At 66.4% G+C, this 60,948-nt stretch overlaps 2 protein-coding genes across 4 annotated transcripts; both read left to right on the forward strand.

Moving 5' to 3' along the window:
- The first annotated feature begins 24,349 nt into the window (after window positions 1–24,349).
- On the forward strand, window positions 24,350–41,175 carry INF2 (inverted formin, FH2 and WH2 domain containing). The gene is given in 24 exon segments (XM_021081515.1): window positions 24,350–24,728; window positions 26,426–26,825; window positions 27,948–28,063; window positions 28,126–28,285; window positions 28,697–28,730; window positions 29,493–29,634; window positions 30,105–30,246; window positions 30,421–30,770; window positions 30,773–30,896; window positions 30,899–31,129; window positions 31,483–31,628; window positions 31,700–31,761; window positions 32,378–32,480; window positions 32,581–32,666; window positions 33,118–33,218; window positions 33,729–33,799; window positions 33,873–33,980; window positions 34,209–34,279; window positions 35,230–35,350; window positions 35,685–35,849; window positions 35,952–36,057; window positions 36,202–36,363; window positions 36,918–37,523; window positions 40,321–41,175. Coding segments are annotated over 24 exon segments (3,723 nt in total). The 5' UTR covers window positions 24,350–24,641; the 3' UTR covers window positions 40,350–41,175.
- A 3,143-nt stretch (window positions 41,176–44,318) lies between these two features.
- Window positions 44,319–60,580, forward strand: ADSSL1 (adenylosuccinate synthase like 1). 3 transcript variants are annotated; one of them, NM_001097509.1, is given in 13 exon segments: window positions 44,319–44,564; window positions 50,806–50,908; window positions 53,107–53,169; window positions 53,888–53,938; window positions 54,127–54,193; window positions 54,903–55,010; window positions 55,094–55,175; window positions 55,641–55,767; window positions 56,238–56,392; window positions 57,110–57,234; window positions 58,722–58,819; window positions 59,983–60,132; window positions 60,210–60,580. In NM_001097509.1, coding segments are annotated over 13 exon segments (1,374 nt in total). In that variant the 5' UTR covers window positions 44,319–44,372; the 3' UTR covers window positions 60,263–60,580.
- The last annotated feature ends 368 nt before the right edge of the window (window positions 60,581–60,948 follow it).

Raw genomic sequence — 60,948 nt, forward strand, 5'->3', positions numbered from 1 at the left:
ATAGTCCCAGGTGTCAACATGAAAATGGAGAAAAAAATGAACATCAAAAATTTGTGGGCAAACTGAAAAGAATATAGCCTGCAAAATAATGCTGGTGATATCTTACAGGACTGAACAATATAAGAAAATCTACACGCATAACAACCATAACAACAAAACGGGGGGTATTTGCAATATTTACAATAAACAGGCACAGGAAATCACCAAAGACTAATGTCCAGGATGTATACATATATAAAGAACATCTACAAATCAACAAGAAAAGGATAGACGGCTCCATAGGAAAAGGGGGGAAAGGTTTGAAAGGATATTTCACCGAAGAGGATAGTTGCGCGAGGTCGGTAAACGTAAAAAAGGGATCCAACTTCATTGGAAACGCAAACTGCAATCACAACGGAACATCGCAAACCCCCAGAACGGTCACCTTGGTGAAGATGAAAATGGCAGTTACAGCCAAGGATGTGGAGGGACCAGAACTCATGGTCCCTGGTGACAGTAAAAGCTGGTGCGACCCCTTAGGAACAGCGATCGTCGCCGTCTTCCAAAATGCACCGAGGCAGGCAGACAGGCGGAGATTTACCCAGCAGGAGCATGTGGACAAAAGACGGGAACTTGAATGCTGAGAGCCACCTGATGGAAGCCCCTTGAGGGCCCAGCCGCAGTAAAATGGGGGACAAAGTGGGGGCCGTGCAAGGGGACGAGAGCGACCCCCGACACCTGCGCTGAGCCCAGGAAACAGTCGCCAAGCCGCTCGCACTGTGGGGCTCCCTTTCAGGAAGGCGAAAACAGCCAAGCCGACAATGGGCAGGAAACACGAGGTCCTCCCGCGTGGGGATGCTGACTGGAGGAGGTCTGGGGGGCTTTGAAAGGGGCTGGGATGGGTCCCCCTTTCTTTCGTATTTTTAGGGCAACCCCCGCAGCATATGGAAGTTCCCAGGCCAGGGGTCCCATCAGAGCTGTAGCAGCTGGCCTACACCACAGCCACAGCAACTCGGAATCCAAGCCACGTCTGCCACCTACATACACCACAGCAGGATCCTCAACCCACTGAGCGGGACCAGGGCTCGAACCCGTGTCCTCATGGATACAAATTCGGGCTCCTATCCGTAGCGGTTCACTGAGCCACAGCGGGAACCCGGTCCCCTCGATCTGCGTGTGGCTACACGGTGTGTGTGGTTTGAGCCCTCGGCTTACAGGGGAAGCACGTGGCTGTCTATTCCACCCCAGGGCGCGTGCACTCTCCGAGCCATTTGATGGGGGTCTGGGAGGCGTGGGGGGGCCTCCTCCTGCTCCACAGACCCGGGTGGCGGTAAATTCCATCCTTACAGAAGCACAGCGACCTCCAGATTTTAGGAAATGACTATGGCAAACAAGCAGATCTCTCTTATCTCTTTGTTGTGATAAAATATTTATCTGAAATTCAGCAACTCCCTCCCTTAAAATCTAAATGAAGTTTGACATTTTCGAGAAAAGCATTATGATACTAGCTCATTCTGTTTTTCAGTTTTTTCTAGCCCTCTTTCCTACGTGTTTGCAAAGCAAGCTGTCTGCAGTAGGGTTGAGCAATTTAACAATGGTTACCGCCTAGTGGCTGGATTTCAAGTGGCTGTTACAGACTTTCTCGTTTGTAATTTTTTGCCTTGGTATTTTAATTACACGCCTGATTCAAGGGGATAAAATTGTTCTCTTGTGCTCCTGACTTCGCCATCACAACTGGGACCCTGAGAAAGTTTCCCAACCTCACGGAGCCTTGGTATTTACAACTTTAAAATGTAGATAATAGGAGTCTCCTGGTGGTGCAGTGGTTTAAGGACCCCATGTTGTCACAGCAGCAGCTCAGGTCTCTGCTGTGGTGCAGGTTCGATCTCTGGCCCAGGAACTTCTGTATATCTCTGCTAAGACCGAAAATAAAAAAATTAAATAGAGGAGTTCCCGTCATGGCTCAGCAGTAATGAACCCAAATAGGATCCATGAGGTTGTGGGTTCGATTCCTGGCCTCGCTCAGTGGGTTAAGAATCCGGCGTTGCTGTGATGTAGGTCGCAGACACGGCTCAGATCCTGTGTTGCTGTGGCTGTGGTGTAGCCTGGAGCTGCAGCTCTGATTCAACCCCTAGCCTGGGAACTTCCATATTCAGAGGCTGTGGCCCTAAAATGCAAAAAAAAAAAAATTCACAGATGCAGCTCAGATCTGGCATTGCTGTGGCTGTGGTGTAGGCTGGCATCTACAGCTTGAATTCTACCCTTAGCCTGGGAACCTCCATATGCCACAGGTAGGACCCTAAAAAGACAGAAATAAAATAAAATAAAGTACAGATAATACTACCATGTTCGTCAATTTTTGTAAGGATGATATTAGACCGTTTTGAAAAAAGGCCGTAGAGTAGGCGAGGCCCTTAATACACCGTAGCCGTTGCTGCTGTTTCCAGGCATGAAGTGGGATAAACCAACAAAAAGCCTCAGCCTGCGCAGCGGAGTACGACTCAGCCATCCGCAGGAACCAAATACTGCCGTCCGCAGCAACGTGGATGGAAGGAGAGACGCTCATGCTGGGTGAAGTCAGTCGGAAAGAGGAAGACAAATACCACATGTTATCACTCATATCTGGAATCTCACATACGGCACGAATGAACCTTTTCACAGAAAAGAAACTCAAGCACGTGGAGAACAGACTTGTGGTTGCCAAGGGGGAGGGGGAGGGAGGGGGATGGATGGGGAGCTTGGGGTTGCCTTTGGACTGGACAAGCCATGAGGTCCTGCTGTGTAGCCCCTGGGAACTCTGTCTCGTCACTCGTGATGGAGCCTGATCACGTGAGAAAAAGAAATCTATACATGTATGTGTAACTGGGTCACCTCGCTGTGCAGTAGAATATTGACAGAACCCTGGAAACCAGCTATGATGGGAAGTAAAAATCATTATAAAATATGCTGGGGAACAGGTTGCCAGGAGGATTTTACAGAATGTTCGCCCAGGGCTGGACCCAGCGCTGGGCTCCGGCTTCACCCCTGCATGGCTTCAGTTTCCTGTCCTCTCTTCCTCAGAGACCAAAGAAAACAACGCTACCTCCCTGGAACGGTGGCGTAGAGACGAAATGCCGTGTTGGATGTGAAAGATTAACCCTGGTCCTGAGTCCAATAAATGTTCATTCCTCACACATTGAAAAAAAAAAAAAAGCCTCGGGCCCCCAGCAGGGAGGTCATGGTCCAGCAGGAGCAGCTGTGGGCAAACGCCCAAGCCCAGCCCCATAAACCACCTGCCAGAGTTCCCTGGTGACTCAGCGAGGGAAGGATCCGGCGTAGTCACTGCAGCAGCTCGGGTCTCTGCTGGCCGGGGGTGACCAGCGGATGTGGAAGGCAGGGAAAGCAGAGCCAGGAGGGAATGGAGGGGGACCCAACGGGAGGGAGGGGGCTGCTGCAGGACCCTGAGGCCCCTGTGACCACACAGACTCAGCGGGCTGGGAGGCACCGACGGCCCCCGAGACCCGTGTACCGGAAATGGGTGCCTTTGACCTTGGCCTTGTTCTGGTGCATTAAACACCGTAATGAAAGACTTGAACTCCTCTACGTGTTCCAACTCTTTTTGTGCATCTTTTTAGGGCCACATCCATGGCATATGGAAGTTCCCAGGCTAGGGGGTGCATTGGAGCTGCAGCTGCCAGCCTCCACCACAGCTCATGGCAACGCTGGATCCTTAGCCCACTGAGGAAGGCCAGGGATTGAACCTTCATCCTCACCAACACTGTGTCGGGGTTCTTAACCCGCTGAGCCAAAACAGGACCTCCTAAGCGTTCAAACTTTAAGCACCATTGGAGGAGATTCTCCTGGGAGGAAGATACCGAAGGTGCAGCCGTGGTCTGGCGTCTGGAGGGACCGAGGCTTCTGAGAAGACAGAGGATGCTCGGCCCACAGGTGTGGCCCCTCTACCAGGTGTGCCGCCAACTCTCAGAGGCAGGAAGAGCTGCCCTGCCCTGGCAGTCCCCACAGCCCCCCACAGGCCGATGAAGCTATCACCCTGCAGCATTCCCGCAGCTGACGGAGCACCTCAGGGTGGGACAGCCACGCAAAAGAGAGACCTCCCCGTAAAATCTGAATTTTGGATAAATGACAATCAGTTTCAATACAAGTGTATCTGATGCAGTGTTGGGAACATACTTGCTTATACCAAATATTGCACAAGACAGACTTATATTAGAGCAATAGCCCCTGCTTATCCGAAATGCACATTTAACTGGGTGTCCTGTGTTCCTCTGTCCTACAGCTGGCAACCTTAGTCAAGTCCCTAGTCAAGGGCAATGCTGGGCCTTTGCTTACCTGGTATAACCAGAACTAACCCTGTGCCCACCCAGCACATGGCAGAGGCTTTCAGCAAGTGTTAGATGGGTGGATGGATGGAGGGATGGATGGTGGGTGGGTGGATGGCGGATGGACAGGTGGAGGGATGAACAGGGGATGGCTGGATGGATGGAGAGATGATGGAGAGATGGATGTGGACGGGTGGGTGGTGGAGAATGGATGGATGGACAGGTGGAGGGATGACAGACGGAGGGTAGTGGAGCAGGGGCGGGGACAGATGCTGGATTCCGTGAGGGTTTAACAGTGGTTCGCTTTAAGTATCTCACGACAGAGCCGGGGCAGGAGCAAAGGAAGTGCTCCGGATCTAACCCGTCTCTCTGTCTGGGACTGTCCTGTGTGGATTCTGCCTGTGTAGACTGGGATACTCTGTGGGCCTCAGACAAGAGGAGGCCCAGTTGTGGGGGCAGAGGCTGTGTGGTCCTGGTGTGGGAAGGGGCAACAGGACTTGCCCGCAGACTTCGAAGGCCTAACTAGCATCTCTGACCCCCCAGCCTCTGCCTTCACACAGGGATGACCTGTCAATCCCCCCACCACCACCCGAGGAGCTGCCCCAAGCATCCGACCACCCCACGGCCACACCCAAACTCGCCGGTGCCCCCGGCAGCCCTTCGGGGGCCTCCTCCATCCTGGTGTCCAGTCGGATCCACCTCTCCCCAGGGGATCTTTCCAGGGAGACTCACTTCTCCCTCGAGGGCTGGGCCTGGGACCATGCTTGCCTCCCGCCCCCCACCCCCGCCTGTGGGAGCGCTGCCCCACTGGGCCTGAGGCGCTGGAGGAAATGTCTTACTCGCCCCTCTCCCCGGCCTGCTCACCACAGCCAGCCCAAGACCCAGACGGCCCGTGCTCAGGGCTGCTCCATCAGCAAACCGGCCGCTCCTCCCAGGGCTGCCGGCCAGGAGCCGCAGTGGGCCGACGTGGCGCCGGCCTGGGGAAGGAGAACCCCGATGGCACAGAGCAGAGCCCGGAGCCCAGAGGCTGTCCTGACTGGCCCCATCCCCCGCCCCGCCCTGTGACTCGGTCAGTTAGTTCCTCTTTCTCTCCCTGCCCCGAAGGTGACCCTGACAGCCTGAAGCCTCCTGACTTACGTCTACACCCCTGGACCAGACCCGCGCACAGGCCCGGGGCTGCCCTCGCCAGGCCCAGCCCAGCCCAGCGGTGCCCCAGCTGCCATTCCCATTGTGGACAACAAAACTGAAGCCCAGGGAGGCGACTGCATCTAGGAAGGGGGGCCCTCCCGTGTCTGCAGGGCACGGCGGCAGGGGTGGGGGGCACACAGGGCAGGGCAGGCTGAAGCTAGCTCGCAGCACGGGCTCTCATCAGTCGGAAATTTCCCGGCTAGAACACTCCTAGCATCCCATCCCTGTCTGGGAACTCGCTGACCCAGCCTGGTGCCCGTTTCCCCGCTGGGGGTGACCCGCAGCAGGCACAGGCCTCAGGCCCCATCTGCACAGAACCTGATGGGAGGAATCTGTCCTAATTCCGGAGCAAGCCGCCGTGCAGCTGGGGTGGGGGGCAGCCGGGATGGGCGTCCCCTCCCCCCAGCCCCGGGGCGGGCTGGCACGGGGAGGGGCTCGGGACCCCCATCTGAGCCCCTGCAGATCCGCCCGTTCTCAGCATTCCCCCCCCCCGCCCCCCCCGGTCAGCTGCCCGGGGCGGTGGTCTCAGGGTTTGAATGGGAGGCTTGGGGCTGCCCAGAAGGGACAGGGGACATCTGGTCAGGGACAGGGGGTGGAGTGGAGGGGGTGGGGGGGTCAGCCTGGGTTTGCTATGCTGGGCGCATACCTGCAACACCCCTGCCTGTTGACCGTGGGGTCCCCCTGGGGGCTGAGGTAGAGCTGCTTTGGGAAGAGACCCCCCCATCCCCACCCAATCAGCCCCAGGGCCCCTCCCCCTCCGCCTGCAGCCCCACCCTCTGCCTTCCGCCCTCCCTCCTCTGCACCCCACCCCTGCTCTTCCCGAGGAGACAGATGCTGGAGGAAGTCATTTTCCGGAGCATGACTCAGTGCAGGCTTCTCTGTCCCGCAGCACCGCCGCGCCGCCGGGCCTGGCCTTCCCCACCCGGCAGGAGCCCAGGGCTCCCCACCCCAGCTCCACCTGTGGAATGCGGAAGAGCTGGGAAAAATCTCTGCCTGTCCCCCAGCTTGGGCTGACCCTGTGCCAGCCTCCCCTCCCCCTCTGCTGGCACCAGCACCAGCCCCTCCAGCCCAGACCGTCGGGGGCGTTCTGGAAGCCTTGGGGGTCTGGGTGAGGAGGAGTGGGGAGTGGGGCGGTGGAGGGGCCGGGACAGGTACCTGGGCTGAGCTCTGGGTCTTGGGACACTGCCCTGGCCCAGGGGACAGCTGAGTGGAGGGGGAGGGGAGGGCTAGCAGGGAGCCCCTGGGGAGAAGGACTAGAGAAGTTTCCAGATGGAGGAGGCCTGACCTGTTGTGATCAGTGCGGAATGCTGCAGGAAGCAGGCAGGCCAGCCGGCCGGCCCCCAGGGAATGTGGGTCAGAGGCTGAGCAGGGCAGAGGTCACCCAGGAATCCCCCTGGGAACACTAACTGCTCTGAGCTCAGGACGGCAGCCCCCGTCCCCCTCTGCCTGGAACCCACCAAGACGCTCTTGGGAGGGACCCTGGAAACCTCCTCTGGACCACTGCCAGGACCCCCACCAGCTTCCCTCTGGCAGCCCACCCCCTCTCTCTCCCGCCGGGCCACGGCCACTGAGCTGTCCCCCGGGACGTGGGTACACACAGGTGCATACATGGGCGCGCAGGTTGGCACACCTGTCAGACCTGGCTGGGCGCTAAAAACAGAACTTTGTTGTTAGAGGCGCCCCCCAGAGAGCCCCCCACCTCCACGCCAACAGCCGCACAAACTGAAGCTCAGGGAGTTTAACCCCTCACGCCTGAGGCTGGTCCGGGGCCCAAGACCCCAACCCAAGCACACGGTTCCCAGGGGAACATCCCCCCTCGTCGAGCCTGCTCAGGTGCCCAGGACCCAGGACGGGCCAGCCCAGATGAGGCCTCCTGCTGGGGGGCTCTGCACCTGACATGAAAGCCACTTCCCTGCCAGGTGGGTCCCTGGGCCCTCCACAGCTGGGCCAGGGGCCCGCGGCGTCAGCACCTCCTGCACGGCCCTGTCGTTCCTCCCAGGCACCCCTACTTGGGCCTCAGTTTCTGCATCTGTAGTTTGGGGACAACGAGACCCCCCCCCATCCCCGGTCCCAAGAGGGCCTCTGGCAGAAAGGAGGTGGCGAGTGGAAGTGAAGGAGCCAGAGGAAGGGAAGGGGCACTGACACCTGCCGGGCAGAGCCGCGTGAGGGCTGAAGGAGCTGTCTCAGGGGGTGTCCTGTGCTGAGCACCTGCTGGGCATGTGCGCCACGCTCGGCGCTTCCAGGGCCTCCTTGACTCGGGTGCCCACCTAGCTCCCCGCTGCACATTCTGGAGCCACGGGCACTGGCCCACACCCGTCTTTGAGGGGAGCCACAAAGCCAGGCCACGCCGGGCCACCCAGAGAGCCAGAGACAAACCCAAGCTCCCAAGACCCTGGGCCTGGAGCATCCCTGCCACTGGGGTAGTTTTAGGCCCAGGACCTGCCAAAGGCTGTGGGAAAGTGAGGCCCCCTACAGGGGTTCTGGCCTTTCTGTAGGCAGTGATGGGCTGAGCAGGAACAGAGGCCCCAGGGGAAGGCAGCCCGGCGGTCAAGACAGGCTCCCGAGTGTCCCCAAGCTTGTAAATTGCCGGCTGTCCCCATAGACATGAGCTTACCTCATCCCCAGTGAACACCGGGGGGCTGGCCACACCCCTGCATCTCAGAGCAAAACCTACTTGCATTGCCCGGTGCCAGCTTCTCTGCCCACCCTCGCCCCTCCCTCCCCTTGGTGTGTCCAAGGGAACTTTCCTGATCCCCAAAACTGGCCTGAGACCACCGCCCTGGACTTCGGCCAGGTCACTGAAGGGCAGCTTGGCCTCACCCGCCCACTGAGCTCAGGTTCTACGCTCAGAGGACTCCACCCCCCACGCCCCCCGCAGCTCTGGGCAAGACGGGCACTGCCCGGCTTTACTGAGCCCCCAGCTCCAAGCAGCTGAGGCCCGGCAGCTATAAGCAGAACCAGGATTTGGGCCTGGCTGTCTGGCTACCAGGCCCCTGGGCTGGACCACTGGGCCACACCTCCCGCTGTCCCCAGGGGTGAAACTGGCCTCCAGCGGAGCCCTCCCCAGGCAGGCCAGGCCAGGCTGGGAGCTCTGGAATTCGGAGTGTGGGCGGCACTCCCTGTCCGCACAGGGCCCAACCGGGCGGTGGTCAGGCTGCACCCACGCCCCAGGCCTGTGTGTGCCCACCAGCACCTGCAAAGCCCGCCCGGCTCCCTCCCCCTCAGCTGCTGCTCCAGAGAGGTGGGTGATGACTCAGGCCTGTGTCAGCGGCTGCAGGAGAAGGACGTGGCTGTTTCTGTTCCAACATAAGGGGGAGGGTCCAGAAGGTCCAGGCTCTCTTATCTGGGGACAGCTGGCCCCCCTGGCCAGCACTGAACCAGCCGCATCCCTGCAGGAAAACACACACACACACACACACACACACACACACACACACACACACACACACACACACACACACACACGAAAAGCCCGAGGCGCAGGGGTGGGGGGAGTGGAGGGGTGGAGCAAAGACAGCTCAGCCCACAAAGGGGAACCGGAGGCGGAGGCAGGAGGTGAGGTCTCCTGGGGAGGAGCTTCCTGGGCTCCACTCAGACTGCAGCCCCCCACCTGCCCTTCCACCCATAGAGAGTTCCAGCCCCCATCACAGTGCCCTGCCATCCAGGCTCCCCGCTGGGCACAGGGGCAGAGGTGCAAACGGAGCTGTGCCTTGCGGGGTGCAGTGTGGGCCTCAACAGGTGGTGGGGGGTCTGCAGCCTGGATCCTGGGAAGAAAGAGCACCCAGTAAGGGCTCCCCAAAAGCCAGAGCAAGGAAGGGGCAGCAAGACGGCCTCGCCCCGTGCAGGCTGTGAATCCGGATTTAAGAATGTATTCAGGAGTTCCCGTCGGGGCTCAGTGGGTTAAGAACTCAGCTAATATCCGTGAGGACACGGGTTCATCCCTGGCCTCACTCAGTGGGTTAAGGATCCGGCATTGCCGTGAGCTGTGGGGTAGGTCGCAGATGCAGTTCAGAACCCGTGTTATTGTGGCTGTGGTGTAGGCTGGCAGCTGCAGCTCTGATCAGACCCACAGCCTGGGAGCCTCCATGTGCCACAGGTGTGGCCCTGAAAAAAAAAAAGAAAGAAACTAGAGCTTGATTTCTAGTTAATTTTTAAAAATATGGCCAAGGTCATAAGGAATTGACAGATGAAGGAAAATGCTGAGGCCCCCCCGCCCCCCCACCCCGCCGCTGCCTGGGGCAGCCACAGGCTCCACGGAGCCCGAGGATGAAGGGTCCCCAAGGCATGGAGAGTGTCTCGGGGTCCTGAGCTGTGCAGGCACGCCGTGGGTGAGGACAGTGTGGGGCTCACTCTGAGGCAGGGTGGGTGGAGCCGGGGGGTACCACTCATACCTCCCGCAAGCCACACCCACCGCCCCGCAGCCCCTCCCAAACCCCCCGCACTCCAGCGTTGCTGCATCCCTGACCCTCCGCCTCACCCCGAGGCGAGGCGAGGCGAGGCGAGGTCGAAGGTCCCGGAGAGCTGGGGTGGGGCGCAGAAGAAACAGGGAGTCTTCCAGGGGCTGGTGGGGAGTGTCCGCAGAGGGGCATCCTTGCAGGGCCAGAGGGAGTTCCCTGCGAGCAGGGGGTGGGGAGGAGGGCAGTGTCCCCCCCACCACCCTGCCGAGCCCCCGAGCACACAGCCCACCCAGAGGGCGGGAGGTCAGGGTGGTCGCAGCCTAAGGGCCGTGTATGCAGAAGACCCATGCTTGGGTTTTGGTTTGGGGGCTACTTTTAGCCCTTAAAGCTCCCGACCCCACTAGAGGAGAAAAGGGGAGTCCTGGTGTCGGGAGGATGCCCAGCAAGATAGCAAGGGTGGCAGCGGGGAGGGGCTGGGCAGACACCTGTCCCGGGGCCGAGGGCGTGGAGGTACCAGAGGAAGCCAGCAGGCCAGTGGCTTCTGCCACAGGGGACAAGAGGCCCAGAGCCTAACCCCAGGCTGCCCGGGGGCCCAACACAGCCAGTGATTCCGGGACGGGCCAGGGCTGCAGTGTGGGGGGCCTGGAGGCCGGATCGGAAGGAGTGGGACAGAGTGAGGCGGGTGGTGGGAGGTCAGGATAAAACCTGCATGACCCACAAGGCCCAGGCTTGGCGCTGTGCCTCTGAGAGTCACCATCCAGCGGCCAAAACCAGCGATGAGAATTCCAGTTGACTTCCATCTCTCTACGGACACCAGGCGGGGACCACATCTTCAGCCTAAATGCCCTGGTCCCCTGGCTCCCCCACCTCAGCTCTGCTCCGCAGCCTCCCCCTCCTCCAGCCCTGCCTCTAGCCAGGAGAGGGGTCCCCCCCTTCCCCCCGAGTCTGCAGCTTCAAGGCCAAGGGCAGGGTGAGTGGAAAACTACTGCAGGGGTGCGGGCGCTGGGCTTGGGGCGGGGGGGCCTCAGGCTCCCCCGCCCCACAGCCCAGAGAAGGCCCCAGGGGTTCCACCTGGCGTGACCCCAACACCCCCAAACTCCCAGAACCAGAGCTGTAAGGTCCGGTGGCTTCTTGCCTCTTTCTCCATGTTGCTTTGAGCAAAGACCACCCACCCCACCAACACATAAAGCGGTCAGTGCTGAGCTGCTGCCCCCCAGTCTCGCTGAGGCATCTGCACAGAACCCAGGAGAAAACCACTAGTCCTGCATGGACCCGAGCTGGAACTGAGGTGACCATGGGAGGCTGCGGGGGTGAAGGACAGTCTGCGGCTCTGGGGGTCAGCAAAGGCCCCCAGCCACTGGCCCCAGCCCAGCACCCCCTGCTCTGCAGGGCACGGCCCCCAGCACTCCCTAGGGCCCTACACACGGCCAAGCCAAGGGGCCTGGGGCACCACTGGCCCAGCACCAGAGGGGAGGCAGGCCGTGTGGATGGGGCGGGCCGGGCCCTGGAGACGGGCCAGCTCTGCCGACACCCCCGCCCCTCTACAGGGCAGCTTCCTTGGCTGGGTGGGCCTGCGGTCAGGGTCTGCAGAGTCAGCACCAACACCGAACTAGCGAGAACCGAGCCACTGCCCCGGGGGAGCCGGGGGCAGGGTCCCCCCAGGCTCCGGCCACGTTGCCACCAGCCGACCGACACACAGCCTTGCTCTCTGCGCAGCTCGGTTTAAAGACGCCGGGTTTGGAACATGCGGTACCACGGGTTCCTGAGCACCCGACTCACGCCAGCTGCCCTGTGACACACGGGTTTGCTCCTGGGGCCGCACGGAGACTCGCTGCGCTTAGGGACGCGGGACACCCTTCAGGGCTAGGCTGGCGCCACTTTAAAAAGCGACTCCTGGAGTTCCCGTCGTGGCGCAGTGGTTAATGAATCCGACTAGGAACCATGAGGTTGCGGGTTCAGTCCCTGCCCTTGCTCAGTGGGTTAACGATCCGGCGTTGCCGTGAGCTGTGGTGTAGGTCGCAGACGCGGCTCGGATCCCACGTTGCTGTGGCTCTGGCATAGGCCGGGGGCTGCAGCTCCGATTAGACCCCTAGCCTGGGAACCTCCATATGCCGCGGGAGCAGCCCAAGAAATGGCAAAAAGACAAAAAAAATAAAAAAATAAAAATCGACTCCTCCAACAAAAAGCACAAAAATGTGGAAAACTCGACACTAAACAGACCATATTTGGAGCATGAAATTAAACAGGAACGCAGAGGAGTTCCCATGTGACTCAGTGGGTTAAGGATCCAGCCCTGTCACTGCTGTGGCTCAGGCCGCTGCCGTGGCTGGCCTGGGAACTTCCACATGCTGCGGGCTTGGCCAAAGAAAACGCAAAACAAGAAAGCAGAGAGTATCGCCTCGTCCGAACTCAGCGCAAGACTCAAAGTCTTTGCCCCTCTGGTCGTGTCGGCAAACGACTGTGAACTTTCGCAGGGAGGCAAATTCCCAAATACAGAATCTGTGAACGAGGGGCCTCTCCCGGGTGTGGAGTGTGGAGCCAAGAAGCAGAGGCTCTGACCAGCTTGAGGCTCTGACTAATCCACCTGCCCACGGGCCCTTCTGAGAGTCTGGATCCAGGTCCCGCAGAGCCAGGCAAGGGCCCTGACGACATCCACCTCCTCCCAGGAGAGGGTGTTGAGGCTACAGTGGCCAAAGCTGCCAGGCTACAGAGGACGAGGGACAGGCGGGGATGCTGGGAGGAGCAGGCCCGGGGCCAGAGCCTGCAGCTGCCCAAGATGCCAGATGCTCCGTAGCACAGCTGGGTGCTCAGTTCTCACTCACCAGGTAGACCTAGTTCCAAAGCGGGGGGGTGGATGGATGAGTGGGTGGATGAGTGGGTGGGTGGGTGGGTGGAAGGATGATAGGTAGGTGGGTGGGTGGGTGGGTGGATGGAAGGGTGGATGGATGATGGATGGATGAGTGGGTGGGTGGGTGGAAGGATGATGGGTGGATGAGTGCATGGGTGGGTGGGTGGGCGTAATGGGTATATGGCGGGTGGGTAGAAGGATGGGTGAGTGGTGGGGGTAATGGGTGAATGTGGGTGAACGGATGGGGGGGTGAATGCATGGGGGGCACGCCTTCCCTGACTTCTTTCATCAGAGGTCATGTCAGGGCACCCCAGCAGAATAAAAAAGGAAAAACATTTCAAAAGGCAAATCGGTGCTGAACTGACAGGATATGAAACCCAAGGCCAGGCTGCTGCTTGGGGTTCCAGGGGGCCTCAGGCTCCCTTCTTGGCTTTTCCAAGGGCCCACCTGCCACACTCAGGGTTGTCCTGGCCTCAACCGCCTGGGACATGCCTGTGCCAGCCTGGCTGCCCTGCCCCTCCTCCCGAGCTTGTTGTGGGTCTGTCTGAGGCCTGCACACGTGCCTCTGTGGCTGCGTGTTGGAGGCGGCTGGCTGTGCGGAAGGACCCAGCCCCCCGGGAAGGCTTCCTCCATGGTGCCACCCAGGATATCGGCCAGACCACGAGAGCCCGACTGGGATCCCCTGTCCCAGGGCCCATGTGCCCCAAGCTGGAGCACAAGGGACAAAGCACTGGCCCCCTACTCCTCCATCAGGGGAGGGGTCCTCCCACCTGAGCGTGGCCAGTGGCCAATGCCAGGCCACCCGCTGCAGCCTCCGGCGAGGCTCAGGATTCGGCCTGCTCCCCACCTCGGGTGCATAAGCCCTGGGGATCCGGGCCGGGAGGCCCCGCTGTCCCGGCTCTCCTGGCTGGGCATCCCCCCAGCACCGCTGAGGGCCGGAAGGTCACCCCCACCTTCCTCTCTGCTCTCCTCCAGCCGCTGGATCAACAAACACGCCCACTGACCACAGCCTGCTGCCGCCAGGGCCGGGTTGGGAAAGCGATGAGTCAGAGGCGGGCGCTTCCACCCCCGCCCCCAGGAGGCGCCAATGCCCTACACCACCTGCGGGGATCCAGGAGGGCGTGGAGGGGCCCGAACCCGGCTCCGGAGGACAGGAAGGCCTGCAGGAGGAAGCCAGGTGGCTCCCAGGGTCCAGGAGACGGGCAGGGAGCTGGGCGGGGGTCGGGGGGTACCAGCCAGGGTCACAGGCAGAGGCACGCCCAGGGAGCAAGGGCTCTGGTGCATTCCAAGAACGGTGGAGTCCCCATCAAGGAGTGGCTGCCACATTCGCACGTCTCCAGGCTGGAAGGTGTCCAGGAGCCAGTGCAGCCTCCCAGGCGGCTCACGTGGGGGCACGCCCAGCACTCAGGGCCCTCATTCAACCCCCGGCCTGGTGCCAGAAGCTGCTCTGGAGCTGGAGCCAAGCCAAGGGGACTTCCGGGGGCCTGGCCCCTGGGCTGGGAGGGGCTGCACATGCTGGGAGGCCTTCTCGGCCTAACCCCCACCTGACAGGGGCACCCTGGGCACCCAGGGCGTGTGGTTGGCCCTGGGGCAGAAGCCAGAGCCAGGCTGTGAAGCCACCTGGGCCCTGCACCCTTCGCTCTGCTCTAAGTCCTCATCAGGAGTCCTCCGCCCCCCCACCCCCACCCCCGCGGTCCAACCACGGCAGGTCTCAGGACCCATCTGACGAGACAAAACCAGCAGGGAAGACATTTGACGCCCTTGTGCTCCTCCAGCCTGGAAACCTTCAGCGGTACCTGGCATCCTCTTTCAAAAGGGGAAACTGAGGCCCAGCAGCTCAGGTCCCGTCCCAGCCTGAGGGCACACACATCTGGCGGGGAGGCTGTCTTCTCCATCAGACTGGGGGGGGGGGAGGCCTACCCCCCCACCCCCTCCCCCCGCCTGGTACAGTCGACTCCTTCTCTACTCCCTCTGAGCTCCCACTGAGGGTTTGATGCCAAGGGCCAGAGTCCTGGCCCTCTCCATCCAGTCAGCCTCACGCTGGCAACGCGGGGGCCACGGGCGGGGTGGGGTCCCCCAGTCTGGCAGGATTGCTGAGGCAGGACAGGAAGCCGGGTGGCATTCATAGCCGCCAGGAGCAGGCCAGCTTCCTCAGGCCTGCTGCCTGCACAACCCAGCAGAGTCCAGGCTGCCCAGAGACGCCCAGACCCCTGTCTCAGGTGGAGGTGACACGGAGGGCTGCTGGGCAGAAGCCCGCGGGCTGGCCCGGCTGATGGGGACGCTCCCGGTCCTAGAAGACCTGGGAGAGCAGGTTCCCACGAGGGAAGTCAGCCGGCCCACGGAGGGCGCCCACGCAGGGCGCAGTGAGCCTGGGAAGCCCGTCCCCCTCCCCTCCCCGGCTTTGACAGCGAGCCTCAGTGGGTGAGCCGGCTACCAGGTCGGCGGTGGACCTGGAAGAGGAACGGAGACCAGGGAGGGGGCAGACAGTGCGGTCTGAGCTAGGGAGACCCCTTCCAGATGTTTCCCAGGCCCCCCCAAGCCCACCACCCCCACAAAACTGGCAGGGCCGGAAACTGATCGAGCCGGGGGAGGCGAGCGGAGCAGTCGCCGGCTCGGGGACATCCCTTGGCGCCCCCGCCCGCGGGCCAGGAGTGGGCGGGGCCTACCCAGGGACCCCCTCCCCGACTCCGCCCCGGGCCGCGCCCGCCCCCAACGTGGCCGCCGGCGGGCGGGGCTGGGCGGCGCCTCCTCTTCCTCCCGCGCGCCCGGCCGAGCCCGAGCCCCAGCCGGAGCCGTGCGGAGCCCCGCGGTGGGCCGGCTGCCCTGAGCCCGCGACCCGATCCCGACCGAGCGCTGGCCGCAACCCCGCCCTCAGCCGCTGTCCCCCCACCCCGGTAAGTCGGCGCCCTCTGGGCGGGCCAAGAGCCGCGGAGAAACTGAGTCTCGGCGCCGGGGGGGAGCTTGGAGCTGAGGTTGGGGCAGCGGCGTGTGCGCCCGGGGCGGCGCCGAGCAGCCCCGCGGCGCAGGGCGGCGGAATCCCGGCTCCCGGGCGGAGACCCCGCGGCGCCCTGGCCCGCCCGGCACGTGCCCCACCCCGGACCGCGGGCCGCCCGCGGAGACGCCCCCCGAGCGCGTACTGCCCGCGAGGGGTGGGCCGAGGGTCAGCCGGGCCTCCGCCCTGCCCGAGGCCGGCAGAATTTCCCCGCCTCGCGGCTGCCACATCCTGACCATGAATCAGCCACAGTTGGGAAAATAAACTTCAACTTCGGGTCCGCTGCCCCGGTGGCACCGTGAGGCATGCGCGAGCCTGCGACCCAGCCGCGGCCGCTGGGTCTGGAGCTGCCTGGATGCTGGCGGGCGAAGCCGGGGCCCTGGCACCCCCACTGGCAGGCCTTGGGGGAGCGCGCCCCCGCCACTGCTCTGGATTCCTCCTGGGTGGGGCTGGTGGACTGGCCCTGCGCTCCTCCAGTCCCAACCCTGGACCCCTTTTCTGGGGAGGAACCTGGGGAGTGATTGTAACCCCAGGAGGGATGCTGTGCCCCTGGGGGGCACAGGCAGGGAGTCTGTCTGCCTAGCCTCCTGAGGCTCTGTGATGCCCAGGGCCGGACGGCATGGTGGCGGGTCTCAGTTGTGACCACAGCTTTAGCACCCCACCCCAGCCGGACACGCCGAATCCGAGCACCCACGATGGCCGTGCCTCTGCCCCAGCCGGGAACCAGGGACCCGGGCAGAGGTCAGGCACACCCATGCAGAGCTGCAGCTGGGAAGTCCATCGCCCCCGTCGCCCCACCCCTTCTCCCTCTGGCGGGACTCTTGCCTTCTCTGGCCTCAGTTTCCCTGAAGGGTGGGGACAGTGGCTCAGGCATGGACCTCCTCTGTCGCCCTGCAGTGGACGTGTCGGGGACCCAGAGCAAAGCCTCAGCCTCCCTCACAGTGTTGCCCGGGGCTGGAGGGCTTTGGGCAGAGTGCGTGGTGCCGTCGAGCACAGCGGCTGTCGGCACATGGTTCAGACCTGCCGTCTGAGACCCACCCCTCACAAGCTCAGCATCACCTCTCTGCTAAAAGAGCCAGGTTGGTGCCCAAGCCCCTCCAGACCACAGCCCAGGCCCCATCCCTGGTCCCTTCCCCCGAGAGCTCCCAGCCCCTGCCAGGCCGAGGGGCACTGCGGGGAGAGTGACCCAAAGTGACCAGGTGAGCTTGTCCTCCCCTGACCCGTGTCTGTCTGTCCAGGGCTCTGCTCCTTCCCAGCAAAGAGTTAAGCATCAGGTGAAGGCCCCCACTTTGTGGGGGTGCTGACAGGCTGTCGCAGCTAATTGCACACCTCACACTGGGGACCTGGAAGTGCCACCTGAAATAGACGCATCCGCCTTTCATCCAAGTGCCCTTGTTTTCCAGGTCTGAAAAGTTAGCTGCTTCGTGAGGGTGCGGGAGGGCTGGCTGATCACCGGGTCGTGCCAGGGGCGCTGCCCTGAGTGCAGGCGTGACACCATGGGCCTGGCTCTGGCCCCAGGCTGTGGGTGTTGTCTGAGCAGAGCTCCAGCCCCTGGCTTTTGAGGGTGCCCAGAGGAGGGACCCAGAGGCGACATGTCCCCACCCCCCGCCGTGGTCTGAGGGTCCGTGGGCTGAGGGAATGAAGGAGAGGGCACGGGAACTGGCCTGCCATGCTCCCACGGTGGTCTCTGCCCCTCACACCCCCAGGAATGGTGGGCACGGCGTCTGTGTCACAGGAGAGGAAACTGAGACAGCCAGTGGCTGGGTGACAGAATCAGGGCTGCCATTCTGGCAGGCGATGTTTATAAAGGCCCTACTGCGTGCATTATCCTTTGCACCTGCCTCAGCCAGGGTGGGCCAGAGCGTGCTGCATGCATACAGGAGGCACTTGCTCCGGGTTGGGGGGGGCAGGAGAGTGCCTGGAGGCTGGGGCTGTCCCCCACCCCTTGGCACCACCACAGCTTCCATGGGAACAGCAAGCAGACGGGCTGGGCACAGCAGCCTCAGTGTCCCGGCAGCAACGCTCTGGGAGTTGGGAGACGTGTGTCTGCCCGAGCAGAGCCCCGGGCCATTCCAGAGAGGGATGGGAGCAGGTGCCAGCCCACCCGCAAGGCTCCACCTGGAGTGGGACAGGCGAGGCAGATGGCTGACCCACAGGCCTCTCTCCCAGGGCTACCGGACAGGGGCCAAGGCCACTTCCTCTTCTGCCTGCCCATCCCACCCCTGGAGACCGCCCCCGGCCCCTCCCTCAGCCCTGCGGCTTTCCTGGCGGTGCCTCCTGAGGGCCCCCCTGTCACCACTGCCACAGCACCCTTCAGCAACCCCTCTGCTAGAGCTGGGCCCAGGGCAGCACCCGGGGGGCCCTCGGGGGAAGGGAGGGTGGGGGCGGACTGGAGCACCACCGGCTCCCTAGGGGCTGGGCCTGGGCCGACACCACTGGGAAGGCAGGGGCCTCCTGGGGAGGGTCCGGGGGCAGCGCTGCTGGCAGCCCGGGCTGACCAGGATGAGTCTGAAGCCCTTCCTGGGTGGGCAGCCAGCCCGCAGACACTCTCGGGGAGGTGGAGACAAAACGTTTCCCACTTCGCAGGTGGTGCCACCAAGGCCCGACATCAAAGACAAGCTCTCAGGCCATGCCAGCCGCACACACAGCCCGGGGTGGTTCCCCGGAGTTGGCCGCTGTGGGCAGAGGCCTGTGCCAGCCCCTCGCTGTGCCCAGACCGTGCTGGCTCCCCCACCCCACCCCCCACAGTCCCGGCGGACCCAGCTTGGGGGCAGGGGTTCTCCATCCCTGACCTTGACCTTGGTCCTCGCCAAGTGCTGGTGGGCAGAGCTGCCAGCATGGGCCCGGCCAGCCGTGTGGGAGGGCCTCAGGCTCCCCGTCCACGCCTGGTCCCAGGTCCTCTGGGCCCCGAGATGTGGCTTGAGTGTGCAGCCAGCACCCCCCCCCCGCCATCCATGTCCCCGAGCCCGTGTCCCCATTTCTGCTCCAAGTACAGCTCGCACTGCCACCCGCACAGGGCGTCCGGGAAGCAGGCACCTGCTCCTCTCCCGGCCCGGCTCCAACGCCCACATGAACGAGGTGTGAGAGGCCGGAAAACACAGCCCCGCGTGCCCAGCTGTGACACCCACGGCCCCCGTCCGGTGCTTCCGGGCTTGGCCCCGGGGCTGGACCAGGCCGTCCAGGTGGAGGCAGAGGCGTGAGGGGCGGCCTGTGGCAGGAGGCAGAGTGGCGGGAGGGACAGCGGAGGCAAAGGCCGAGGCGGGACGGAGGAGGTGGCCTCTGAGAGCAGGAGGGGAGCAGCCGGGGGTGCTCCTCTCTGGCCTGGCAGCCCCGGCTCCTGCGAAGGTGGTCTGGCTCTGCCAACTCAAGGTCCCTGGAGGATATCCTGGCCATTTTGCAAATAAGAAAAGCAGGGGCAGGATGGGCCCGGCCCGCAGTGCCTGGCGAGGAGCGGCACGCAGCATCTTGTGCCCGATGCCCAGGCTCTCGATCGCCCGGTCGGGCCAGCTGCCTGGGGCAGGAGGGGGTGCTGGGGAGGCGCGTGCCATCCCGGCTCCACGTCGGCACTGGCAGCCGGCCGCGGAGACGTCGAGCAGAGTGACCTGGCGGACGGTGGGCCACAGCACTTTCTGGCAGTTGCGGGCCTGCTTTGCAGATGGCCTCTTGCGGCGTGACCAGCAGGCAGAGGGCTTGGCACCAATGTGCTCATTTCTGTGTGAGGACAGGGCCCAGAGGTCCTGTGGGTTATCCAAGGGACACGCGGTCAGCGGCAGAGCCTCCTGTTCAGTTAAAACCCAGGCTGTCTCCTGCCCCCAGGCCCTGGCCGTGGCCCCTGGCAGTGCCAGGCTGGGCCTCTCCCCCACATTCAATCTGCAGCTTTGTTCTCCCTACTCTGGGCAGGCAGCCTGGAGCAGGGACACGGGGCAGTGGGGGTGGGTGGGGTGGGGTGGAGGGACCTGGGACAGGCTATGGGCAGCCTTCACGTCCGACCCCAACACCCGAGGCCTAGACAAGCACAGGGCGCTCAGGTTCCAAAGCCAGCCTACCCCCTCCCTTCCCCGGACACCAAGGGTCCTCCCCGCCAGGAGAGGCCTTCCCAGAGGGCAGCAGGGGCCAGGGGAGGGACACCGGGCTTCCTGGAGGAGGCTTCTCTGAGCCACGTCAGGCCCTAGGGGAGAGAAGCAGCAGAGGGCGCTGTGGTGGCAGGTCTGAGGTCAGCATGCTGCCCGCAGAGCCCTGCAGGTGGAAGCCTAGCCAGACACCACCACCTTGCCACCTGCGGGGCCGCCAACTTCCTCACCCTCCCTCACCCCCAACCGCAGGTCTGCACACACTGTGTGTTCACATCAGAACTGACTCAGCCACAGAGGCGGTGGCGGCCACCATCACCCTTGACCCCTCTGCTAGGAGCTCCCCATTGGCCCTGCTCGCCCTGCACCTGGGGAGGCCGAGGCCCAGAGACGGGCCCCTGGGGGACAGCGGGAGGCCAGGATGGACCCAGTCCCCGAGAGCCCTCGGGACAGATGGAAGTGAAAGCCCGGCTTCAGGGTGGGGGCGCCTCCTCCCTTCCTGTCCTCCCCTTGTACCCCAGCCGGTCCCGGTAGCCGGGGACTCCCAGACCACCCCCAGCCCTTCCCAGAAACCCAGACCCACACCACCGCCCAGCCCAGGGCTGTGAGCCAGGGCGGGGCAGCACCTCCCACCCCCCAGGCAGGCGTTTCCTGTTTGCTGAGCCAGTCCCTACACGGAGCCGCCCTCTGGCTTCCCACCGCTCCTACTCCAGCCCAGGAGGGTGGGGTCCATGGAGGGTGACAGCCCGCCGTGTCTGGCATCACTCAGCCCGCCCCCGGGTCCTGGGGCACGGAAGGTGGGGCGGGGGGAGCCCTGGCCGGGCCCCCTGACCACTGCTGTCCCCAGGCTCTCTCCACCACTAATGGGGCCTCCACCGACCATGGGGGAGACCCAGCTCCGCCCTTTCAGCCAGGGTGGCCTGAGCGGGTGGCTTGCTCTGCGCCTCGCCCCCTTGGTGAGAGGTGCCGACCCCTTCTGCCGTTCTGCTTGCTCTCGCCAATGACCAAGGTGACCCGGATGCAGCTTCTTTTAGGATTCGGCTGTGTCCTGCGGGACACGTCACATTTCATGTCGTTGGAATCCCACACATGCGGCCCGCGTCCTGGTTCTCGTCTCGGTTTTTTAATTCAGCGCTGCCATGAGCGTCTTGGCACCACCCACTTCCCAGCCGGCCCCTTCTGTCCTGCGCTGGATGTGGTGGTGGCCGTCCAGCCTCCGCACACGCAGCGAGGGCTCAGGAGGCAGGGGCCTCGCCCCCCACCCTGGAGCTGGAGAGTTCCTTGTCGCCGGGAAAGGCGAGGACCCGCCCGCTGGGAGGGGCAGGTCATGGGCACGTCCTTTAGCTCCTCCCTCCCTGGGGCCCACGGCGCACAGGACCCTGGTGGGGGTGAGGCCACAGCAGTGACCCACACGGGCCAGTCAAGGTCCCTGAGGGTTTGTGGCCTGGTGCAGAAGGTGACACGCGTGCTGGAGGCTCAAAGGAGCCGAGATTCTGGAAAGGCAGGTGATGGAGGTCGAGGCAGGGCAGCCTCGGCTCCCCCACCCCCGCCCCCGCCCCCTCACCCAGCAGGGCCTGGGCTGCCCCGAAGCTCCAGGGAGCTGCCAGGGGAGTAATCCAAGAGTTGCCAGGCAGTGGAAAAATTTGGGTTCTCTCAGGAGCTAAAAATAGAGTGTGGCAGCCCCTAGCTCCCAGTTCCGGAGCCGCTCCTGCCACTTTACCGCCCACCCCGGAAGACGCGCTCACTCTGCACCCCGCCCCCACCCTCGCTGGCTCTGGGCCCAGAGGCACCCCAGCCCCTGCTGATGCTGGCAGGGCTACCGTGAAGCTGCTTCCCCAGCCTCAGCAACTGGCCCCCCTCCCAGGTGCCCTCCTCAGCCCTGGCCCCCACCATCACCAGAGCCCCTCTGCCTGCCTTTGCAGGGATGGAGGAGCAGCTGGCACCTTCACAGATGCCAAAACCTTAGCTCCGAGTCTGGGCTTCCCCGTCCTGCCTTGCAGCTCAAAGCCCTAGGGGCCCCTGCAGGCCTCTCAGCAGCTTTGCCCAGGACATCGCTCAGTGCCCAGTTCCTGCCCACATGCACAGGCTCACCCTCTCTGCTCAGCTTCTCCATCTGCACAGCAGGGGCTGGGGGGGCTGGGGCTTTGACCCTGCCACACACACACATACACACACACACACACACAAACACACACACACACACACAGTCTCTCTCTCTCTCAGTTTGATGACTGCCAGGCAGGGGCGGAGGCCTCCCATGAGTCAGCACAGCTGCCTAGGCACAAGGGCGCCTCGGTGGAGGTGCCAGCATCACTGTGCCCGCTGGCCAGGTGCAGGAGGGAAGCCAGCCAGGTGTCTGGGGAGGTGGCTTCTGTGTGGGCTGGGCGAGTGCCCGTGAGCAGGACGCCAGATCCCAGGGCTGACCCCTAGGAAAGCTCCGAGGGAGACCCGGCCTTCAGGAGTCCCAGTCCCCAGGGCAAGGCATGACCCCGCCCCAGGGGCAACCCCACCAGTAGAAAAAAGGTGAATGCTAGAGACCCAAAGGCAACGTCGCACTCAGGTCAGAGCCTCAGGGTCCTCTGCGAAAGGCCCTGCCCGTGCGGGGGCGAGCGGCCCGACTGGAGGACCGCTGGGGTGCTGAGGCCCCGGGACCCTGAGCGACGGGGTCCGGCCTGAGCCGCAGTGCACTTGGCCGCTGGCGGCCCCAGGGGTCCTGGCTGCAAATACTGCGCTCGGAATTCGTGCGACGGGCCGCGCCCCTTATCTGGGGGCGCCCTGGGCGCCGGGAACATTCCTGCGCCCGGGCCCCACCCGCCGCAGGCCAGCCGCGCCCCCCTCTGGCCTGACTGTGGCGGGAAGGCCCCTAGTGCCCCGCCGCCGGTCTCGGCGCCAGGCCTGGCCATTCTCAGCCCTTGGGCAGGGCGGGCCGGGGTGGAGCAGGGCCCGAGGGCGGAGAGCCGGGCAGCCCAGCAGAGGCAGTGCCGCCGCTGCCCAAGCGTCCTGCGTGCTCGCTCTGGGCCGCCTTCCCAGCCCCGGGCCCTGTTCCTCCGCCGGGAGACCCACTGCCGCCCCTGATAAGGTGCTGCCACCTTACAGATGGAGAGCGGAGGGGCAGGCAGACTTCCCCTCGGGTGCACTGCCAGGGAGTCGGGCTCCCTCCTTCCAGCGCGCTGCCTCCCACGCAGGGTCCCCGGCGTTGTCAGGAAGCCCCCCCCCCCCAGCCTGTGCTCCTGAGAGAGGAAAGCTGATCTGCCCCGTGCTCCCTGCAGAAATGCTCCCCCACCGCCCAGATGGGAGCAGGCAGAGGCTGCAGCGCCCCCCTCCCCGCATCGGGCGGGGCGGGGGTGGGGGGTGGAAGCACTTTGTGGGTTTACTATGTGCATGTGTGTTAATTGTTACTACATGCATAGGTATTACTCGATGGGTATGTTAATGCTAAAATTGGAGTTCGCAGTAGTTAAGGAATCTGACTAGAAACCATGAGGTGGCGGGTTCGATCCCTGGCCTCTCTCAGAGGGTTAAAGATCTGGCGTTGCCATGAGCTATGGTGTAGGTTGCAGACGCGGCTCAGATCCCGTGTTGCTGTGGCTCTGGTGTAGGCCAGTGGCTACAGCTCTGATTCCACCCCTAGCCTGGCAACCTCCATATGCCGCAGGAGCGGCCCTAGAAAAGGCAAAAAGACAAAAAAACAAAAAACAGTGCTAAAATATTTCCCGGGTACAGAAGGCGTCTTTACACAGGGCGTCTCAGGGGTGGTGCGTGATGGAGGCTGGGGGGCAGGGGCAGCTGGCCGGGGGCACCTCCTGCCCGGCTTTCTCTCTCTGGTCCTCAGTCGGAAGTGGGCACAAACAATGCAACTGATCAGGCCCCGGCCGAGGCGCGACCTTCACGGGGTGGTCGTTGAGCTTCCTGAGCTGTCCCTGTACATAGAAGCCTGACCTCCCGCAGGTCTGAGGCCCAGGGAGCAGGCTGCTTCCTGGGCTGGTCCCTGCGGGCGGTGGTCAGCGTCCCGGGCCGGTGGCCGCTGCTTGGGTCGGAGTTCCATGTTTACATGTGGTCTGGCCGTTGTCCGTTTGTGGATTCGGTCTCTAACCTGAAAAGCAGCTGGGACGTTTCTAGGAAGACGTCCTCGGCCCGACCAGGCGGGCCCTAGACGAGGCTGGGGTGCTGGTGGGTATCACAGAGGGACCCACCTGAGCTGCTGGGTGCCCTGGGCTCACTGGGCTGCTGCCAGCCGAGCCCTGTACACCCTTGCTGCCTCGCACAGCGCCCAAGGGTGGGGCCCACGCGTGCAGCTTGGCTGCATGACGTGGCACACAGCACCGGGCACACAGCATAGGCCCCTTTGTGGACGGCTGGGCAGAGGGCTGGTCACCTGCTGTGCTTCTCTTCCCCACAGACCGAGGGGCCCCATGTATAGGGTCTTTCAGGGCAGCGAGCCTGCGGGCCCAGGAACTGGGGCTGTACGGGGAGCACTGGGCAGCCCCGGCGAGGGGCGGGGGCGGGGGGGGGGCAGGCATGGTGGCAGTGGCCATCCCTGAGAAGTTTTCTATACCCAGGGACCCCAGGGCTCTTGGCTAGAGAGGACACGTGGGATGCCAGAGCCTGGCCTGTCAGAGTCCATGCCATGTCCACTCAGCCTGTGCCAAGCAGCCAGGGACTCGGGCCAACCGGGGCGGGAGGGGTCAGTTCTGGGTCCTTAAGCAGCAGCACCCCAGGCGGGCAGCAGTGTGTGCAGAGGTCCGTCTGCCGAGCTCTTCGTGGTGCTGGTGGCAGTGCCCCTCCCCCCAGAGGCTGCCCAGGAGGGACCAGGGCCTCGACTGGAGCCAGGCAGTGCAGGTGGCACTGATGAGAAGCCAGGAGAGTGTGAGGAGCAGCCCGAGGCAGGGCCTGGAATGGGTGGGCAGAGGTGGCCGGAAGGTCCTGCGTATCTGGGTGAGTCCGTGGGGCCCACGGCGGCCACGCCTGGGAGGGGGGCTTAAACCCTGAAGTCACAGCCTGCGCTGGACCCAGGTTGCGGGGGCCCCTGGGGGAGGGCCGACGAGCACCCCCCCCCAGTAGTCTGCTGCCAGCATCCTGATGCTGGTGCTCAGACGGAACGGGTGGCTTGGCCAGGGTCTGCGGATGAGGGCCAGAGCTGGTGCACACACAGCCAGGCTGCCTCCGGCGGTGGAGGGGGGTCCCTCGGGGCAGGTGGGAGCCAGGGTGCTGCTCCCCTGGTGTGGAACCACTGCAAACAGGAGGGGCTGTTCTCTCTGCTCCCGGCCGGCTGGGGGTGGGCTCGGGCAGCTCGCCAAGGCGGAGGGTGAGCGGGACCTCAGGGAGTGACAACGGAGCACTGGGACTCGGAGCCAAGCCCTTGACGGGCACCTGGGCTCTTGGCCCCACTCCACCTGTCTCCTGAGTGACCTCAGATGGCCCCTGGGGTCTCCACTCTCACTTGCCAGGGCCGGCAGCCCCTGGGGTGAAACCGCGCTGGACGTCCGCTTCTCCAGGGCCCAGGCCACCCTCTGGGGTCCAGTCTCAGCTCTGGCACCGCGGGCCTGTGATCCGGCTTCCCTGGGTGCCACCTCCATGTCCCCTCCCGTGAAGTGGGGTCCACCGTGCCTACCTGTGGTGGTGGGAGGCCAAGGGGCGGGGCGGGCCGTGCTGGTTCGAGGTGCAGTGATGTCACCATGCCCTGTCCCTCGGCCTCCCTCCCATGCTAAATATAAGACTCGAGCCATACATGGCCGCAGAAGAGCCTGGCTGCCCCTGACCTTTGGGGCCAGTCCCAGGGGCTGTGGCTGGGACAGCGTCACGGCCCACGGCCCCAGGAAGGGGGGCTTGGTGGGAGTGGTGCTGACAGGCGTAGCCCGCCTGTCCTGCTGTTCTCTTTCGGACATGGCCCGTGTTGGGGACGTTCTGGGCCCGGCCACCCGCTCACCCTCTGGGGGAGGGTCTCTGGCACTTCTTGCTGCGATGCACCCAGGTCCGTCTCCACGAACCTCGGCCTGGGGGACCCCAGTGTTCCACCGCACGCGGCTTGGCCGCCTGAGGCCCACGGAAGCTGGAGCCTGGCAGGGCTGCTGCCCGCAGGGCCCCGGTCTGGCCCAGACCCGAGTGGGCACCGACCATGACTCTCAAGTCGGCCCCCCTCCCCGGCCACATTCCTGGTTCCGTAGGCAGCCTGGAATTGTCCCCGCCCACCCTGTTGTCCCCTTCTGAGCCTGTCCGCTGGGTGGGGGAGGAGCACCCTGGGGGCCAGTTTAGGGAGCCCTAGAGGCCGTGTTTGCTGCCTGCGAACCACAGGGTCAGTGGTGTTCCTGCCAGTGTAGCCTCCTGGGGCCGCGGTGCTGGCTCCTTAGTTGCCGTGACAACCGGGACAGGGATGGGTGGGAGGAGCACCTGGCCCGGGGGAGGCCCGTGGGCAGCGGCCGCCCTGGTGGGACGAGGGCTTGCTGGCAGAGGGTCCTGGGCGTCGGCTGGAAGCGCGGGGAGCCCCGCGTTGGCGGGTGGAGACGTGAAACAGGGCGCTGTCGGCTGCTGGCCCGGGGCCGAGCTGGGCCCTGGCCCCTTGGCTCGCAGGTCCGCCCGTACGGGGTGGGCTCCAGGTGACACCAGGCTGACACCCCGCTGCCCTGGCCCCGCAGCTGAGCAAGATGTCGGTGAAGGAGGGCGCGCAGCGCAAGTGGGCGGCGCTGAAGGAGAAGCTGGGGCCGCAGGACTCAGACCCCACGGAGGCCAACCTGGAGAACGCCGACCCCGAGCTGTGTACCCGGCTCCTCCAAATGCCCTCCGTGGTCAACTACTCGGGCCTGCGCAAGCGCCTGGAGAGCAGCGACGGTGGCTGGATGGTGCAGTTCCTGGAGCAGAGCGGCCTGGATCTGCTGCTGGAGGCCCTGGCGCGCCTGTCGGGCCGCGGCGTGGCGCGCATCGCAGACGCCCTGCTGCAGCTCACGTGCATCAGCTGCGTGCGCGCCGTCATGAACTCACAGGAGGGCATCCAGTACATCCTGAGCAACCAGGCCTACGTGCGCCAGCTCTCCCAGGGTGAGCCGGGGCTCCCGCCGGGGAAGGTGAGGGAGTGCTGGGCGTGGGAGCAGAGGGCTCGGTCTGGCAGGCAGGAGGGCTTCCTGGAGGAGGAACCCGTGTGCCATCTGCCCAGGTCCGAGAGCTCCACGTCACCTTGGAGCCGAGATCCTCCACCAGCTGCCCCTGGTGGCCCCTTCCATTCTGTGACTTTGCCCTGCTTTCCCACCCCGCCCCCTCCCCAGTCCCTGGCCTCTAGGGCCCTGGCCACACTGTGGCAGCTGGACTGACCTGGGTCAGAAACACCCATCCGCTTGAGTGGCCCAGCTTATGCTCCACCTGGCTCTGAGCTGCTCCGCCTTAGCGGGGCCTCGGCCCTTCAGGTCTGGCCGGCCCCTGCTCGTGCATCGCCCTCCAGTCCCACCCCGCCCCCTGCCCCTGCTCTGGTCTCCCCAGGCTGGGGGGCGGGGGACGGGTGTCTCTCTCCTGAGCTGCCCGCCCAGCCCCCGCCTCCTCGTCACCTGTGAAGTCCTGCTCACCCTTCATGTTCCAGCTCTCGGTCACCCCTCTGAGGAGGTCGCCCCAGACCACGGCCAGACGTAGTGCCAACCCTGGGGAGAGAGCCCAGGTGGCCCTTGGTGGAACCACCTCATTCTCGCTGACCCGGCCCAGGCCCGGCTGTTTCTGCCTGGAGTCCTTCGTGACTTGTTTGTAGCAGGGCCAGCCAAGAGCCGTGGCCGAAGCGTTCCCAGCTCTGGGAACAAAGTGGGGTGCTGGGCTACGTGGGGACAAAGAGACCTTGCAGGCTGTCTGTCGTAAACACTGTGGGTGCCGAGTTTGGAGAAAAGGTGGCTCAGTCCTCGGCGGTGTGCCATCGCGGGCCTGGGGCCCAGAGCCAGCGGGGCCTTTCTAAGAACTGGGGGCCGGCCAGCGTACCCCAGGGGGCTGGGGCCACACCTGCCTCTGGGCCCCTCCCCGTGGTCCTGGGGGCGGCCCAGCACGTCTGGAGAGGCCAGCGCCTGATGTGGGCAGGGAGCGGCGTCCAGCGCCCCTGGCCTCTGCCAGCAGGCACCTTCGCAGCTGAAGTGTGGGGCGCACAGGCGGGGAGGAGGGCCCGTCTGAAGGGCTCCCTGCTCTCGGCAGCTCTGGACACATCCAACGTCATGGTCAAGAAGCAGGTGTTTGAGCTGCTGGCCGCCCTCTGCATCTACTCGCCCGACGGCCACGCCCTGACCCTGGACGCCCTGGACCACTACAAGGTGAGCGGTGGGGGGGGCCTGGTGGGGTCCGGGAGTCACGCTGACCCCTGCCCGCCCCGCAGACGGTGTGCAGCCAGCAGTACCGCTTCAGCGTCATCATGAACGAGCTCTCGCACAGCGACAACGTGCCCTACGTGGCCACCCTGCTCAGCGTGGTCAATGCCATCATCCTGGGCCCGGAGGACGTCCGCGCCCGCGCCCAGCTGCGCAGCGAGTTCATCGGTACGCCCGCCACCTCCGCCCCGGGGCCCCAGGGGGGCTCAGTCATAGGCCTGGGAAGCCTCCTGCCCCCCTCAGTGGCCCTGGGGCCCCAGGACCTCAGCCCTGGAGGCTCTCAGTGCCAGGCGCTCCGGGCTGAGGCTGCGGGCCCTGGGGGGAGGCGGGTGGTCTGACATTCGGTCCCGCTTGCTTAGTGGGCACCACTCTCTGCCCAGGGCGGTCTCCCCAGAGCCTCATGTCCCCGGTGCCCCCAGGGAGTGGGCTCCCCTCCTGCCCCCTGGCCTGGGCGCCTTGGGTGGTGGGAGTGGGCCCAGGGAAAGGGCAGGTGGGGACGAAGGCCACAGGCTGAGTGACGGGGTGGGGAGGGCCGGACAGAGCAGCCGAGGCCCGCTGACCCTGTCCGCCCCTTCCCAGGACTGCAGCTGCTGGACGTTCTGTCGCGGCTCCGGTGAGTTCCCAGATCAGCCACCCCCATGCCAGGTCCCAAACCATGCCTCCAGATGGGCAGGGAAGGGGGTTCTGGGGGCAGCCCCTACCGGCCCCCGCTCCTGGGGCTGGGCCCCAGAGAACCCACTGCCGTCCCCAGCACTGCTGGACAGGCCGTTGTGCAGGCTGCCCAGGTTACCGGGTTCACCTGGATCCGTAGACAGACAGCAGGTCGCCCGGCACAAGTATATCCCAGCTGTTGCACGGGATATACTTATGCTAAACACCTTTATTGTTTACCTCAAATTCGAATTTAAACAGTACCCAAGAACCCAACGGCCAAGAACCCCGTCCCGGGCCTCATGGGCACCCCTCTCTAGGGTGGGGCCCCCGCCCCCAGGAAAGTTATCTCGGGCAGGGCGACCCCAGGAGGCAGAGCCTGACGTGGTGTGGCTGGTGCTGTTTCGCTGGGCCCTCCCTGGCGCTGAGGGCGCTGCTCACTGCCCAGGCTGAGGTGACAGGCAGGTCCCGGCTCAGTGAGTGTCAGCCCCCCCACCCTCCCTGCCGCTCGGGCAGAAGCCCGGCCCCTCCTCGCAGAGGCGGGCAGACCCCTCAGCCGTGGTCTCGGTGCCACCCTGCCCTCCGGCCCCCAGGGGAGGACCTTCCCCCCACGCTGCCCCCTGGCAGTGCCATGGGCCCTGCTCAGGGTTGTCTGTGCGTCTGTCCAGGGAGGGGAGGCGGGTGGGGGCGGCCAGCTCGACCCACTCGACCCCTCCCGCCCCAGAGACCTGGAGGACGTGGACCTGCTGATCCAGCTCGAGGCCTTCGCGGAGGCCAAGGCGGAGGACGAGGAGGAGCTGCTGCGGGTCAGCGGCGGCATCGACGTCAGCAGCCACCAGGAGGTCTTCGCCTCCCTCTTCCACAAGGTGGGCTGCTGGGCGGGCGGGCGGGGGGGGCTCCTGCCCCGCCAGACCTGCCATCTGGCACCCGCTCCAGGGAGGGATGGGCGCTGGGCTGGGCTGTCCTGGACCCAGCAGACCAGCCACTGTGAGGGCGGCTGAGGGCACCTCAGGACCAGTAAGAGGCCAGGAGGCTGAGTTCTGGTCCAGCTCAGCCCAAGGGCTGGTGTCCCCAGGGCACCCAGAAACCTCACAGCTGGGCAGGGGTGCTACTGGTTTCAGGTGTGTGGGGGCCGGGGTGCTGCCTGACATCCCACGACGCACGGGCAGCCCCCTCACGGCGTCCCCGACCCAGAGGTCACCAGTGCACCTGTGGGGAGCTCTGATGCAGGGCCCCTGCCGGGTGTGGAGCGGCGGCGGGGGGGGGGTGGGCAGACGCTCCTCGCCCACCCGGGGAGGGGTCGGCTGCTGACCTCCAGTCCCCTCCGCCCACCCAGGTGAGCTGCTCCCCAGCTTCTGCACACCTGCTGGCCATGCTGCAAGGCCTCCTGCTCCTGGAGCCCAGCCTCCGCTCCAGCCAGCTGCTCTGGGAGGCCCTGGAGAGCCTGGTGAACCGGGCTGTGCTCCTGGCCAATGACCGTGAGTCGGGGAGCCCGGCCCACAGCTCCCTCCCTGACCCCAGCCTGCGGGGCAGACACCGGCTTCTTAGCCCGTGGGGAAGGGGGCTGGCCTGAGCCCCTGGCCCGGCCCTGTCCGAGGGAGGGGCCGCAGCGTTCCCGCTGCCCCTACGCTGACCCGACGTCCCCTCCGCAGCCCGCGAGTGCTCCCTGGAGGAGATGATCCAGAGGCTCCTGTCCCTCAAGGGGCGGCCCCGCCCGCGCTCCCTGGACAAGGCGCACAAGAGCGTCCAGGTCGACCTGGGCCAGAGTCAGAGGGGCAGCTCCCCGCAAAGGGCTGGTGCCCCGAAGGCGGAGCTGGAGGCCCAGCAGCCAGCGGTGGCCCTCGCCAGCCTGCACGTTGCCAGCGTCCAGAGCGAGAGTGGCCTGATGGCTCCACAGCCGACAGGCCTGGAGCAGCGGGAGCCCGCCCCACCCCCCCCCGCGCCCCCCCTCCCTGGCACAACTGCCGGGCCCCCTCCGCCTCCCCCACCCCCCCTCCCTGGCACAACTGCCGCGCCCCCGCCCCCTCCCCACCCCCCCCTCCACCGCCGCCACCCCTGCCAGGCTTGAGGGCTGCGGTCCCCTCACCCCCGCCACCCCCCCCACCGCCACCGCCACCGCCTGGCCCTGGTGGGACCATACCCCCCCACCTCCACTCCCGGGCATGGGGGGCCCGCCCCCACCCCCACCCCTGCCGGGCACCTTCGGGCCCCCTGCAGTGAGTGGCGAGGAGGAGATCATTGTGGCCCAGGTGGACCACGGCCTGGGCTCCGCCTGGGTCCCCAGACACCGGCGGGTGAACCCACCCACCCTGCGCATGAAGAAGCTGAACTGGCAGAAGCTGCCGTCCAGTGTGGCCCAGGGTGAGACCCAGCCCACCATGGGGCTCGGCTGCCGTGTGGTCCCGGCAGGGGGCAGGAACAGGTCCGAGGTCCCCACCCAGGACCCTCTCCTCCCTCACGCCCCCTGCAGGCCGGTGTGTGTGTCTGACGCTGCAGCCCCGGCACTGCCCAGGCCCCTGGGGGTCTGGGGGTGTGGGGGCTCAGAAAAGGTCAAGTCTAAGACCGGCTGGAGGGTCGCCTTCCAGCCGGGACACGGGCCTGCGCATACGAAGGCGCGCACAGCCTGACGGCAGCTGGAGGGCTTCCGTCCGTCGCCAGGCGCCCCGGAAGGGCCCCAGGCAGGACATCCCTGACTGGCCGCCCCTCGCCCCCAGAGAGCAGCTCCATGTGGGCGTCACTGAGCAGCCCGGACGCCGAAGTGGTGGAGCCCGACTTCTCCAGCATCGAGCGGCTCTTCTCCTTCCCCGTGGCCAAGCCCAAGGAGCAGGTGGCCGCCCCGGCCAGGAAGGAGCCCAAAGAGGTAGGCGTGGGGCCAGGGCTTGGGGGGGCATGCCCACCCCCCAGGCACTGATGGGCCGGGATGTTTTCCAGATCACTTTTCTGGATTCCAAGAAGAGCCTGAACCTCAACATCTTCCTGAAGCAGTTCAAATGGTGAGCACCGCGGATCCGGAGGCAGCCAGAGTCACAGGGCCAGCCCCTCCCGCCAAGCCCAGCCAGACGCCCAGCCTCTGCCCTCACTGCCTAGCCTGGGCTCCGCAGTGCCCTCTGCAGGCCGTCCCTGGAACGTGCACATTCCCAGCCCTGGGGCTGGAGATGAGGGGCTCACAGCCACAGGCGACCCCAGCTGGGGGCCCTGCCGACAGCAGGCCGGACGCCCTGGGGAAAATGAGACCCAGGGAGAGGCTGGGGTTCCCTAAAGCCACAGACAGGCGGTGGCTGCACCAGGGTGAGGACCTGGCCCCGCCTCTCAGCCCTTGAGTCCGGCCCTCCGCCAAGCCAGCCCCGGTGTCCTGAGCATCCCCTGGAAGGAGGCGGCAGGGGACGCTATGGCAGACGGGGTGTGTCATTCAGCCTCGTCCCTGTGTGACCCGTGCAGGGGCTGACCGCTGCCCCTGCAGCCCTGGGCCCGGCCTCATAGGTGTGGGAGGAAACCCGGGGGTGGCCAGCAGAGGCGTCGTGGGCCAAGGGCCATGCCAGGCTGGCAGAGCCCCGAGAAGGCCGAGGGGGGAGCCCGGAGCCTCCCTCTGCCCCCCACCTCTCGCCCCAGCTCCAATGAGGAGGTCGTCGCCATGATCCGGGCCGGGGACACCACCAAGTTCGACGTGGAGGTCCTCAAGCAGCTCCTGAAGCTCCTTCCCGAGAAGCACGAGGTGAGCGGGACGAGCGGCCGCGGCCCTGGGCAGCGTCCGGCTCCCGGCTGGCCCAGGGCCACGCCCGGCGAGCATCCCACGCGTGGGCCTCCTCCTGCAGATCGAGAACCTGCGGGCCTTCTCGGAGGATCGGGCCAAGCTAGCCAGTGCTGACCAGTTCTACCTCCTCCTGCTGGGCACCCCCTGGTGAGCCCCGCGGCCCCAGGGCGCACCCGCGGGGGGTGGGAGCTTGAGAGCCAGAGCTGGGCTGTGCAGGCCCCTCCCCAGGGTTCCACGAAGCGGGTGCGGGTCTCAGCCACGGGGCTCCTGTGGGGCTGGGCTCTTCCAGGCCGGCGGCGGCGGCGTGGAGAATAGGCAGCGGGCAGGGCCCTGTGGCCTCGTGCAGGCCGGCCAGGCCCTCCTGTGAGCCCTGGACATGCTCTCGGCTGTTCTAGAAGGGAGGGGTGCCTGCAGGGGGGCAGCCGCTCTCATCCTTGGCACCTGGGTGCTTGTCTGAAGCGCCTGCCACCCCCTACCCCATCCTGCCGAGTCCCACCTGGGGCCTGGCCCCAGAAAGTGCCTGGGCTCAGAGGGCCGGGCCTGGGAGGTGTCGGGAGGCCCCAGCCCCTAAGCACCTGCGCGCCTGCTCTGCCCCCAGCTACCAGCTTCGGGTGGAATGCATGCTGCTGTGTGAGGGCACGGCCGTCGTGCTGGACATGGTGCGGCCCAAGGCCCGGCTGCTGCTCGCCGCCTGCGAGAGTGAGTGGGGCCGCGAAGCTGGGGGCAGGCTGGCCTGGGCGGCGGGGGGGGACCTGTGGGTGCCCAGCTGCCCCTCACTGAGGACCGTCCTGGTCCTGAGGCCCACGCTGGGCACGCTCACGTGCACATGCACACAAACACCCACGCAGACGCACACGCACACAGTGCTTTCCCTGAGCCAGGGTCTGGCCGGGAGTTGCCGCGGCCACGGGGCAGGAACCCTGACACGCGTGATGCGTGGCCCACCACCTGGGCCGCACGGCTGAGAGCCAAGGTGGCCACGGGTTCTAGAAGGTTCTCCTCCACGTCCTCACCCACAGAACAAGCAGTGGCCGTCAGCCCCCGGGGTCCTGAGGGTCAGGGAGCCAGGCAAGGTTGGGGCGGCCTGCTCCCGGAGCCCCCAGGCTCGCTTGTGGTCAGGATTCCGCCGCTCTGCCCCTTGGCCTCAGCCCGCGGAGGCTGGGCTGAGCCGAGCGGAGGCGGTGAAGGGACCCCCTCCCATCCCCGCAGGCCTGCTCACCAGCCACCAGCTGCCTATCTTCTGCCAGCTGATCCTGAAGATTGGAAACTTCCTCAACTACGTAAGTGGCAGCACCCAGGCGCCCTCACGCCCTGCCCCGTCCAGGCCGGGAGACTGACCCTGTCCCCCCGCAGGGCAGCCACACGGGGGACGCCGACGGCTTCAAGATCAGCACGCTGCTGAAGCTCACGGAGACCAAGTCCCAGCAGGGCCGCGTGACACTGCTGCACCACGTGCTGGAGGTGCCCCGCGGGCCGGGGACACTGGGCAGGGGGGCATTCAAGCTCTTGACCTTCCCTTCTCGTCCTGCCCGCGCCCGGCAGCGCTCCCCTGTCCAGACCCTGTGGAAAGCCAAAATGTCAGGGTCATGGCCGGGCCCGGAGCTGCTGAGGGCTGGGGGTTGGGGCGAGTCGGGCACGCCCGGGGCCCGCGGCAGCCTCCGCGGGTCTCACAGTGACCTGGCATTGCAGGAGGTGGAAGAGAGCCACCCGGGCCTCCTGCAGCTGCCCCAGGACCTGGAGCTGCCCTCCCAAGCTGCAGGGTAGGCACCTCCCACCCAACCTCCCACCTGGGCCAGGACCTCTTGTGCCCTGTGGCCCGGCCCATGTGCCCTAGACCAGGAGGACCCTGAGGACGAGTGGGACAGGGAGTGGCCTGGCCATGGCCATGCCAGGGGCTGGTCTCCCATGGCCTCTTTGCAAGGTTAGCCTGTACAAGTCAGGCCGTGCCACCCCCACGGACAGACAGGGAAGCTGAGGCCCAGAGAAGCAGGGGCCGTGGGGACACGTGACCCAGGGGCAGCTCTGCGAGGGCAGCCCGGCCATCCAACCCCAGGGGCACACTCCCAGCTCAGGCCCTGCCGGCCCCACGGAAGGCGCTCCGGTCCTGGGGCTGCAGAACCTGGCAGAGGGTCAGGCCAGGAGACCAGGAAGAGCCACTGGGGTCACAGTCCTAACACTGCAGGCCCAGCACCTCCCATGGCCGGCCCTTCACCCACGTGCTCAGCCCACCCCATAGCTCTGGCAGACTTCAGGGGTGGGTCAGGTCCCCTCTGTCCCCAGAGGGATGAGGTCAGGCCCCCGCTATCCCCGAGGCAGGGGGGGTCAGGTCCCCGCTGTCCCTGGGGCAGGGTGGGTCGGGTCCCCTCTGTCCCTGGGGGGGTCAGGTCCCCTCTGTCCCCGGGGGAATGGGTCAGGCCCCCGCTGTCCCCGGGGCAGGGTGGGTCGGGTCCCCTCTGTCCCTGGGGGGGGATCAGGTCCCCTCTCTCCCCGGGGGAATGGGTCAGGCCCCCGCTGTCCCCGGGGCAGGGGGGGTTGGGTCCCCTCTGTCCCTGGGGGGGGTCGGGTCCCCTCTATCCCAGGGTGGGGTCATCCCCCCAGGGGGACGGGTCAGGCCCCGCTGTCCCTGTGGCGTGCCGCAGGGGGCCCCTCGACGTCCCAGCAAGGCTGAACGTCAGCATGCCCTGACCCTGCCTGCCCTCTGGCGCCTCAGGATCAACCTTGAGATCATCCGCTCGGAGTCCAGCACCAACCTGAAGAAGCTTCTGGAGATGCAGCAGAAGGTGTCTTCCTCGGTCCCGGAGGTGCAGGAGCAGTACAGCCAACGCCTCCAGGCAAGTGCTGGGCCAGGGGCCCGGGTGGAGGCGGCGGCCCGGGGTCCCTCAGGTAGGAGAGCGCGCCGGGCGGGGGCGGGGGGCACCCGGCGGGAGGGACCCGGCAGGAGGCAGCCCCCTGCCCTGGCCCCCGGGGTGGTTCCTGCAGGTGAGGGGGTCTCCGTCGACCCTGGGGCTGAGGTGCTCAGAGACCACGCTGCCTGCAGGGCCTGTGCAGGCAGGCACCTGTCCTCCTGGGGCCGTGGACCCCACCCCTGCCCTCCCCAGGGCTCCGGCCCGGGCTGTGCCCTGTGTGGCCCCTCTCAGGGCCGGGATCCCACCCCTGTGCCCCCAGGCCAGCATCGCGGCTTCCCAGGAGCTGGAGGAGGTGTTCCAGGCCATCGAGCAGAAGAAGCAGGAGCTGGCCAGCTACCTGTGTGAGGACGCGCAGCAGCTGTCCCTGGAAGACACGCTGGCCACCATGAAGACCTTCCGGGACCTCTTCCTCCGCGCCCTTAAGGTGGTGCGCACGGTCCTCGGGCAGGGCGCGCGGGCTCGGTCCTCGGGGCCGGGCTCCGGGGATGCTGGAGGGCGGGGGTCACGGACCACGACCGTCCTGCAGGAGAACAAGGACCGGAAGGAGCAGGCGGCCAAGGCCGAGAGGAGGAAGCAGCAGCTGGCGGAGGAGGAGGAGGCCCGGAGGCTGCGGGGCGAGGACGGGAAGGCCGGTGAGGCCAGGGCTGGGCAGCAGGGGCGGGGCCGGCGGGTCTGGGCTTCGGCCGCGCCTCCCTCCGCAGAAGGCTTGCGGCAGCTCCTCCGGGCAGGCTGCCGGGCCTGGGAGCCGCATCTCTGAGGAGCTCTGTGCTCCCCAGTCAGGAAGGGAGGCGGGAAGCAGGAGGAGGTGTGTGTCATCGACGCCTTGCTGGCCGACATCAGGAAGGGCTTCCAGCTGCGGAAGACGGCCCGCGGCCGAGCCGACCCGGAGGCAGCCAGCAAGGTGGCTGCCGCAGATCCCACGAGGAACAAGGCACCCGGTGAGACCCTCGCCCACCTCCCGGTCGCCGTTCCCTTCCCGCCATCCCTGCCTCTGCCGTCCTGGCGGCTCAGGGCCTCCCTTCCTCCAGGAAGCCCTCCTTGACTTCACGGGAGCACTCACCTCCCCCGCTGCCTGAGACGTGGGCACCCCTGCGGTGCTTCCCGTCTCTGCTGCCATGAGAGCTGCCCGGCTGCTGGGACAGCCGTCTGCCCAGCGCCCAGGCGCAGGAGGGCTGGGCCAGCGGGCCCACTGACAGATGCCCCTGAGGCTGAGAGGGGTCCGACGTGGTGGGAGAGGCTGGGATCTCCACTCCTGGGGAGGCTACCTTGGGGACCCTGGGGCACAGGTGCCATGTGCCATCACCTTGGGGCCCAGTGTCCCTGTTCTCCCATGTCTGTACAGACTGGACACCGGGGCCCGGGCTGCCCGGGGTCAACCCACACTTGGCCACCGGGCAAGGCTGCCCTGGGCGGGGGGGGCTTGGCAGGACCCTGGAGACCCAGATAGCTCTGGGGAGTCCCTGCCCTCCACCAACATCCACTCCGTCTGCAGCGGCCACCGCGGGAGGCACCAGTCTTCCCGCCTCTGAGTCGGGTCTTAACGCTGCCGCCACCAAGGAGCCCCGGGGCTGGGACCTTGCGGACGCTGCCCCCGCCGGCCCACAGCCCACCCGAGACCCGCCAGAGAAGGGGGTTCCTGGGCCCCTGGAGAGGCGCTCTTCCTGGTACATGGACGCCAGTGATTTCCTGCCCACGGAGGACCCCCAGAGCTCCCAGCCCTCTGCACAGGGCTGGCCGGTGGTGCTGGGAGACGCCCAGGCTCTGAAGCCCCTCAGCTTCTCCAATGACAAGCCCCCCGGAGCCGCGGGTTTGAGCCAACTTGCCAAGGCCGTGGCCAACCGCACAGGCGAGGGCCCAGAGGACTCGGCTGCCCACGGCCGCCATGCGGGCCTCCCCGCTGCTGGCCCTGGCGGGGACAGAGACGAAGATGAGGAGAACACAGCCCCAGACTCCGCCCTGGACACCTCCCTGGACCAGTCCTTCTCTGAGGACGCAGTGACCGACTCGTCCGGGTCTGGCACCCTCCCCAGGGCCCAGGGCCGGACCTCAAAGGGAACAGGCAAGCGGAGGAAGAAGCGCCCCTCCAGGAACCAGGAAGGTAAGCAGGGCCTCCGGTGCCTCCTTGTCCTCCGGGGAGCAGGGGTGCCGGGCGGGGGAGGCAGCAGGGTGCGGTGGGGGTGGCGGCCTGGGCGTGTGGTCATGGCTAGGCCATCCCGGGCCCTGGCCCTCCCCCGGAGAGTGTGGCCCGCCGCAGACGAGGCAGCTTTGGGGGCCCTGGCGCCTCTAACCCACTGACTCCAGCCTCGCGCCGCCCCCGGCAGGTAGGGCCTGGGGCGCGGCCGCGTGTTGGCTCGACGCCCCTGCGGGCCAGCCCCAGATGCAGGGCCGCTCATGAGCCAGCAGCTGTTGAGTGCGTTTCTTTTATTTGGAAGCAGAGGTTGCCCCTGACCCTGACGATAATAAAACAAAAAGACTCTGTGTGATCCAGTGAGGTACGTATGCAGCCTGGCGCTCGCACTAACGGTGGCGGCAGAGGCAGGGCCCCGCGCCCGGCCCGCCTGGACACTAACCCGGCTCCCCTCCCGCTCCTGGGCGCTGGTGGTGGGACTCTGCTGGCCCCGTCTTCCCTCCCTCTCCGGGAGGGCGGGAGCCACACCCGCTTAGCTGGTCTCTCCTGCTGTGACGAGGTGCAGCCTCCCGCCTCTGCCGGGCAGCGGGCGGGTGGACAGGGCCAGCCGGGCGCCCTCAGGGAGCAGGGCTGCAGGGCCTCTGAGGGTGGGCACGGCGCGGCCCCCAGGCCCGGCAGGACAGGCTGAGGTGGCCCGGCCCGAGCATCTGGCTAACTCCCAGCCCCTATGTTTGTCCACAGGGCATCTCAGCCCTCCTCTGGCCCCGTGCCGGCCACACATGCCCAAGCAGGCAGAGGGGGACAGGGAGGATCCCGGGGGCTGCCGCCAGGGCAGGCAGGCCACCCGCCCCCGCAGGGGTGCGCGGGCCTCCTCTCCCTGTCGGCCAGGCCCTGGAGACAGCGGGAGTGTAGGCGCCTCCCCCGGGAGCAGCTCCGGCCTCCTGGGACCCCCGCCAGGGCGAGACAGTCAGGGTCTTAGACGAGGCTCACAGGTGCGACCACCCGTCCAGGAGCCCCATGAGCACTCGCAGCCCACTGTGTGTGGGGCTTGGACCCAGGGCCCCAAGGTGAGGTCCGGCTGGTGCCGCAGGCCAGGCTGGGGTGCAGCACAGGGCAGTTCCCACCCGTGCATCCTCACTGAAGGCACAGTTCTTATCCCCCGCTCTGGGGTTTGCCCCTGGGTGGTTGCTGAGCTTGGCACCATGGGTGCCAGCATGTCCAGCAGAGGCCTGGATCTGGCCTTGTAGCCCCAGCTGCTGGCCCTGAGTGTGGGGAACACTTGGGGTGTGCAGTCCATAAGTTTGAGGATAGCCACCACCCATGGCCTCATCTGGCGAGAGGTCAGGGTGCCCCGTGTGGGGTCTGCTCGCCTGGGACCCCCCCCCACCGTCTGCGGGCACATGGCTCCTGTCATCCAGGTCTCGAGGGTGGGAGAAGGGGCCCCACCTCCCCGTCTCCCCAGCTTCTCTCCTGGAAAAGCTTCAGCTCATCAGGAGGTTTACAAGCAGGTCCAAAGGACCGTCACCTGCCTTTCGTCCCAAACCGCAAAAATGCGCACAAGACAGAAAAGTTGTTGCACGGACCGACTTGAGAGCTACTTCTAGGACCCTTGGTCCCTGGGTCTGTCCTCCGGGCCCCCGACGTCGGGGCCGTTCTCCTGCACCCCCGACACTCTGCCAGCCTCTCCCGCCCGCTGGGGCGGCCCTCCTCCCCGTCTGCTTCTCAGCCGCGTTGCTTGGTTTCTGGGGACGAGGTCTGCCCAGGGCCACACATCCACCCCTTTGGTCGTGTGTGACGCTGACATCGTGGGAGACACACTCTGGGGGTGTCTGGTTGGTCCCCTGACTGGGTCCAGGTTGTTTGGGGCAGGAGTTCTATGCCCGTGACCTGAGGCCTCCCCAGAGCACCATGAGAGGGGCCTGTGGTCCCACAGTTTTCACCCTGGTCGGTGAGCAGACAGTGGGTGACACGCGGGGTGACGGGCCCGTCTGCCCTGGGATTTCTGTCCCCTCGTTCCTTCCGTGACCTCCCTGCCCTCAGGTGTGGGTGCTCCCACCCACCCCCCGCCACCAGGTCCCGTGGCCACGGGCTGAGTGGCATCAAGCTGTCTCCTGCGTCCCCCCGGTCCTCTCGGGCACAAGCCCCACGCCCCCAGTCCTGCTGACCGTTCCTCCGGGGCCGGCAGTGGGGCTGGGATGGAGCCCCAGTCGAGTGACACAGGCCGTCTGCTTCTGCCACTCATTTCTGTGACTCTTCTTTCAAGCAGGGGTCCTCAGGCCAACACCGCCTGGCCCCAGGTGGCTGTGGGGGCAGGGCATTTGGGGAGCAGTGGCACAAGCCCCCCCGGACTAGGGGATGCTGGGTGGGCAGCGGCCCGGCAGGTGGCCTTGGGGCCCTGGTGCCCTGAGGACCGAGCTGAGGCAGACACGCGGGAGGGGCTGGTGGGGAAGTGACGGAGGGCGTCCAGGGAGAGCTGGCCTCCACGGGGCTCCGGGAGCATAGACGGAGCGCAACTCGGGAGGGGAAGCCCTGGAGACCCCAGCAGCCCCACTCAGGAGCCAGGAAACGGGCCAGGCGCAGTCCAGCCTAGACAGGTGGACAGGTGCCAGCTTGCTGGGGGTCACCTCGCACCTTCTTCCTGGGCGAGCCTCCCTGCTCCACAGAAAGGGCCTGAGGTCGGAGTGGACTTGGGGACCCTGAGGGGCGCACCCTGCCACCCCTTCCAGCCAGGCTGCTCGTGACTGCGCCCTTTCCTCCCTCCCCGCAGGCCCCAGGCCCAGGCCCAGAGCCAAGTGAGAGGACCCACGGCCGGGCTGCTGGACGCATCACCGCGCAGAGCTCCTCCCGGCCGGGCTGGCGCCAGGTCTCCGGGAAACCACACTCCGTGCCTTACGCGGCCCGCGCCGCAGCCTCCCGGAGCCTTTGGGGTGTTGGCGGCGGGGACCCCAACCGGCACCGGGACACGTGCCCGCGCGGCGCCCTCCAGGCCTGCCTGCACGCCCCCAGCCCCCTGCAGTCTGCTTTCTGAATGTCACGGCCCGACCCCCTACCCCACACCGCATGCACCTTGGCGCCCGCCTGCAGGGGACCGGGTCAGGGGGCTGTGTCCCCAGGGCACCACCAAGCTTGCGCCCTCTTCTTCAGTGACCTGATGCCCCGATTCTTCTGGGGACAGGCCCTCGCAGACCCCTCCCCCAAAGCCACTGGAGCCAGGCAGGGCGAGGGCCCCTGCTCCACAGCTCTGCCTCCCAGCCCGCTCGGCTGAGCTGAAGCAGTCGTTTCTCATAAACTATGATGTGTCTCTACTGTCCTTTGGTGGCCGAGTGGGGGATGGGGCGTGGGTGAGGGCCCCAAACAGAAGCAGGCTGGCCTGGGTGCCTCTGCTCGGCAGAGGGGGCAGACCCCATCCCTGGGGGTGGGGAGAGGTCTGCCCTCGGCCGTAGCCAGGCCTGCGGCCCCCACTCAACTACAGGCAGACAAGGATCCAGGCCTCGGGGACAGGAAGGGTCTGGCCAGGGGTGCCACCGCCTCTCTCCACTGCCCCCTGCGCTGGCCCCCAGATGTGCGCCATCGAGACTGGAGGGGCTTTGGCCAATAAAGAGCAGCCCTGGCCCAGCTCTCAGTGGCGTGTTCAGAAGCTGTGGGGGAAGTGGCGTCGTCAAGGCTGTGACCGTGTGGGTGGGGGAGGGGAGGGACAGGTGCGCGATGGGTGGGGGGTGGGTGGACAGGTGGGAGACGGTGGGCGGGAGGTGTGGGCCGGACGAGGAGAGGGTGGTGAGAAGGCAGGCCTAGAAGAGCGGCCGGTCAGACGGCGAGCAGAAGGAGGGGAGGTGAGCTCAGCTCTGTGGGGCCTAATTTACACACATAAAACTCACCTGCCGGAGTTCCCCTAGTGGCTCAGCAGCTTACGAACCCAACTAGTATCCATGAGGACGCAGGTTCGATCCCTGGCCTCACTCAGTGGGTTAAGGACCCGGCGTTTCCGTGAGCTGTGGTTTAGGTTGCAGATGCGGCTCGGATCCCGTGTGGCTGTGGCTGTGGCTGTGGTGTAGGCCGGCAGCTACAGCTCTGACTTCACCCCAGCCTGGGAACCCCCATATGCCACGGTGCAGCCCTAAAAGAACAAACACACAAAGAACCTCACCCAGTGTGAGTGTATAAATTGAGCTAGTTTTTCTAGCAGACCCTTAAGGCTGTGCAGTCGCGATCCAGTTCTAGAATATTCCCATCATTCCCGAAGTCCCCTCGTGCCTGGCGGCAGTCACTCCCCTTCCGCACCCGGCCACCTCGAGTCCGCCCTCTGGTCACTAGGCCTGGCCTTTCGTGGATGGGTCACGTGAATGGAGCCAGACGATGTTTGATGGCTCGTTCCATTTGGCGTGTGTTCACGTGGCCGTGCTGTAGCGCGTGTCCAGACTCCGTTCTTTTTACGGCCGGATAACCTTCCGTTTTGTGGACGGGTCACATTGTGCACATGCGTTCTGTCCGTGGACGCTTGGGCCACCTGCACATGAGGCCTCAGAGGCTTTTTTTCTGCTGTGAACGGCTTCTTTTCCCAGGCCTGGATTTCTAGATTCCCAGGAGAGGAAGAGCTGGGCCATGTGCTAAGGGCTGGGTTCAGCTTTTTAAGAAACTGCCCAACTGTTTTCCAAAGCAGCTGCATCATCTTTCCTTCCTGCCCTGCACTGTTTCAAGTTCCAGGGTGCCTGTCCTGAGGCACCACGTGCCACCCGGAGGTGAGGCCCCAGAGAGGAAACCCCAGGGCTGTGCCTGCGTGCCCCCTGAGGGCCCACCCCCGGTCACAGCGCCCTGAGCTCCGAGCCTTGTACTGCCCCCCCCCCCCCCAGTGACAGGCCTGCTCTGGCAGGGCCGCAGTGGGGGTGTTCTAATTCCGGCTGGGCCGTGTGACTGGCAGGGCCCCAGCTGCTGGGCCTGGACAGGGCTGTTTATAGAAAAGCCTGACTCCCCCCCACCAGGCCTGCTGGCTATTTATAGCCCAGGCTTCAGGACTTGGTGCCCCGCTGGAGATTGGCCCTGCAGAGCCCTCTGAACGCCGCCCCCTGCCCCCAACGTGTCGCCTTGAGCCTCCATCACATACCTGCTGGCCCAGAGCCCAGTGTCTCCCCAGGAAGGGCCTTCAGCACCACCCAGTGATGGACAGCAGGAAGCCCCACCCCCATTTGATGGGACTCCAGCAAATCCCTCCCACATCCCACCCCACCCATGGTCATTCTAAGGCCCAGCTCCTGCATCTGGAGACAAACCTCCCAGAAGCCGCTTGGTCCCTCCTGCAGTCCTGCCTCTTCCTCTTGGACACAGCCAGCCTCTGCGCCCCAGGACACCCCCCCACCCCGCCCCCCGACACTCAGCCCCCTGGTTGCACCTCGTTTCTCTCACCCTCGGCTTCCCAGGCCTTCAGTGGTTTCAGAAGCTCCCGCCTAGTCCCCTGGCCCGGCTCCAGGCAACTCCCAGGGCTGGTAGCCTGGAGGAAAGGGGGACGCTGCCCACTCTACTGCCCCCCACCCCCGCTATCACCAAGGGAGTCCTCGCACCTTACTTGTCACCCATGGCATCCCCACGTGGGAGAAAGGGCCCGGAGCACAGAAGGGTTAGGTGACCTGTCCAGGAGCCCGGGGGGGGGGGGAGGGAGCGGGTAGGACAGTGCAGTCCTCAACCTCAGCGAGGCCTGAATCATTAACTCCCCACCAGCGTGTGACAAGCCCACTGTCTACTCCCTTCCTCCTGTGGAGTGTCCGTCTGGTCGCCCTGCCTTGAGCCTGGGAACCCAGGCGGCTCAGTGGCTCTGAGCCCTGGGCAGAGGCCAGTGGGCAGGCTCCTGGCCCCTCTGCACTGAGAGCCCTACCCCCCAGGGACAGAACAAGGGGCACTAGCTCCCCGCCCTGGGACAGGGGTCTAACAGGACACTCCTACCCCCAGGGCCCATCCCTGGCACCTTCGACCTGGAGGGTCAGCCGTGTCCAAGGCCCAGTGCACTTAGGGCCTTTGTGCATGGACAGAGCACGCCATGAGCTCGGAGAACAAGGAGCCCTGCTGGGGCCCGGGGCACAGTCTGGGCGGGAAGGAGGGCTGGGGTGGAGCTTTGGAGACCCTGGCCCCTATGCAGCTGGTGAGCATCCCTGCCCGGCCACGTGACCTGAAAGCCCCCTCTCTTCTCCCTTGGACTCAGGGCCGTGGGAATGCGGGCAGCCGGCTCCTGGATGGAGCCTGCCTGCTGCTACCAGGGTGCCCTGCGCCTGTGGGTGGGTGAGGGAAAGGGGACGGGGGAGGGAGCGCGCGCTCCTCTCGGCCGCCACCAGAGGGCGCGCGCGCCGGGCCAGGGGACCGGGCTCCACCGCCGGACAGGTGCGCCCCGAGCCCCCCGAGCGGACCCTCTCGGCGGGGCGCATAGGTGCAGTTCCCCTTTCGCAAACCGCCCTCCCACCCTGACGGGGGCCCCTGCCGTTTCTGGAAGCCCGAGGTCCTGGGGCCGGCGCGCCCGGGCGGGCCGGCTTGGCAGCGCCCAGGCCCCCGCCTGGGGAGGGCGAGCGCGAACCCCCCACCCCGAGAGCGTCCCCGGGCGCCCGGGCCCGGGCCGCGCCGGCGGGCGCCCGGGCTGCGCCGTCGGCGCGCGGCCCCGCTCGGCCCCGGGGATGGCGAGGGGGGGTGGGCCCCGGCGGCCCGGAGGTCACCGCGGCGTCACGGCGCCCGAGAGCCCGCCCCTGGCCCGCCCCCCGCCCCGGGCCGGCTCCTTTTAATGGCGCGGCGCGCGGCAGCGGCGGGCTCCCGGGCGGCCCAGCGCAGCGGACGAGGCGAGCCGGCATGTCGGGGACCCGCGCCTCCAACGACCGGCCCCCCGGCGCGGGCGGCGTCAAGCGGGGGCGGCTGCAGCACGAGGCGGCGACCACCGGCTCCCGGGTGACCGTGGTGCTGGGCGCGCAGTGGGGGGACGAGGGCAAAGGCAAGGTGGTGGACCTGCTGGCCACGGACGCCGACATCATCAGCCGCTGCCAGGTGCGGGCCGGGCGCCGGGTCCCCCCTCCCTCCCCCCCCGCCCCCGCCCAGCAAGGGCCACCCCCCCACTCCCGGACCCAGAGGGACCCTCTCTTCCCTGCCCTCCAGCCGACCCGACACGCCTCTTGAATTCCTTCCCTTCCCGACACCCTGCCCAGCCGCCACCCCCACCCACTCACACGCACACCCCAGCCTCTCGCGCACCTGCCACTCACAGGCAGACAGATTCCTCCCCCTCTGTCTCCCCCAGGGACCCCGCCTTCCCCGCCAGCCCCACCCCCCAGAGCAGTGGACTGGGCAGAGCTATAAATACAAGTCGCTGAGTTGGGGACACTGGATCCTCAGGGGGTGGGGTGTGCCATGGGTGTGACACTAGGCCCTCCAGGAGGGGGGCGGGGACCCCAGCTCTCGGGGTGGTTAAGGGCCACTGAGACCCCTCTTTCTCATTCTGTCTGGTCTGGGACAGGGCTGCTGACCTCAGAGGCCAGTGCACGCTGGGAAGGCTGGAGGCTGAGTCCAAGGTGGGGCTGGAGCAAGGCCCCCCCTGGGGGGGGCGGCAGGGGGGAGGTTCAGCCAAGAGGAGACAGACGCGAGGGCAGGACAGCAGGCCAGGGCCTGAAGGCCGGCAGGGCAGGGACAAGGAGGTGACGGAGGAGCCTCGGGCGTCTGGCCAGGGTGACCCAGTGGCTGGTGGTGCCACCGAGGAGGCCAGACACAGGCTTTGTCCCCAGGGCGGGGCTCTGCCAGCTGCAGTCTGCTCTGTGCACCCTGTCTGTTCTGTCCCACTGGGTCGTCCCTCTGGGCCACTGCCCCCACGCCGGGCCCATGCCACGCTTGCTGCTGTGGGCCCACTCACAGCCCAGGGTGCAGAGGGCTCAGCTCATGTGTGGCGCTGCTGGGCTCAGCCACGCCCAGGAGTGCTGCTGGAAATGAGGGGGGTTACCCCTGAGCTCCTGCCAAGCGGCCTGGGGCTCCAGAGCCCCCAGAGGAGCCCACGCACTGGGCTCCAGGAAGACGCCACGGTCTGGACCACTCCTGCTGGATGCAGACAGTGGGCTCCTAGAAGGTGCTTCCTGGGGTGGTGGGGGGCCTCCCACCCTCTCTGCCCTAAGCCGTGGCCCGCAAGCCCGCTCCTCTCCCCTGGACCCTGCAGCCGGGCTCATGGTCCATGCCCACTCCCCTCCCCACCAGCCCCTGCCACAGGGCGTCTCCCTCCCACCTCCTTCAGCCCAGGGCCCTGCCCTCTGTGTGCCCTGCCTCGCTGACCTGTCTGTGGCCATCTCTCCTCCTCAAGGTGACCTCAGGGCTTCGCAGGGACCCTCAATAGCCCTCATCTTGAAGCTGCTGGGTTCTCCTGGCTGTGGAGATGGTTCTGGAACAGGGCCCTCCCTGGGTCAGCCGGCCAGGCCCTGCCATCACTTAAAAGAGCTATGGGCAGAGCAGGCTGAAACCCTGCACCCGACTGGAGGGCCCACTAGGCCTCTCCCCAACCCAGCTTCTCCAGCTGAGACCAGCTATGCCTGCACCTGCAGGCCTCAGCACTCCAGCGTAGTGGGACTAATTCCAGGCCGTCCTGGGCGCGCACGGGGCTTTTCCCCTCCAGCCGCCAAACAAGCTGGCGAGGCGGGAAGATGGGCTGGAGAAGCTGAGCCGTTGGAGCAGGCAGCATGTCTGGGCCTCACACGTGCCACACCCGCACCGTGACAGCGCTGGGCGTCGGGGCTGGCACGGGGGCGTCCAGCCCCATCCCGGGAAGGCTGCTTTCGTACTTGGAGTGTGTGCGCGAAGCCCAGCATCGCAGCCGCACACTGCCCCGTGGCCCTGCGAGCTGGGCAGTGCCCGGGAGTGAGGGGCCAGGGGAAGCCTGCCTCTGGTCCCTGCAGTGGGTGGGGCAGGCTGGGCCGGACTCCCGTCTGGATGGCTGCCTAGAAGGACTGAAGGCCACCAGCCCCAGTGACCGGAAGAGTCGCCTGGCCTGTTCCCGGGGCCGGAGCTGTCCCAAGTGGCAGCTGTGCCCCCCAGGGCTGCCCTGGCCCCCAGCTCAGGTTGTGCTTCTGCCAACGGTCAGCCCGTCTCAGGGTCTGTGCACCTGTGAGGTCCCTATGTGACCTCCGGTCGCCTCACCACCTCGGCTGCCCCTTCCACCTGCCCAGAGGCAGTCTGCGGCCACATCCCCCTCCACCGGGCATCTGTCCTCGTCCACTCCCAACTCGGTGCTTTGGGGCCTGTGGTCAGCCTGTGCCCAGAGCCTCAGGCCTCAGGCCTGCTGCTGTTCTCTGGGCCCTTCTCCTGGAATGGATGGCGCCTGTCCCTGCCCCCACCGGCAGCACCTGCCCTGCATCCTGGGCTCCGTCTGTGGGGGCGGCTTTGGCCCCTTTGCCCCCTGGCCGCCTCCCTCTCGCTTCACTCCCAGCCTGGCCCTGGGGTCAGGGCATGGCCGTGCAGGCGTCCCCTTTCCTCTTTCTGGTCCAGGTCCTGCCGCAGCCACACGACAGTGAGGCCGTGAGCAGGCTCCCTGTGTGGCACCCAGTGTGCCCTCTGCTCTCTCCGGGAACGCCTGCACCTCCGCTCTTCCGTGTCCGCCAAGCTCCTTCCTGCTGTCTGACAGCCCCGTGGCCCCGACGGGACTGGCCCAGCCATCAGTGTCCCCTGCTGCGTCCTGTCCTGGCCGCAGCACCCGCCCTACCTCTGTTTCCAGAGTTACCTTCATCCAGCTCTGGGCCTGCCCAGGCCCCCTGCCCACGTCCCCTGCCCAGGCCCCCAAGGCCTCGGCACACTGGTCAGGATTCAAGATCCTCCTCCCAGGGACAGCGAGACGGCTTGGCACAAGGGCGCCGGGGCAGGCTCCCCTTGCCGGGCGCAGTGCGCTCCAGGGGCTGTGGCGACGGGCACGTGGTCTCGCTCATCGAAGGGCCACCTGCGGCTTGTGGGTGCTCTAGGACCTCTCCCCCGGAGAGGGACCAGGAGATGCCTAACCTCGACCCCGGGCTGGCCCAGGGGCAGGGGCTGGCGGAAAGGCCCAGTGTTGCCTCCAGAAGCAGCCCCTCCTCCGCGTGTGCACCCTCTGGTGACACCAGTCACCTGTGGCCTCCCTGGGGTCACAAGGCCCGGGCGGCTGTGGGGACGCCTGCCCTGGGTGACAAGAGAGCGCCCGGGTGGGAGGGGCCTGCGAGCTGACCCCTGAGGGGGGTGAGGGCCGCATGGGGGCGCGCCTCACACCTTCTCCCAGACGTGGGGGGCAGGGTCACAAGTGTGGCCTCCCCGAGGGCGGGGCCCTTGCTGCAGGTTGTGCAGGATCCAGATAGAGCCTGTCGTTGGCACCCAGGGGCCTCCCCCGCCAGCCGCGACCCCACCCAGGAGCTCGGAGCCCCAGGGCAGCTTCGCAGCCACTGAGACGCTGCAGCCCGAGCTCCACCGTCCAGCTCTTTGTCTTCTTCCCTGACCCCTAAAAGGGGGCCTGGCAGGGCGGCTGCAGGGGCAGGAAGGGTCAGCGCTGGCCAGACTCCTGAGTGGGCCTGCCTTGGCCTTGGCCCCGGTCCTGTGTCTATGAGCAAGCACGCCCCCTCTCTCAGATCCCTGCCTCCAGGGAGCCAGCTGGCGGGAGCACCCACTGGGGTCTTGGAGGGACAGGGCAGGCTGTGGGGGGCTTCAGCGTCCCTCGGGGCTCAGAGTTGTGCCCAACCCGAGGCTCCATCGCAGGGGAGAGCCTGGGGGCAGGCACGGCCCTGAGCGGCTGACCCAGGCGGCCTCTGGGCCCAGCTCCCAGCCACCTTGGCCAGAGCCTGCGGCGCGGCAGTGGGGAGAAGGGACTCCAGCTCACTCCTGCAGGGCCCCTCGACGGGGTCCCCAGAACCTACTACCCTCAGGGGCACCTGGGACCTGGCCAACTCCCGCAAGTGCTTTTCCAAACCAGGCCCAGATGGACTGCTGGCTGACCAGCCCCTGCAGCCCGCGGCCCTCGCCCAGCTCTCCCTGCAGCGGGGCTGGGCCTCAGGAGGGCAGCTGAGGTGTTCCTGCCCCCCCCCCACCTGCCCGTGGGCAGCGGAGGGAGGGCAGACAGGGCTCTGTCTGGGATGGTCACCTGGACCTGTGCCATGCTGCTGGGAGGTGCACCCTGCAGGTCACCGGGCCCTGGGCTCAGCATCCAGGGCTGGCTCTCGCCCCGGGGAGTGGCCTGTGGCCTGATGCCTGGGCCCTAGAGCCGGCAGGGGCCATCTGCCACCCAAGGCCTGTGGCTGTTCCTAGGCGCGGCTGTTTACCCCAAACAAAGACGGGGCCCTGCGTGGGCCAGCTGACGTGGGGACGGGGCACCCCAAGAGCTGGGGAGGGAGGCTGGTGTCGGAGCTCTCTGGTCCCCTCCCCTGGCAGGCGGGATGCAGCCGGGGGTAGGGGTGCAAGTCTGCCTGGGCTCGACGGTCACCCCCCTTCTCGTGGCCCCAGTTTCCCACCCCCGGGCCACCCCTCCTGCAGTGGTGCACGTGCTCATGGGCATGACTGCACGGGTCCCCAGGCGAGGGCAGGGGTCTCCGGGGGCCTGTCAGTCACGTGACTCATGTCAAGGCTGAGCCCACCACCTCTGCTTCCCCCTCCCCCCTTCACCTCATCAGCATCAGCTCCCCTCCCCCGCCTCCCGAAGCCCCTCTGGGGTCCCTCCCACGCCTCCCTCCGTGGCGGTCCACCCAGTGGACCCCCAGCACCGTCCTGAGCCACCGTGGCCTGGCCCCCCCCGGCCTGCCCATCTCGGGGGGCGGAGGGCGCCCCTCCTTGGCTCCCAGGCCCCGCACTGTCCCCTTTGTCCTTCTGCTTCCCCATCATTTGCGCAGAGCCTGTGGTCAGTTGTGACAGCCTGGGCACCAGGGGGGCAGCAGGCCTGCCTCCAGGGGCAGCTGAGCTGGGGACACGCAGCAGGATGGCAGTGATCCCAGGAGCCACGTACCGTGAACCTGCCTTCATCCGGCCCCCACGACAGGCCAGACGGGCCTCACACGTGCATTTACAGGCGGATGGCCCCATGTGGAGCCTCTGGAGAAGTGGGCTTCTAGTGCTGCCCTTCCGGGGGCTGGTCCTGGCCGCAGGGCTGAGCCTGGGTGAAAGGGCCATGCAGCCTCACTTCTTAAGTGAGGCCCGGGAGGAAGAGCCCCCGGCGGAGGTCACATGGCGCCTGCCCCCTTCGCGGTGCCAGACCCCCCCCCCCACGCCTGGGCTGTTTTGGTGGAGAGCTGAGAATCCTGTCCAGGCTAACAAGGAGCAGGTGCTCCTGGCAGGAAAGAGGCTGCCTCCTCCAGCCCTGCCTGGGCAGGGCAAGGAGGGGCCCCGAATGTGGGGCACCCACCCTGCCCGCCTGAGGAGGGCCCTGGAGCCCTCACAGCCCACAGCCCATCACCCCCCACCCCCGCAAGGCAGGAGGACACAGGGGTGTGGGGGGCAGAGGCCCAGCCACGGAGAGGCCCCGCCAATAGGCTTGTGTTTCTGCAGGAGGTTCAGGCCCAAAGGAGGGAGAGAGGGGCTGGGCTGGGCTTCAGGGCTCCGGGCAGAGTGGGCCCAGCAGGGCACCGCCTTGGGCACCTGCCAGAACGGGCCCTTCCCCGGGGCCCTGCCCCCCGGCCATGGGGACCCATCCCCTGGGGGCCACCATGCCCTCTAGCGACAGGAGATTGAACTGAGGGCCAGCACCCCTCAAGGGTGGGGCCCTCCCCCGGGCTCCACCCGCTGAGCCCTGGTCAGTAGCTTAAAGGGGAGGGAGCCAGTCGCGGGGACCTCCTCCAGCACAGGACTGGTCTCAGGTCAGCTCTTTCCTTTCGCTTCTCCGACGGGAGACACAGGCCCCAGGGAGGGCCCCTGTGAGGGGCGAGTGGGCCTGAGGGTAAGCTTCCCGGCATGGCGGGGCCCCTCCTTCCCGCATCAGAGGAGGGAACATCAGAGGGGCTGGTGGGAGGGCAGGCTCTGCACGCCCGCAGCCTCGCCCCTTGGAGCATCAGCATGAGATGGTCCTAGGCGGTGGGACCCAGGCCCCCAGCCAGGCCCCTGCCCTTCATCCCAGCATCAGGGCTGGAGCCAGCACCCAGACTCCCCAAGTGTGGGCTGCGTCTCACACTCCTGGGGACAGAACAACCCCCCAGGGGCCCGGAGGCGGCTCCTGGGTGCCTGCACTTAGAGCCGCCAGAGTGAGGCCGGGCGCCGCCAGGCAGGCCCTCCCTCAGTGGGTCCGGGTCTCGGGTGCTGAGCGGGTCTCTGTTCCCAGGGGGGCAACAATGCTGGCCACACCGTGGTGGTGGACGGCAAGGAATACGACTTCCACCTTCTGCCCAGCGGCATCATCAACACCAAGGCCGTGTCCTTCATCGGTGAGTGCGCCCCCCCGCCCCCCCAGGGATCCCACATGTGTGAGCACAAGGGGCCCGATGTGCGGACTGGACCTCGGCCGGCCTGCCCTGCCCAGCGCCTGCGGGGATGACCCGCACAGCGGGCCCTGGGCTGGGAAGTTCAAGGAGCCTCGCAGGGCGGGGGCCACAGCCCGGGACCCCTCCCAGCCTGGGCCTGAGGGAAGACGGGTACACGAGGCTCCGCTGAGCTCTCGGAGCCCCCATGTGTGCGTGTGCACGCATGCGTGTGTGCAAGGGTGAGTGTGTGTCCTGTGCACACTCCTGGGCCGGCCTGGCCCTCCTGCGGCCCTCTGCAGCCCCTGCCCAGGCTCGCCCCCAGGCCCTTCTCAGGCTGTTCCTTCCAGCTCTTTCCACAACTTAGCAGGGCCAGTTTCCTTTTCCTCCTGACTTATCTGCCCCCTGGCCCCGCCGGGCCGGGCAGCAGAGGTGGGGCCACAGGTGTGTGCCAGCCGTGGCACCGGGTCTGGCCCGCCCTGGCACGTGAGCAGAGGAAGGTGTCGGCAGAGGCCCGAAGGGGCTGCGAGCAGTCAAGCTGAGCAGGAGGAGAGGGTTGTCCGGAGCCTTCTCCACCCACGGGTACAGGTGGGCCCCAGCGGTGGGTGAGGCCCCGGCTGGCCCTGGGACCCACGGGCTGGAGGTGAGGCCCTGTTGCCGAAGCGCCTGGGCACTAGCCCGGTCTGCCGGGCCCCGGGCTCCACGTGGTGGGAAACGGGGCCGAGGAGGCACGCTTGACCCGGAGGGCCCTCTGCCCGGTCTCTGAAGAGCTGGGGATGCACTGGAGCCGGGGGTCACCCGGGGGCTCCGGGGAGGGGTCGGCTCTGCGGTCCACGTGGCTGCCCCTTGGCCTGCGTCCCTCCCCAGCCTGGCCACGTGGTCATTTCGGGACTCGTGGCATTTAGGTGACCTTTTGTGCCCGGTGTGGCTTGCGTCGTCTCTGAGTCACCCACCTGGACGGCTGTCCCGTCTCGCTTGGTCAGGGCCAGTCCGTGGGGAGCGGCGCCGGAAGGGCTCCTCCGGGAAGCAGCGCTGCCCCCCAGCCCCCGGCCAGGGCCCGGCTGCCTTCGGTCCTGTGGGAAAGGGCTGCAGCCTGGGCCCGCAGCGACACGCTTGTCACCTGGGCGAGCGCCTTCCTTCTCTGGCCTGGTCTCTGGCGCTGTGGACCGTCTCGGTCGGTCCCACTTGAGTTTTCCGTGGACGGGGAAGCGGGCCCGGCTTTGGTCCTGGGAGCGGATGGAGACTGCATTTCTCCACGTTTCCAAGCCGTTTAAAGGACACACAGCAGCTGCCCCCGGGGCCCCTTTCCATAGGGAAACTCACCCCCGTGGAGGCTCGCCCGTACAGCCGGCAGCGTCCAGCCCGAGGGCACTGTCCCCGGCCGTTCGCGGGCGGTAATCCCCTCCCACCCCAAGGGTCTCCGCAAATGCTTCATGATGGTTTTTGCTTTACTTCAGCCATTTTTTCATTGTGATAAAACATTCGTGCATTTACCGCCTCGGCCGTTTTTAACGGTGTGGTTTGGAAACGGCACATCCGTTCGCATTGTCGTGCCGCCGGCACCATCGCCTCCAGAAGGTCCCACCTCCCTGGACAGACCCTCGGCCCCTTGAGCCCTCGCTCCCCCTTTCGCTCGCCCAGCCCTGGGCAGCACTGTTGTATTTCCTGTCCCCCAGAGGCTCATCCTCCAGGGACCTCAGGACTGGATCGTCCAGAACCGGTCCTTTTGCGTCTGCCGTAGGTCACCGTGTGCGAGGTCCTCAGGTCACAGCCCACGTCGGGACCCCCTGCCTCTGTAAGGCGAACGTCCCCTCGTGTGCGGCGTGTTCTTTACCCGTTCAGCTGCTGGGTCGCGTCCGCGTCTCAGCCGCTGTGAATGACGCTGCTCTGAGCACCAGGTGCCTGTTCACACTGGGGTGTTTGTGTTTACGTTTGCGTGTGTGTTTGTGGCCGGCCTACGGCAGGTGGAAGTTCCTGGGCCAGGGATCAACCCTGCCCCAGAGCACCGAGTGAACCGAACCGCTGCAGTGACGACGCCAGGTCCTTAACCCACTGCACCACTGGGGAACTGCTTCTTTTTTTTTTTTTTTTTTAATTTCATGCTGTTTTAAACCTAAGTCCCTGTGCTCTGTGATGCAGTTCAGTCTCGTGTCCCTGTGTTGCAGGCAACGGAGTGGTTGTCCACTTACCGGGCTTGTTTGAAGAAGCGGAAAAGAATGAGAAGAAAGGTAAGCCTGCGTCCTGCAGACCCACTCCGTCCAGGGCGCGGGGGTGTTCCCGGCCGCAGGCTGGCTTGTGTCTGTGAGCTTTCTCCCGGGGGTGGCCGATGGGCAGAGGGGGCTGCTTCCACGGCCTGAGGGCTCTGCCTGTGCTGGAGGCAGGATGCTCACTCAGGAAGCCGAGCGTGGGCAGCCCAGAGGCCCCAAACTCTGGCTTTGGACCATGGCTTCGGCGTCACAGGGGAGCTTTCACGACACTGGGGACAGCTGGCACCAGGAGATGCAGGCTTGGGCAGTCCTGGGAGGAGTCCTGGCACATGGAATTTGACAAGGCTCCCAGGGGACCCTGGGGTCCAGCTGAGACCGGGGACCATAGGGCCACCACGTCTGCAAGAAGGATGTGGTTCCTGGGGTGGCTGGGAGGCGGCAGACAATGGCAGCGACTGAGGCCACCGGCCAGGCGGCCAGGCAGGTGGGGCCCGGAAGGTGGTCTGGGGCAGGCAGACAGCACAGCAAGCCCGACGCTGTGAGAGGGTCTGTGGAGGAAGCAGAGCCTTGGCCGCGGGCTTGGGCTCAGGGCGTGAGAAGAGCGTGTGGGAACGTGACCTGGACGGAGGCCCCGCGGGGCCGGGGTGGACGTCCTCCTGGGGGGGCCCGCCCTGCCCCGCCCTGCCCTGCCCCAGAGCTGACTCTGCGGCCTGTTGCCGGCTGCATGCGACATCCGCAGGCCTGAAGGACTGGGAGAAGAGGCTCATCATCTCCGACCGGGCCCACCTCGGTGAGTTCCAGACCCCGCTTCCCTGTGAACAAGGGACCCCCAGGCCCGGAGCCCCACCGGGCCTTCTGCCAGCCTTCTGGGGGGCGGGGAGGCGGGACCACTGCCCCACTGGCAGGCAGGGAACCTGAGGCCCCAGGGACTCTAGCTGGTCCCCGGAGGCCCCGTAACCGTGTGTCTCTCCCTGGCAGTGTTCGATTTTCACCAGGCAGTAGATGGGCTCCAGGAGGTGCAGCGGCAGGCGCAGGAGGGCAAGAAGTGAGTTTTGCCCACGGCTTTCAAGGCCGCCAGCTGGAGGGCTGGGGGTTGTCGGGTGGGGACACTGTCCACAAAAAGCCCCTCAGAACAGCGCAGTCGGTTCACCCCAGGCCACCGTCACCTGAATCATGAGCAAGCACCTCTCCCCAGCCTGTGCCGTCCTCCCCCGCTGCCACCTCCAAGGAGTGTCCCCATATGGGCATGCGCTCTGAAACACACACACACACACACACACACACAAACACACACGGCTCAGCCACATGCAGGTGGCAAAGCTGAGCATCCCCATGGGCTAAACCTGGGCCAGGCTGTGACGGGCAGTGGGTTCAGGGTGGGCACAGTGGGTTCACCCCCAGGGGAGGCAGCAGACGCCCAGAGCAGCAGCCTTGGTTTTGGGCAGAGGGCAGAGAACAGGCAGGGAGAGGACAGCTGGGCGCTGGGCCTCAGAGCAGGGGACGGGGACGGGGGGGGTGGGATCAGGACCCACCCCCGCAGCCCCTGGGTCCATGAACCTGGCCATCTGAGGAGCGGGGTTCTCGAGGCTCCCAGCTCTGGCGCAGCACCTGGGAACGGGCCTCGGGATCCCCCAGCCCAGCCTTTGTTGATGGAGTGGAGGCCGAGGCCTGAGGGGGCCGGCCGGGCACCCTGCGTTTCCAGGCGGGCCCCCGGCCGGCCGCTGGGCAGGGCTCAGGTGCCACCTGTCTCCCAGCATCGGCACCACCAGGAAGGGGATCGGACCAGCCTACTCGTCCAAGGCAGCCCGCGCGGGCCTCCGCGTCTGCGACCTCCTGTCGGACTTTGACGAGTTTTCCGCCCGGTACCGACACCGTCTTAGGCCCGAGGGGGAGGGCCCCGGGGCCCCGGCGGGGGCAGGGGTCGCAGTCACTGTCGCCTCCGCAGGTTCAGGAACCTGGCCCGCCAGCACCAGTCCATGTTCCCCACGTTGGAGACAGACGTCGAAGGTCAACTCAAGAAGCTCAAGGTGCAGCGGGGGCGCCGCCGTGTCCCATCCGACGTCACTCATGGAACGTCACCCCGGGCGTCTTCGCAGGGCAGCGGGTGTGGGGACCACAGGCCTCCTGTGCGGACCCCAGCCGGCCGAGGGCGGGTGGTCCTCTTACCGGCTTGGCCTGCGCCCTCGCATCCTCTGAGGCTGCCCCGGGGGCGCCTGGGGACGGAGTCCACGGCGTCTGTCTGCAGGGGTTAGAGGTGGCCCAGCTCCCTCCAAGAGGGACAGAGCAGGCAGGGGACAGGAGGATGCCCACGCAGTGCCCTTCTGGACGTTTCCATGGCTGGACCCAGCCGCTGCAGCCCTGGTCGGGGGCCGAGCCGAGGGCAGGGATGGACGGGTGGGGAAGGAACTTGCCGGGAGACAGAGGCTGCGGGGAGGAGGCCGGGCTGGGCGGCCCGGTTCCCGCACGTTCACTGTCCGCGCCCCTGCCCTCAGGGCTTTGCCGAGCGGATCCGGCCCATGGTCCGGGACGGCGTCTACTTCATGTACGAGGCGCTGCACGGCCCCCCCAAGAAGATCCTCGTGGAGGGCGCCAACGCAGCTCTCCTCGACATTGACTTCGGTGCGTGCCCAGCCCGGCCCCACAAACCCTCGCGTCCGCGTCTGCCGGGACGAGGCGCCACCTCCCACGGCCACGGTGCCGCCCGTGCCCAGCAAAGGGTCATACCGCCCATTTTCCTAAGTTCCACCGGGAAGAGCGGAGCGTCCGAGCGAGGGATGCGGGATGGAGGGCGGGAGGGCCTCCCCGGGGCCGGGGGCCCCCCAGCGCCCCCGCGAAGGGCCATGTCCACCCTGTGCCCACCCTGGGCACCCCCCAGCACTGAGGTGCCTGACACAGAAAAGGCAGGCACCCACCGTCTGATCCCGAGTGTCCTCCCTCCCTCACCACCTGTGCTGGCCGCTCCCCAGACGACCCCTCAGGCTGCTGGCCCCAGAGCCCCTCGGAGGGGACGTGCGGGCACTGAATCTGCCCGGGGGGGACCGCTGGGCCGGGGTGGTCCCCGGGGGGCGGCCTGACCGTCTGTCTCGCAGGGACCTACCCGTTTGTGACGTCCTCCAACTGCACGGTGGGCGGCGTGTGCACCGGCCTGGGCATCCCGCCCCAGAACATCGGCGAGGTCTATGGCGTGGTGAAGGCCTACACCACCCGCGTGGGCGTCGGCGCCTTCCCCACCGAGCAGATCAACGTGAGTCCCCAGCCCCGGGGACCCTGTGGGCGCTCGGGGCGGGGGCGGGTAACGAGGCGCTGGAGGCCTTGTGCTTCCGCAGCCTCGCGCCCCAGGGCCCCCCAGGGCGCACCCCTCAGCTCAGGAAGGGTCCCGGGCCTTATCTCGGCTCCATCCTTGGGGGCCTGGGCCAGCCTGGGTTTCCGTCTCGGCCGAGTGAGGACGGATTAGAGGCAGCGCCCCGGCCGTGCCCAGCAGCCTCGCCAGCCTCCTGGGTGTTTCTGGAAGCTGGGGACACCAGCAGCCTTCTGCCTCACATGGCCTCGCGCCCTCGTGGCCAGCAGGACACGAGGCTGTTGTCCTGGGCAAAGCTGTGAGGGCGGGGGGGGAGGGGGCATACCGGCGGCTTTGACAGGGCCGAGGGTGAAAGGGGGGCTAGGGCGCCCCGAGGAATAGACACACACCCCGCCAAGGCCAGGCTGCAGGGCCAGGTCGACCCACCCTCACCGGCAGGTGGACAAGCCGGGCCCCTGCCCCTCACGAGGCCTGGGAGGAGGCCTTCCCCTTGGGGCAACAGCTGGGCCATGTGTGCCAGGGACCAGGGACCCAGACGCAGGGGGGAGGGGCGTCATGGGGGCTGCGGGGGAGGCAGCAGAGAGGGCAGCAGAGTGCTGAGCGCCGGGCAGCCCAGAGGGCTCCCACTCACGGGGGCCCGGGCCCTGCTCCGTTCCCACGCAGGAAATCGGAGACCTGCTGCAGAGCCGCGGCCACGAGTGGGGCGTGACCACGGGCAGGAAGAGGCGCTGCGGCTGGTTAGACCTCATGATCCTGAGATACGCCCACATGATCAATGGATTCACCGCGTAAGCGCCCGCCCGCTGCCCGCCCCCCCGGGCTGATGCCCTGGCACCTCGGGCGTGGGCTCAGGGCCTCGGGCTCCCCACACAGTGATGTCACCCAGGGCAGGCCCTCCTGCAGGGCGGGGCCACAGTGAGGGTGACATGGAGGCCAGTGCAGGGTCCTCCGAGCCAGTTCTGCAGCCTGGCGCTGCGACCGCTCCCGAGCGCAGGCAGGGAAGGCCACGGTGGCGGCCTGGCACCTGTGAGAGGTGAACATGATTCCTCTGGAGCCTGGCTGGGTGTGAGCCCAGAGCAGAGGGCCTGCGCTTGAACCGAGGGCCCACCGCCCTGCTGAGTGGGCCTGGCCCAGGCTGGCCCAACCCGCCGTCCAACCTCAGTTCTTGGCACAGGGCAGGGGCTGCAGGGACAGGAGGGCAGACCCACCCCAGCGCCGAGCACAGCCGAGCGCTGACTGCCGCTCCAAGAAGGCCCTGGAGCAAGGGCTGAGGCCCCGTCCCACAAGCGGCACCTCCCGCAAACCATCAGGGCACACAAGAAGGGTGCCCACAGACCCCTGCCTGCGGGAACGCGGCCCAGACCGACAGAGCTGCAGCCGTGGGGCGGAGCCCGGGTTGGGGGGGGGGCCCGGGGCCAGCCTGCTCTGGAGCCCCGGTCCACGTGGCTGTAAACAGGAGAGTGACCCTGAGGGTGCCAGGTGTGGGAGCCCCCCCCGCCACGCGTTAGTGGGAAGGGCTGAAGGGGCGCCCCCCGCCTGAGTGCTCCTGAGACTGACCAGGCAGCCCATTGCCCTTGGTGACGGGCATGGTTCTGGCGACTCAGACCCTCTCCGGGGGAAGGCGGGCCTTTGGGCAGACGGGGGACGTGCTGCATCTTTCTCAGAGGGACGGGCCAGGGTTCAAGGCACTCGGCATCGCAGGGAAAGAGTGCCTTTACCAAAACCATGCGGCACACAAATGAACCACAGCCACGCGCGGTGCGTGGAGAGGCGTCCACCAGCGGGAGCCACAGGGACGAAGTGGCTGAGGACACGGTGTCCCACCTTCGGTCCTCGAGCGCAGAATGGAGAGATGCAGCCGCAGGCGACCCCAGGCCAGGGGTGCCACGTGGGGAGCAGAAGGGAGCGGGACGAGACACACGAAGCCCAGTGGCCCGCGCTGGGCGGGGAGACCCGCGGTGTGGACGCCGTCGTGGGCACCGGCGCGCTCGCTCGGCCGCGGGGTCTCCTCGGGGCAGAGGGGCGTGAACAGGCCTGAGGGTCGCCTCTGAAACCCTAAACCCGGGTACAAGGAGGGCAGGAGGGGCAAAGCCGAGGGACCGGGCGTTGGGGCGAGGGAGCCGACGGCAGCTGGGCTCGGGGCCTGGCTGCCCGTGGCCTCTGCGGTTCTTCTTTCCTTTCCTTCTCCCGTCAAACGGAGGAGCGAGGGGTGGACCCCACACGGGGAAACGGCCGCGCGGTGACCGCGGCTCGGCCTCTCTCCGGTTTGGGGCAGGCTGGCCTTGACGAAGCTGGACATCCTGGACACCCTGGATGAGGTTAAAGTCGGCGTCTCGTACAAGCTGAGCGGGAAGCGGATCCCCTACTTCCCAGGTGTGTGGGGCCCTTCTGGCCCCGGGCCCTCGCGCTGGACCCGTGGCTTCCGGGCCCGGGGTCCGCGTGGCGAAGACACAGAGGGGCCCGGCCTCAGGGCGGCTGCGAGGTGTCCGTGGTTTGGGGAGAGTCAGAGGGGCTCGGAGGGACCAGGCTGGGACCCTAGGGGGCCCTCAGGCGCCTGGGAGGGTCAAGGCCCACCTCCCAAGAGCGCTGGGGACTCAGCTGAAACGGCAGGCAGACGCGGGCACACGGGAGGGTGATGCTCGACCAAAGGAAACTCGTTCTGGTTGGACTCTTGTGAGGCCAACGGGCGTCTCCGCCGCCAAGCCAGCATCCCTTCTTTTCAAAGGTTTTCCTGGGACTTCCCATCGTGCCTCAGCGGGTTAAGAACCCCACACTGTGTCCCTGAGGAGGAGGGTCCGATCCCTGGCCTCACTCAGTGGGTTAGGGATCCAGCAGTGCTGTGAGCTGTGGTGTAGGTCACAGACGGGGTTCGGATCCTGCGTTGCTGTGGCTGTGGTGTAGGCCGGCAGCTGTAGCTCCGATTTGACCCCTAACCTGGGAACCTCCATGTGCCATGGGTACTGCCTTACCAAAAAAAAAAAAAGTTTTCCTGGATCTCACAGCTACTTGTGCATCTGCACGGGGGTCACATTCTGACACCCCCCCCCACCCCACAGCTGTAGTGGATCTGCCCCTCCCCGCTCGGCACCCAAGTGCACACGCGCCAGCTGGGGGTGCCCTGCCCGGGCAGGTCTCAGCCAGCGTCTCTAAGCTGGAGTGTGCTGTGACCCCAGGAACCTCTAACTCGAAGCACGTCCAGGGTCCTTGCAGGGGACGGCTCACTCTAGCCTCTTCTGACAATGAGGGGTGGCTGACCAGCCAAGTGGGGTCCCTGCCCCGGGAGGGGGCACAGGTTCTTCAGGACCTCTAGCCCTTTAGGGTCTGAGACCCCGTGGAGTTTCCCAGCGGGGTCACCTGAGGACGTTCCAGCAGTGCTTTGTGAATCCATGTCCAGAGGGGCCTGTCCCCCGGTGGAAGGGGCACGGTTAGGGTCCAAGACCGGCTTCCCACAGCAGAGCAAGCAGACGGAGGTGGGGGGTCCGGGGCCCGTGGCCAAGCTCACATCGGATGGTTCGACCCCCGCCCCGTGTCCGCAGCCAACCAGGAGATTCTGCAGAAGGTGGAGGTGGAGTACGAAACGCTCCCGGGCTGGAAAACGGACACCACGGGCGCCAGGAAGTGGGAGGACCTCCCCCCGCAGGCCCAGAGCTACATCCGGTTCGTGGAGAACCACGTGGGAGTGGCAGGTGGGTGCCCTGCCGCCCCACCCCCCCCTCGACCCCCTGCACCCCCCAGGCTGAACCGCCTTGCCCTTCTCTTTCAGTGAAATGGGTTGGCGTCGGCAAATCCAGAGATTCGATGATCCAGCTGTTTTAGACAGAGACGGAGCTGAGCCCAGCAGGCCACAGCGGGTCCCTGTGCACACAAACAGCCACAATCGTGTTCCCTCCTCGGCCGTAAACAAAGAGAAATGAAAACTATTTTCTGTATTTTTATATTTCTCTTTAAGCCTTCAGCTTAACGCACTGATTTCTACAGTGACTTTAAAGCCAGCATTGTGTCCATTTCAAAAAACCCTGCTGAGTCAAAGGAGCCGCGGGGCTCAAAACAGAGACTTCCTGGCACGTGAATCGTCACGCGGTTGTCTGTCCAGTTGGAGCTGTTTGATAATAAACGAATCCAACAGCCGCTGAACAGTTGGGATCCGTGCATGTTCCGTCCTGACTGTGGTGGTGTCGTTTTGACTTTTAAACACTGAGAGGTGCCCCCAAGGCTTTGCCACATCCGTAGTGAGATTTTTGGTGTCCTGAAGCCAAGCCTTCTGTCTGCTCGGGCAGCAAAAGGAAACCAGCCTGGCGAAGAGAGACCCAGCCGGCAAACATGTTTTCCAAAACCAAGCGTTTCAACGCCGTCGGCTTGAGAGCCCCAAGCCCTTCCCTGCAGGCAGCCCCGTCCCCGGCGGTGGCAGGACCCCTCGCCCTCCTCCCTCCAAGTCCCCAGGACTGAGAAGCCCCTTCCTAACTGGCCCAGGCCGCCCGGAGCCTGCTGGGTGGGGTCTCTGC

This window comes from Sus scrofa, unplaced genomic scaffold, assembly GCF_000003025.6.
Source record: "Sus scrofa isolate TJ Tabasco breed Duroc unplaced genomic scaffold, Sscrofa11.1 Contig1914, whole genome shotgun sequence".
NCBI classification, from domain to species: domain Eukaryota; kingdom Metazoa; phylum Chordata; class Mammalia; order Artiodactyla; family Suidae; genus Sus; species Sus scrofa.

Coding starts and splice junctions, on each gene's coding strand:
- ADSSL1 (XM_021081496.1), top strand. CDS start 44,373: ATGTCGGGGACCCGCGCCTCCAACGACCGGCCCCCCGGCGCGGGCGGC. Junction 55,176..55,640: donor GTCAACTCAAGAAGCTCAAG/GTGCAGCGGGGG, acceptor CCCTGCCCTCAG/GGCTTTGCCGAGCGGATCCG. Junction 57,235..58,721: donor ATGATCAATGGATTCACCGC/GTAAGCGCCCGC, acceptor GGTTTGGGGCAG/GCTGGCCTTGACGAAGCTGG.